The following is a 71262-nucleotide window of genomic DNA, read 5'->3' as shown; positions in this document are numbered from 1 at the left end:
TAGACATCTTTGGGGGCATTATTTTGCCTGTCACAGGGACAAAGAGAAGATCCCTGCCCACAGAACCCATCAGTGGGTTACTTGGCAGAGTAGGTGACTCAGGCTTGGACCAGATGTGCCAGACCTTCAGCACCCTGTGCAGGGATACAGTTCTGTAGGACCTAGGAGAGTTCATGGATGGCTGAACTACTTTGATTTTGTTATCTTTATCTGTGCCCATGTCTTTTCTTACAGTCTAGTCCTTTAAAACCTGGAGCAAGCTCCCTAACACCAAGGTGCCCAGGGAAACTGAGGCTGCCCTGGTCATAGGCATTTAAACTTGCCCAAAATTTCCCACATCTTATTAATCTCTCATCCACCACCATACTCACTGCTTGCCTAATCTCAGGACGTGGCACCATCTCCAACCAAACCCCTACTACCACTCCCTACCTCCCACACACCCAGAGGCCTGGCCTGTTTATAATGAGAATTGGGTCACTTAGAATAAAATCCAAACTTCTTACCAAGGCTTCCAAGAGTCCTGCACACTCTGGCCTCAATATACTATCCCCGTGTTCACTGAACTCCAAGAAGACTGGCCTCCTTTCCATCACCTGAATACACCATGTGCCTTCCTGTCCCAGGGCCTTTGCACAAGCTATTCCCTCTTCCTGTGACTCTCTTTTTCTACCTTTCCCCTGGCTGATTCCTACTCATCCTTAGATCTAAGCCCTTTTCAGAGGAGCCTTCTCGGATACCTCTCACCTCTCCCAATTAGGTCTCCCACATCCTTGTCTCTCTCTCCCAGAACCTAACTCTTTTACTTCATAGCATCTATGTCATTATCTCTGCCATGTGCAGGACAGAATACACTCAGGCTCTGTCACTGCAAGAAGGTCATTCTTTGGACCAAAATCTTTAGGATTAAAATGTGCTAAACTTTTCAACTTTATCCTCTCTTTTCAAGGAAAAGGAATGAGTCCAGCCTTAGAACCTCAGCTTCTACAGACTGATTTTTTTTCATGGGCTTTGAGGTCAGGCCGACCCCTTCCTGCTCCCTACTCCTCCACCAGCTGAGCAAGTAAGTCACTGTTTCTCTCTGGGCCAATGACTCTGCTCTGCCCAGCTGACTCTGGCCCAGGAGGGTGTAGAATGCCCCCCACCTGCAAGCCATGAGAAGGCCAGAGGCCACCCAGTCAGAATCTAACACCCAATAGAGATGAGAAAAGGTGAAGGTTAACCAAGATGCACATTGTCCCCAGGATGCCCTTTCTGACTCCCTCGTCTCCTTTATCTGCCATTAGCACTCTGCATCCTCTGGACAGGATACATGCTGCCAGAATCTGTTCTGCACCTTCATGATCCCTGCTAGGAAGGCCTGACTTTCCCATCAAGGACTTCAAGGGTTTCCTCAGGTTACTCTGGGATTGGCTTCAGACGCCCAGGCTAAACAGGGGCCCGTCCACTGCAGAGTGGGCCATGGGCCCAGGGTCCACTTCTGCATCCTGCATCTCAGATGCTTCTCTGCCAGTTGTCTCCTTAATAATGCAGCCTTAATAAACCCTTGCTGAGGGTGAATCTCAGGGCAGGATCACTCTGCCCTCTGCCCTTGGTTCCCCCAGAGAGACCCACTTGGCCTACAGATGAGATCAGGCTGGTTGTCCAGAGCTCTTGGGGATGACAGGTGCTGGCCTCTCTGAAGATGGCTGAGCCAGGGTTCACAGTGCCCATCCTATTCATCTCATTCAGAGTCACAATGATGATAATAATAACATGAGTCAGAAGGTCATGATTTTTTTTTTTTTTGAGTGCCTGCTACGTGCTAGGCACAGGCTGGGTGCTTTATCTGAATTTTCCTCTGTTCCTCCCAACAAGCACATTTACAGATAAGGAAACTAAGGACAGAGAGCTTAACTGATTTATACAAGGTCACCTGGCCTTTGACTTGAGAAGCTAAAATGAGAACCAAGTTCTGCCTAACCTCTCACTGAGGTAGTCATATTCACAAAAATGCAGTCCATGTATATAGCATTTTATAGTCTATGGAGCCCTTTCCCATCTGCCACTGTCTCTGATCTTTGCAGTAACCCCTTGGGCTGTGTATCATCAGCCCATTTATTCAGATGGGGACACTGAGACTTAGAGTAAGGAATCAACTGGCTTAAATCAGGGGGTGTATGATTTATCTGTTGCCAGGTGTGTAAGAAATAACCCCCAAACTTGGCAGCTTAAAACAGTACACATTTATTATCTCACAGTTTATGTGGTCAGGGATCCAGGCATGACTTAGCTGAATCTTCTGCTTCATGGTCTCCCATGAGGCTGTAATCAAAGCATCAGCCCAGGGTCTGTGGTCTCATCTGAAGGCTCAACTTGACAAGAATCTGCTTCTAATCTCATTCACGTGATTGTTGGCAGGATTTAATTCTTTGTGTGTTGTTAGACTGAGGGCCTAACTTCCTTGCTGGCTGTGGACCAAGTACCACCCTCAGTTCCTTGTTGTGGGGGCCTTTCCAGTATGGTAGCTCATTTTATCAAAGTGTACAAGCCAAGAAGGTGATCGAGTCTGCAAGCAAGGAGGTCATGATCTCGTAACCGAATCATGGAAGTGACATCCCACACATTTGCTGCATTCTATCCATCAGAAACAAGTCACTACTTCCACTCCAGACTCCTACCCCAGGGGAGGGAATTACACAAGGCCATGATTATTAGCAGGTGGGATTATTGGAGGCTGTCTTAGAAGTCTGCTTATCCCAGCAGGGGGCTGGGCTGGAGCCCGGGGTGTGCAGCTCTGAGTCTGGCCCTTCTTCCTGGACATGGAGATGTGCTGGCACGGTGGCAGGTGGCAGTCTTCCCTTGCCTGTGCTCTCGGGAGGCTCTTAGGGCCATGCAGAGCCTGGGCCAGACGTCTCCATCCCAGGAAGAGAGCCGGCCCCATTTTAATTACATTGTCGCCCCCAGGGAAGCCTGTGCTCTTCTCCAGATAGTTTTGCTCCCCCTTTACTGCCATTCCTGTCTTTAAATCAAAGCCGCTCTCTGTTCAAGGGCTTCTGGCCCCGGGCAGGATGAGGATTTATGAGTGGGTGATCCAGAAATGTAATATAAAGGAGTCAGGACCCAGACAATAATGTAAACTGAGAGGTCCTGGAGAGGCAGGCGGCCAGGGCCCAGTGACCTTTCAGGCTCAGCAACCATCACAGCCTCCCCTTTTATGAAACTCTTCCATCATCCATCCTTCCCTTCTGCCTACCCCCACTGTCCCTTCTTACTGCCCGCGCTGCAGCCTCCCACCCACAGCCAGAGCCCAGGTCACCTGCATCTGCCTCAGCCTGCCTTTCCAGAGCTGCTTCTGCTGTCCTCCCCTGTCCTGTCTCCCTTCTCAAATCCTTCTGGGCTCCGGTCTACGTGAATAGGCTCCTGTCTCCATGCCTTTGCTCAGACTGTTTCCTCTCCCGGGATTATCCTTATCTCCAAGTCCTGGAGGTGAAACCTCGTTTAAGACTCCTTCACTGACCTGTCCCTGTCTCAAGGCACTGAGCACTGTGAGCCTTAATATTGGAGGCTGTTATGTCCATGTCACCCTCCCCACATTAGACTGAGACTTCCTTAAGGGTAAGGGCTGGGTCAGAACCCACCATGGTTCTACCACTACCTGGCTCACGGGAGGTGATCAGTCAATGTTGGAATAATGGGAAAAGTCAAGGTCAGAAAACACTAATTCAAAAAGATACATGTACCCCATGTATTTTCACTGCAGCATTATTTACAATTGCCAAGATATGGAAGCAACATAGGTGCCCACTGACAGAGGAAAGGGTAAAGATGATGTGGTATATATACACAATGGAATATTACTCAGCCATAAAAAAGAATGAAATCTTGCCATTTGCAACAACATGGATAGACCTGGAGGGTATTATGCTAAGTGAAATAAGTCAGACAGAGAAAGACAAATACTGTATGTTTTCACTTATATGTGGAATCCAAAAAACAAAACAAACAACGAAGATAACAAAAGAGAAACAGACTCACAGCTACAGAGGAAAAACTAGTGGTTACTGGAGGGAGCAGGGGGAAGGGCGAAATAGGTGAAGGGGATTAAGAAGTACAGACTATCAGTTACAAAATAAACAGGTCACAGAGATGTAATGTACAGCACAGGGAATATAGTCAGTATTTTATAATAATGTTGTATGCTGTGTAATCTATAAAAAGAGTCACTATGTTGTACACCTGAAACTAATATAATATTGTAAGTCAACTACACTTCAATTTAAAAAAAAGAAATTGGGCTTCCCTGGTGGCGCAGTGGTTGAGAGTCCGCCTGCCGATGCAGGGGACACGGGTTCGTGCCCTGGTCCGGGAAGATCCCACATGCTGCCGAGCGGCTGGGCCCGTGAGCCATGGCCGCTGAGCCTGCGCGTCTGGAGCCTGTGCTCCGCCATGGGAGAGGCCACAGCAGTGAGAGGCCTGCGTACCGAATAAGAAAATAATAAATAAAAAATTAAAAAAAGAAATTATCTTTGAGCAAATAGTGCTCTCCCTTTACCCCTTCCATGTGTGGTCAGTGACTTCCCACCCTGCTCCTTCTCTCTTCCCTGGGGTACTCTCCTGTGCCAGGCCTGCTGGTTACAGCACCCAGACCCTGCCACATACCACATGCTCCAAGCACCTATTCTATGCCTCCCACACAAGTTTGGGAGACTATGGGTGGGAACAGATGAAGGCAAAATCTTCTTTGCCCAGAGCAAAACCACCTTCCCAGACATGTGTGGGGTCACAGATATCCAGAGGGACATAGACAGTTGTGCTCAGAAGATGCCACCCAACCCTCTCCTGCTTTCTACCTGACTTGGTTTCCCGGCCAAGGGCCGCTTGGGTCACCCAGGAGTCACCCCTGACTGCTGCTTCTTCCTCGACTTTTCTCCATTCTCCAATCAGTCCCGTGTTTTGTAAGTTCTGCCTTCTATTGAAAGCGCTCTTCCGTGTGCACCCTTTTCTCCACCCCAACTGCCACTGCCCCGTCCAGGCCACCAAGGATCCCCTCCCTGCCCCCTCCCCCGCCATTGCTCTCCCTGCCTCCACCTCACCCTACGCATTTATCCTCCACTCAAGTGGCCGGAGCCAACATTTGTATCAAGTCCCTCACTTGCTAAAAAACTCTGTGGCTCCCCACTGCCTGGGAACAGCACTCATGCTGCTGGCAATCAAGCGCTCTGGAGTCTGGCTGCCCTGGGGCTTCTCTGGCCTCATCTCCCATCTCCCCATCATCTCTCCCCACACTCTCGAAGGCCCCGCAGACTGGACCACGCCCCGTTCCCCAGTGCTCCTGGTGCTTCCGCATTTCCACTTCCTCCTCATCTCTGCCCAGGTAGCCCTACCGTCCTTCCAGGACAGCACAAAGGCTGCCTCCTCCTTGAAGCCTTCTGTGACCACCTTCCAGAAGGCAGTGAACTCTCAGCCCTCTGAGGTCCCAAAGGTTTCGCATTAAGAGTATAAAAGGCATTCTTTTTTGCCATCTTTCACCCCCATTTGCGAGCTCCTGGGGTCAAAGACTAACCTCAGCTCCCTCTCTTCCAAACCCCGCCCTGCTGCTGCCTCCTGCGTGGAGACAAAGACAAAGGCCTCCCTTGGGGGAGGGGAGCTGCCTTGAAATCTCCTGGAGGCTCCTGTCAGCTCAGTCCGGGAGAAGAAAGTGGCCCAGAAGGCTGCGCTCCACGGGAGGGGTTCTCACCAGAAGGCCCAGTGCTGGGCCTGAGCCAAGGAGTGTTTGCGGGAGCGCAGGGGTGTGCGGATGGGGGAGGGCGGCTTGGCAGCCACAGGGGCTGGTTGTGATCTGCTCTTGTTCTAGTTCCCTGATGTCTTTGTTCAGAATCCCCAGTGTGCTCCTCACTGGGCTAGGCGGTAGGGGTAGGCATGGCTCAGAGAGGGGGCAGGGCCAGCCCCCCTCCTTCAAGGGGAGAACTGAGAAAGGGGAAGAGTCTGGAAGGAGCCTTTTTGTTAAAGGGTATAGCTGGGCATGGGTCCCTTCCGTTGCTTAGGGTCTGATTACTTCTCCTTCAAGCTATTCTTTCTGTCTGCTCTGAGCCTCCAGCCTCTCCCTCTGGGCTGGCTCCTTCTCTTCAAACAGCCCACCCTCACCCCACACTGGGCTCCCCTCCCCAAGCCTTGCCCACCCCCCTGTCCTAGGGGTGTCCTCACCAAGGGCTGTGGGTCAGGGTTCAAAGCCTACTCCCTCCTCTTCCTGGGCACCCCAGCCCACCCGCTTGTCTGAGCCAATCCATTTTGTTTCATATTTATCTGCCCTGACTCTGAGGTAAAGTTTATCACACAATCCACACAGCTGGAGGGGCAGCCCAGGTTTCCATCTCATCTCCACTCCTTATCCCCAGGTGCCCTGGGCCTGTCCCTGCACCACTCGGAGCCTCAGAGTCCTCACCTAAAATGGAGGGAACAGTACCTGCCTCACAGGTGCCGTGGTGCTGACCAGGCACACGGAACTGCCACATACCATCAGGAGTGCCCTGTCCTCCTTACTCAGTGTCACAGCCCTGTGGTGTCTACTCCACGGGTCTTTCCTTGTGAAGCCCACCTTTCCAAGCAATCTTTCCTTCTCTATCCACCCCTCTCTTCTGCCCTCTTCCTCTCTTCCTGGGCAAGCCCAGCCACCCCTCGGCTTCTGCAGCCGTGAGGACACCACCGGCTCCCAAGCCTGCATCTCCAGCCTAATCTCTCTCTCCTGAGCTCTGGAGGCCCTTCTTGGCCCTCCCTCAGGCACCTCAAACTCAACAGTCCCAAACAACGTGTCTTCCCCATCATACCTTCTCTTCCTCCTGAGTTCCCCATCTCAGGGAGTGGTCCCACCATCCACTCAGTCCACAAATCCTGAAGTGATCCTTCCCTCCAGACAGCCCAAGTTCAGTGACAGCTCTGTCACTTTCAAGCTGTGTGACCTGGGACCTCAGTTTCCTCATCTATGAAATGGGATAACAGCCCAGAGGTTGTGAGAGGATTAAATGGCATCATTCACTCAGGGTGGCAGCACAGAACATGGTATGGCCTAAAATCTATTGTAAACTATTGTTATTATTATGATTACTAGAGGGACCCTCTTCTTAATCTAACAGCCACTGTCCCTCTGGATTGGCTTGGGAGGAAGGCAGGATGATGCCCATGGAGCCATGGAAGGAGACAGGGGAGGATGGAGCCAGATGAGGAGGAGGAGGGTTCATGGAGCAGGGGATTTCCAGTAGAGGGCCACGAGGGGTAAGGCTCCTGGGGAAGAAGAGCTGGCATGGGACAGGGAGATGTCCAGGACATGCTAATGGGGCCCAGGTTAGTGCCCAGATGACTCCCTCTCAGGTCCTTTCCAGCTGTACATGCTCCCATTCTGGGGAGTTCTCTGCGTCTGACACCATCCCCTTCCTAGAACATTAAAGCCAGAGAGGCATCTCACTGAGCTCAAGACCAGAACTTCCAGCAGAGCTGTACCACTATGCACTAGGCTACCTCAGGAGGTAGCAAGCAGCTGGTCAAAGAAGGTATGCAAGCGGAGGCTGGTGGGCACTTGGCAGGCAGGCTCCGGAGGGGACTCTGGTGTCTGATAACATCAGAATGAAATGATCTTTACGTTTCCTTCCTGCATGCTGCCCCAAGAGCCTGTTGTCAGAATATTCCTAATTAAACCTTATAATAAAGATAAAATATACAGGCACTAAAAAGTGCTAGACTTAAATCCATACCATGGAATACTACTCAGTAATAAAAGGGAATGGACTTTTTAAATCGATATATGCAAGAACTTGGATGCATCTCCCAGGAATTATGCTGAGTGGAAGAGTGGTGGTGGGGGAACCAATCCCAAAAGGTTACATACTGTATGATTCCATGTATGTGACATTTTTGAAATGACAAAATTTTAGAAATGGAGGACACATTTTTGGTTGCTGCTGGCGGGAAGGGTGGTAGATACTGGAACAGAGGCGGGTATAGTTATATACGCGTGTATTCATTTCCTGTGACACTAAATTACCAAATTTAGTGGCTTAAAACAACACAAATTTATTCACTCACAGTTCTGGAAACCAGAAGTCCAAAATCAGCGTCACTAGGCTAAAGTCAAGATGTTGACAGGGCTGTATTCCTACTGGAGTCTCTGGGGGACAGTCTGTTTCCTGGCCTTTTCTAAAGCTTCAGGAGGCTTTGCTGCAATGCTTTGCTGCATGACCCCTTCCTTGCATCACACCAACCTCTCATATCCATCATTTTCTTCTTCTTTCTTTGACCTTCTTGCCTCTCCCTTACAAGAACTCTTGTGATTCTTGGGCCCACCTGGATAATCCAGGATAATCTCCCCCATCTCAGAATCCTTAACCATTATCTGCAAAGTCCCTTTTACCATATAACATAGCATTCACAGGTTCCAGGCTACCTTCGGGGAGAGGGGTGGTGGCATTCTTTAGCCTACCACAAAGGGCAACCCAGGGATCCTGTGATGTTGGATACACAGATGTACACATGGGACAAAATTGTATAGAACTTGACACTCAAGGAAACACCACTGAGTACAAGTAAAAACTAGTGAAGTCTGAATAAGATCGGTGGGTTGTACCAATGCCAGAATCCTGGACGTGATAATATACTATAGTTTGGCATGCTGGGCAAAGTGCACAAGAGCACTCTCTGCATTATTTTTCACAATTGCATGTGAATCTACAATTATTTCAATAAAAATTTCAATTAATAAAAAAGTGCTAGACGGAAGTGTGGCAGAAGCCAGTTTGGTTATCTTTTGAGTGCCTCTTCCCTGGAAATGTCAGTCCCACCCACACGGTGGGCTCTTAGCAGCCATGTGTTGTGAGGTGAACTTTCCCTCTAGGCTACAGGTGATTGGGCCAGGAATGGGCACTTGACCCAATTAGAGCCGCTTCTCAGCTCTTTGGGACAATTTAGAATTGGGACACCAGAGAGTTACCCTTTGGAAGGCTGGACTAAAAACGCATAAACATGTGCTTTGGATATCGTGTTCCATCACACAGAGGGAGGAGCAGGGGATGCACATTCACAGGCAGAGATGATCAGAGCCTCTGCAGAGAGAAGCAGACCAGAGCTGGAGAAGAGGGCACCCTGGGTTCTGCTTAGCTTTCTACTTCCTGTTTCTAATCCCTCTGGGGTGTGGCCTGACCTAGCCCTTGGATTTCATAATATTCTCTCTGCCTTGGTACAAAATCCCCTCCCTCCCCATCCTCTAACCTCCAGCCAGCCGAAGAGGATTTCTCTTATTTACAATCAGGAAGCCCTAACTACTAAAAATGGAGTGTGTCAGGACTCTGAGCTCCACAGCCTGCTTGTCCCCACCCAGGTGCCATGGAGAGGTGCATGTGTCACCCCTCCTTGGTCCTTTTTGTATCTTGGGCTTTAATTCCTGTTTCTTACCCTCTGGGCAGAACTTGTCTGTCTGCACAGTGAAGGAGAGGGCCTCGCCCAGGAGCCCTGTTAGCTCCCCACACCATCACACCGCAGGCACTTGACAAATGTGCATAAGACTGAGTAGAAGCCATCCTGAGAATCCTTAGTCTCAAGGCAGAGGACAGTCTGAGGTGTGGGCGAGCCGAAGCACTGTCACATCTTAGAGAAAAGGAGAATGAGAAGAGTCCAAGCCAGCTCCCCCAGGCAACCAGGAAACAATTTGCAAGATGGAATTCAACAAGCAATGCCAACAAGATCATAATGACCATATTTATGGGAGAATGTGGAGGCCCGAGCGTGGGTTTTCATTATCATGTGTACAAATGTGATCATCTCCGTGCAGCCAGCCTCCCGCTCCAGGCGGCAGCTGTTGGCTGGTGCATGGTAATTTGATGTAAATTGCCCCCAAATATGGTAATTTTCTCTCCTACCAGGGGAGTTTGAAGTCGCAAACCTGGAGATGTTGGCAGCAGATGTTTTCTTACTTCTTTGCAGGCTGCTGGTATTGTAGAAAAGGGCAAGCAGATCTGGAGACAATGTTTACCTTTGCTACCTTCAGCATGCATGTTGTGTGGACTGGAATGAGCCACTTTACCTCTCCGAGCCTCCAGTTTCCTCATCTGTAAAATAGGCACGATGTCTGCCCGGGCTGCTTTGAGGAGCAAAGATATAGTCAGAGCACCTAGTACAATGCTTTTATTAATATTATTGTTTCAGTTCTCAAAGTTGCCAGTTGTGGGGGGGTTGAGCAGTCAGTGCCCAGGGATTTCCCCTGGTCCCCAGTAGTGAGTTCCCCCAGGCAGAAAACAAGAACAAGGTGATTAAAATAAACATGAAAAGTGCTGTGGGAAAAGGTCAGACTGAGGACAGACTGAGGGTTCAATATCTGTACAACGTAAGAGCTCATTGGAATTTGTAGGGAAAACATCAATACCCCAATGACGTAAATGAGCAGAGGGTACAGATAGACCGTTCCCACCAGAGAAGGGCAAATAGCAATCCAACACAAGGAGCAATGTAGCCTCCTTCTTTTTCTTTTCTTCTTTAAAAGGTAATGAAAGACATCAAGTTGAAACAGCCTCAAGATGGCTTTATTCCCATAAAACAGGAAAATTATTCAAAAGAGGAACATGATCCAGGTGAAGTTGCTAGTAAGGGTGGAACACCCAGCTCTTGGGGTGGCAACCTCCGCGGGCACGGATGCTTTACTAGGTGACCTAACTGTGTGTACCAAAAGTCACAACAGAACGAATGATCTGGGGGCCTCGCTAATGTGTGTTTCTCCCGAGGAAATAATCTAATAGAAGTAAAAAGCTGAGTAAACAAAGATGCTGCGGAAAAATGTGGAAAAGCAGGGTGTGCATGCATTCATGGTAGATGGTGAATCGAGCCACGATGCTTCCACATGAAATACTCTGACATGCTTAAAAGGGGAATGTTTTGAAGAGTGGGCATACAATGCGGAATCATGTTTATGGTATATTTTAAATTTAAAAACAGAACAAAAGGCTATTAGCAGCATGATTGACAATATAAGCACATGTGCCCATGTGAGGGGAGGACGGCTGTTATGGAAAGAAGAAGCCCCCTTGAGAGAATTTTGGAGATGGCACAAAGGGAGACTACCTTCAGCATGAGAGTTCTGTCTCTAGGCCACAAAAGGTCGTCTCAGAGTAGCTGCAGCAGCAGCAGACGGGCTTTGACAGCCCTGAAAAGCTGACCTGGGGTGTGAGAGGAGACTCCTTCTGGGGGCTGCTGGCAGCTCAGCTCCAGGAAGAATCTTCTTGTAGTCAGAGCCTTCTCATGGTGATGTGGGCTGGGTCCTGAGGTAGTGAGCTCCCAGGGGCTGGAGGTACGCAAGCAAAAGCTGGGGCAGAGTCAAGTACAGGTAGGCAGCTGGATGAGACGTCACCCATTTAGATGGTTAAGTGATGCTAATCTCCTGCCTACTCATAACAGCACATCTGGCCAGATATCCCCCAGACGGAAACAGGGTAAACTCATTTGTTCACGGAACACAGGGAAGGAAAGAAGGAGAGAAAGAAGAAGGAGGAGGGTGGGAAGGAATGAGGGAGAGAGCAAGGGAGAAAAGGAGGGAAGAAGTGAGGGAGGGAGGGAGGAAGGGGAAAGGGGGAAAGGAGAAGGAAGGAAGGGAGGAGAGGTGAGCCCCATCACAAGCTAAACAGGGATCTAATCCCTTTGTAAACACTGTCAGAAACTTCTCCTCCTAATTGAAAAGCCCATGCAGCTGCTTAATCCAGTCCATGTTAATGAGACCAAAACACATTACAGCAGATATTGACTGCAGGCATCACAGCGCCAGGGCTGAGGATACCAGAGTGAATACACTGACAGAAGCGAGGCTGGGTCAGTCTTGGCCTTTATGGGCATCATCGTGTTGTTCCCTCACTTCAACCACCCTGCGGCGAGACTCTGTCAGACGCAAAGGGTCTGCAGGATTTTCATGGGGGAAAGTACCACTCCCACTACCTAGATTGTTGTCCCTCTGAAATGGAAAATAGTGGCCTCTAAAGGCCTAGATAACAACATCTGCTCAAACAAGTATAGCAAAGTACAAATCTGTTCATAGGACTTTTTTTTTTTTTTTTTTTTTTGCCTGTTTAATGACTTCAGAGAAATCGTTACCAAGATAAAATGGGCCATTTGGGAGGCTGTGGTTGAAGCTATGTTCAACCAATTCTCCCCTCCTGCTTGTGACATTTAACCCCTCCTACAAAAGGTTAATGCTGTTATCTTCAGCCTTGCTCTTAGCAAAAGGTCTCTCGTCGTATTTTCAATTAATTAGTGAGGCACCAAAGTGCTGTGGCCGTGGACCTAGACCTTGGAGTCGCACCAGCCTTGTTCCAGCCTTGCCATCCCTCACATGGGTCTCAGGACAACTGTGCATCAATTCCCTGCTCCAACCTCACCCTCCCCAGGCCATCCTCCACACAGGCTACCAGAGTGTTCTTTCTACTTTACCATTCTGATTCTGCTTAAAGACCTTCCACGCTCCATATTGCCTACTGGATAAAGCCTAAAATCATTCATCTCCATTCATTATTGTTCTAGCATTAGCTCCTCTCACCACACCCCTAATCATCACCACCCCAACTCCCACTACAATCACACATCCTACTGCACCCCAGCCATTGACCTGCTAGGAGAAAGCTACCTCACTCACGGGGCTGGGCTGAAACCACAGTGTCTAGGCCAGCGCACTTCACATTTCACAGAATATGTAGTCATCTGGTTTGAAGGGTTCTTAAAAATAGAATCCTAGCTTCGCACAACACTTCTCAGTTTACCAGCCTTGTCATGTAAATTATCTCATTTAACCCTGACCCCAGCCAACCTCATGAGTGGATATTATTATGCCTGTTGTAAAGGTGAGGAGCAGAGGCTGAGGGAGATGGCTCAGAGCCTGGAGGCAGAGCTGGAACCCAAGGGTAGGAACCAACTCCCCTGAGCACATCGTGCAGTCTGGCCCAACAGTTTGTTTCCAAGATCCGAGGTATTATTTCTCCTGTCTTACCAAAGAGGAAGCTGGAGGGGCCAAGGAACATGCTGGTATCACAGCGCTACTGAATAGCAGGGCTAGAGAGACCCCAGTCCATCCAGCTCAATGCCCACATCCCAGCTGCCTTTCCGAGACAGCCACAAAGAGGCCAAGTTGAAGTTACCCTTTGACCTTGGCAGTCATTCATCGTTGGGTTCCGGGGACAGGGTCTTCTAGATCATTATTTAGAATGTGATGGTAAGTGGGCATTTAACCAGACAACAGCTGTCGTGTGAATTGAGTGACCCAATTGTCCTTGAGAAATGTGTGTCTTCTGGGAATGACTCCCAGCCCTTTCTGTGCCCTGATCTGAGATGACTAATGGGAAATCTACGTCCGACCCTGAACCCAGTGGCAAAGAGAAGAGGCTTAAACCCTGGTCTGGTGCATGGGGTGCTGCACACCCTTAAGTTGTGTTTCACAGATTGCTTTGAAATCCTAGTTATCTGCTCATTCATTCATTCATTCCACAAACATTTCTTGAGACCTATGCTGTGGCAGAAACCAGGCATTCCCACATATGTGAAATGTGGCTTCAGCCTAGTGGGGAGCTAGACAGGTAAACGTATAAGTAGGAGGCTTTCTTAGCCAGCTCCTGCCTTTACCACAGGAAGGAGCGGAGGCCTAGAGCAGGTAGAGTCTCTTCTCTGCATTCAGAGGACATATTTGCACAAATGTGCGTTTGAGCCAGAGACTTCACAGTGGCATTTTTTCAGGAGGCTGAAGGGGTTGAAATTTCTGTTTTCCCCCAGGCAACCTGTAGGAGAGTTCCTTTGACAAGAGAGTAAAACATCTGTGTTTACAAGAGAGGCAGCTAAGGGCCTCTGAGGCTGCCTCATGAAGGTGTTGCCTCAAAAGACACAGTCTGAGGTGGAGGCATCCAGAGGCGGCGGCCAGAGCCTGGCTTAGAGCCTCGGGTGCCGGTTTCTTCCTTCTGGTCTCCCGTCTTGGTGGGAGCCGGCAGACCTGGCCCGGGACCAGGTCTAGACTTGCTTCCCACTGAGTGGTTGTTTGATGGATGGACTTCGTCTCATCTCTACCCTTTTCCATCCAACACTCAGCTCACAAAGACCTCAGAACACTTCTTCATCCTGCTGTTTCCCATCTCCTAGATCATATTGAGCTCCTTATCTTCACAGTCAAGGCCTTTACTACAGCTCGTCTCTCCTCCTCAAACACGCCTGCATCCCATGCTGAACCCGGATCAAAGTCCTTATTCCCAAACATGTGTCTTCTTTCCTGCGGGCCTGTGCCCTTGCTGTCTGTCCCGTCTGGTGGGCACACCTCTTCCCCAGGCCTTTGCTCTTGTCCATTAAGACCCTTCCTCCTCCTGGCCAAGAAGACTGGCCTCCTCTTTGAGCATGCTCCACTTCCCTGGGTGTTGAGGCAGCCCCAGAGGCAGAATGTTCTGAATTCTTCCTCTGCACATTCCCCTGGTCAGAGTAAAATGCACAAGGAGCTATTTGAGAACAGTATCAGGCAACACACTATCAGTTAAGGAACTAGTGAGAATGTGGGTAGGTGCTTTGCTTTTCCCAGGGAACAACAGCTGGATCAACCCCATGACGAGGGTGACTGCAAAAGTAAGTACAAACTCTCTGTTGTTGACACAACGCTCCTTCGTCCCATGGAAGGCTTACTTCGACTCAAATTTTAAGTCTCTGGTTCAGTCACTAGGTCATGATGCTTGTACTCTCAGAGCCTTAGTTTCCCCATATATAAAATGGGATGGATGAACCCACCCATTTGCGGAGGTGGAAGTGCTTTGTAAACCGTGAAATGAAGTAAACCCAGCAGAAGATCCCAGGTACCCGGTGGTATCTGAGTTCTATCCCCGGGATCAAAGATATCACCTAAACAGCCTTCAAGCAACGAGAGGTCTCATCACACAAAGTCTCACTCAGAGTAGCCAGGAGTAATCCCACTGAAGAGATGCCAGCTGAACTCTTCCCGAGGCCTGGAGGTGCAGAGGGCTGGTGGAGCCAGGACTGACTGCACACAGGAGCCTTGGACGCCCCACAACGAAGAACAGGGAGGGTCTGCAGGCTCCTGGCGGGGCAGAGTCCGTGGGTCCAGGGCCAGGGCTGTAGTATCAGGGAAGAGAAGCTGGAGAGAGGGACCCATTCCCAGTCCTCTGCGTGGTGATCTGTGACCGAGTGAGATACAAGGAGGGACAGAGGCCAGGGACAAGTCTCTTCCCCTCAGTTTCCTTACTTGTAAAATAAGAACAAGGTGCCCTCCAAGTCCCCCTTTAGCCCTGAAATTCTGTGGGTCAGTGAGAGGTCTCCCCCGGTGAGCAATCTGCTTCTGCACAAACACACAATATGAAGAAACCAAAGCAGATTGTTCTATATTCATTTGGAAACTAACTACCTGAAACAGCCTCCTCTCCCCCAATGCTTGTTGTTGCTTTTCCAAATCTCGGCATCAGAGCCACAAGTTCCAGGTATCTCTGCATTTGATGCAATCAGGCTAGAGAAATCTCTCCTTCCAGACCATAGCCAGGTGGAGCCATCTGCAACATGGAGCTGAGAATAAAGCAGCAGAAAGACTGCTGTGTTGTTGTGAGTGGAGAAGAGGTCAAAAATGACCCCTCGGCCTCGGGAGGCAGAGGTAACGATGGAATGCCAGGCCTTGACCACGGGTGGGTCAGACGGAGGGACAGTCTGTGTCCCATGAAACTGACCCTCCTAACCATAGCCTCAGGAGTTAGATGTCATTTCCCCCATTTTAGAGGTAAGGAAAACAAGGCTCAGAGAGGGGAAGTCACCTGCCTAAGGTCACACAGCCAGTGGCCAGATCAAGCTTCAAAAGGTAGTCTCACTGGGCTACAGGACCTCCCTGCTGCTGACACTCATCTGTTATAAGCATGTCCCCATTAGCGGAGTGTCCCTCCAACAATAAGTGCTGGGTAGACTCAGCTCTTATCCCAGGGCTCTCAGACACAGAAAAGATGCTCAGTAAATGTGGGCGGAATTGAATTTAATTGAACTGAATTTCCATGGGAGCCCACCTGACATTGGAAATAAATGGACAGGTGATCCTCTGTCAGGGCCGTGGTGTGTATCATCTCTGCAGTGGCTCCCAGGAGTCAGGCGGACAGATAAAGTGTTTCCGTCCCAGCGGGGGGCACAAGATCAGACTCTTAGAAGGAATTAATAATATCCAAGGAATTCCTCTGGAACAGTAGGGGGGAATAAAGATTCTTCAAAGAAAGCCTAATAGCGAATTCTCTGGATTTTCCAGCTAATTTGAAGGTACCTACTTGGAACATTTTCTTGTCAGAAAAGATTTTAAAATACATTCATTCAGTGTGACATGATAATTGAGCCTGGCTGCCTGATGAATGCCTTTTATCTATTCCTGAGCTATTGTTCCCTGGGATCGAGCTGATGGGCTGGAACGGGCACTTTGTTAAGTGCACAAACAGAGCTACTTTCAATGATATCTGGCCATGGGATGCAAGGGGGTCTCAGAAAGATGCTGTTGGGTGTTTGTAATGGTAAGGTATCAGAGAAAGAAGGAACTTTAGAGATCAGAAAAGGCAACTTCCTCATTGTTCACCTGGGGACACCAAGGCCCAGGGAAGGACAAGGACCTGCCAGTACTACACGCCAGGAAGATGGCAGAGGTGGGACTTAGACCTGGATGTTCTGACCCAGAAGCCAAGCCTCGCCTTCCTGCCTACAGGACTCCTATGGAGAAAACACAGCAATGGACAGTGTGTGTCCGTGTCACTCACACCCCCACTTGATCCTCTGCCTGTTGCCAGGGGAACACTCACCTGTTTCATGCCAGGGCTTGGCTGTCAGAGCGCAGTGCATTTCTGACAGCTACCTCTTCTCGGCTATACAATGCTGTTATCGAATCAGCTATTTTCACAGGCCCTTTTCCCTTTCTCCATCTTTTATCTTTTCCTTTATTTTAATGCCTTTGTCTCATGGAAGGCAAATTTCCAGGCCTGGCCATCTGATAATCATTTGCAAAGGCTCCATGCTTCTTTATCATCCTTTCTAAGATGAAAGGACTTGTTTGGACTTATTGTTTATCTTTACATAATGTTATGGCTTATATTGATTTTTCTATTGAAGTTTCTTCAGTATTTTTAAAAACCAGTTTCTGTGTTAGGGTGTCTGAGAGAACTCCATATGTTAATAAATTGTTTGCAAAATTGTGACTTAGGTTTTCTGCCTTGTCAGAGCAGGGTGGCTATTTCTGTCTTTAAAAACTCAGTGAACTACCTTTCGTTAACATTTAACGAATAAAACAGTTCCATCGGGAGTACAAAGTTGACATTTTCATTGTTTTCCTTAGAAAACACCACAGTGTTAATCATCCCTCAAGGGACTTCGTTTTCCACAAAAGTAAGATAACAAAGGCCCAGGGTAGGTGTGCATGTGTGTGCACACTTGTTGGTATTTGGACATGTATGCATGTCTGTTTTTCCATGCTAATGTCTGTGTGTCTGAATGTGTATTTATGACACTATACACGTGACTATATTTGTCTGCCAATGTATAATTAGCCATGTGTATGTCTAGGTTTTTGTTGTTGCTGGTGGTGTTGTGTGTGTGTGTCTGTCTGTATAGATGAATCTGTGTGGATCTGAATGTATGTGAATATGTGCATTGTGTGTGTCTGTGTGTCTTACGGCCATGTGACTATATTCATGAGTAGATGTTTTCATGTACGTGTGCTGCTTTGTATGTATATACACATCTATCCTGGTGTGTGAGTGGGTGTTGTGTGTGTGATTTGTGGGTTTGTGTGCCCATGTGTCTGATTGTAGGCACTTGCGTGGGGATGTCTTTGTCTGTGTTTCACTACTCGAGTGTTTGCAGGAGGGGATGCCCAGATTAGTGTTCAGAGCCTCCTGTATACATGCACACAGTACCCTCTAGTGGACATCAAAAGAAAGCATCCCCCCAAACCCCCACAGAAAAGAAGGATCTGAATCACCTCTAGTTCTACACTAGTCCATGGCTACATACAGGGCAAAGTTTCCAGGATGGTCCTTGAGAGGCAGGGGAGGGTAAGGCTTCCACTTAACAGGGAACTCCCTGCAGGGTCCAGCCCCCTGGCAGCTGCTTCAGAGTGTGGGATGAAAGGATTCATCCTCAGGTATGGAGGCTAGATCACTGAGCTTCTACTTAGTGGGGTCAGTGGGCCAGGAGGAAGGGAACCTGCATGCCATCAGATCAGGGTGCAGAGGAGCCTTACTCAGAGCTTCCACACTTGCTGGGGCCCTGCCTTCTCCATTGTCCCAGTCAGGCCCAATTATAAGAACATGTTCAGCTCCACGCCCTTCATGTACCAATGTACCAAGTTCCACGTCCCAGGAAATAGGATCTCTTCACCTGAGATGTTGTATGAGCTTCCTCTTGCTGCTGTAACAAATTACTACAAACTTAGTGACTTAAAACAACCCAAATGTATTATTTTAGAGTTCTGGAGATTAGAAGACTAAAACAGATGAGCAGGACTACGTTCCTTCTGGGGGCTCTAGGGGAGAATCTGTTTCCTTTCCTTTTTCAGCTTCTGGAGGCTGCCTGCAATCCTTGGCTCATGGCCCCACATCATTCTGACATCTGCTTCTGTTGTCACATCTCTGTCTCTGACTCTCCTGCCTCCCTCTTTCCTTGACCCTTGTGATTACATTGGGCCCACCTGGATAATCCAGGAGACTTCCCATCTCGAGATTCTTAATCACATCTCCAAAGTCTCTTACTACATGGGATAACATTATCAGGTTCTGGATATCAGGATGTGGACATCTTTGGGGGACCCATTGCTCAGCCTACTGCTGATACCCATTCCAGAGTCCCTCATCGCCCTGTACAGTTCTGTGTAGGTCAGGACAGACAGACTTGAGCACCTAGGTTCATTTGTGGAATGTTCACCCTGTGTCTGACATTGCACTGAACTCTTTATGGACCATCTCACTGGATCCTTTCAACATGTCTGTGAGGTAAGCACTGTTGTTATAGTATAACTGAGACCTAGCAAGGCTAAATAATTGGCCGAAAGTCACACAGCTGGAAGTCATGGGGACAGATTTTGAAAACAGAATTTTTCAGCTTCAAAACCATGTTCCTCACCATTAAAAGACATCACAAGGGTCAAACTTCCATTTTATAGAAGAGAAAGCTGAAACCCAGAGGCAGAGCATTTGACATCAATCAATGCCTTAAGAGAAATGTAAACATCTGTCCTTTTAGAGACTACGGTACCAAGCAGTCATGGGTGATCCAGGGCATAAAGATTGTTTAAAAGACAGGTGTAGGGACTTCCCTGGTGGCTCAGTGGTTGACTCCATGCTCCCAGGGCAGGGAGCCCGGGTTCGATCCCTGGTCAGGGAACTAGATCCCACAAGCATACTGCAACTAAGAGTTTGCATGCCACACCTAAAGAGCACAGGAGCCGCAACTAAGGAGCTCGCCAGCCGCAACTAAGGAACCAGTGAGCTGCAACTAAGGAATCTGCAAGCCGCAACTAAGAACTGGTGCAACCAAATAAATAATAAAATAAATAAGATTTAAACATTTTTTTAAAAAGACAGGTGTATTAAGGTATAATTTACATACAGTAAAATTTACCCGTTTTTGGTGTACAGTTCTATGAATTTTGACAAACATATAGCGTTTTATAACCACCACCACAATCCAGAAATAGCATATTTCTGTGACCTGCCCAAAATTTACCTCATGCCTCTTTATAGTCAAACCCCTCATTCCATCCCAGCCCCTCCAACCACTGACCTATTTTTATGTCCCTTCAGTTTTTGCCCTTTCCAGAATGTCATAAATGGAAAACATAGATGACCTTTTAATTCTGTTTTTTATTGGGGTCTTATATACATGTTGTAAAATGTATGCTTTTCTGTATAGAGTTCTACAAGTTTCAACAAAAATGCCCACAGTCATGTAACCAATGCCACAGTCAAGACACAGAACTATTCTATCACCCCCCAAAATTCCCCTGTGCTGTGCTTCTGTAGTCATCTTTCCTCCCCACCCTGACAGTCAGTGATCTGTTTTCCGTTCCCATAAGTTTGTCTTTTCCAGAAGGTCATATAAATAGAATCATACAGTATGTAGCCTTTGAGTATTTCTTCTTTCACTAGCCATAGTGCATCTGAGGTTTATCCACGTTATATGTATCAGTAGTTCATTCCTTTTAATTGCTGAGCAGTATTCTATTTTAAGAATGAACCAGTTTGTTTATCCTTTGACCAGCTGAAAGACATTTAGGTTATTTCCCAATGTGGCGATTATGAATTATCCTTTGTAAGTTCTGCTGGATTTGCTTTGATAATATTTTACTGAAGCCGTTTGTATTTATATTCATGAAGAATATTGGACTATAGGTTTTTCTTTTTTCAGAATATCTTTGCTTTTGGTATCGGGGAAGTGATGGCCTTATAAAATGATTGGGAAGTGTTTCCTCCTCTTCTACTTTCTGTAAGAGTTTGTGTAGAATTGGTATTATTTATTCCTTAAATAACTTGGTATTAGAATTCACCAGTGAAGCCCTCTGAGTCTGGAGTTTCCTTTGTTGAAGGTTTTCAGTTATAAATTCAATTTGTTTAACAGATACAGGGGTATTCTTGTTATCTATTTCTTCCTGAGTGAAGCTTTGGTAGTTTGTGTCTTCCAAGGAATTTGTCCATTTCATCTGAGTTATTAAATTTATTATTGTAAAGCTGAGGAGAAAGTATTGAAATAACCAAACACAGGAGTGAATGAGTTACTTAAGGAGACCATAGCAAACAAAGAACAGAAATTCTGGGTTAGGAAATAATTTGAAATTCATGAAAAACTTTATGCTTTTTAGAAACGAGTCAGTGTATTAAAAAGTACAATTATGCAGAAAGATGTAGCGCAAAGTCTTATCAAAAAATTGGAAACCACATAAATGTCAAAGTTAATAGAGTATATTCACTTGATAAAATATATGTCATTTAAACCATGTAAAAATATGCATAGCAAAGTCTAGAAAGAAAAACACCAAAATGTTAATAATTATTTGTTAAGGTTTTGAGTCTATGGGGTCCTTTTCTTCTTTTCTATCTCCTCCAAATTTGCTATATAACATTTTTTAATGGGATAAAAAATCACATTTCCTCCCACCTCTAGTGGGGTATAACTAGAGTTCCTATCAAAAACAGGACCTGACACATAGTAGCCCCTCAATAAATGGAGTAAAGGACCAGCACCTGAGATGTGAAGGCCCCTCTCTCCTGGGGCCTTGGCTGCTGCCAAGTCTGCTACTTCTGTTGCCACTGTCACCATCACCGCCACCAATCTGGGCTTAGGTCCAGCCCTGCCTGCCTCCTTGGGTCCTACATTAACTCCACACTGCCCCAGGTATAGTGTGTGTGCACATCAAGTGGCCAGGCCAGCTGCTTGGTCTGCACACTGCCCTCTCCCCATGGGGCTGAGCCCACGCACGCATGCCCTGCCACCAGGCATGTCTCCCCTCTCACATGCGTGCTCCATTGTCTCATTAGACTTCATTTACAAAACACAAGTTCAAAGGTAAACGTATTAAGCATTTCAAGACAATGGCAAATGCCCTGTGCAACTGCACAGGTTGCTTTTCTGGAAAACCAGCCTGGTAAAAGCATGGTGGCTTGGGCAACAGGCTTTATGTGGAATGATATCCCTTAGAAGTCAGAGTGGCTGCCAGGGCAGGCCCAGTAGTTGCTATTTTTGGAATACACATATACTCCATAACTACAATTGTGTAATTGTATATATTGTGGAAAGTAACAGGAAACCAAACATGAGGACAGAGAACATTTATTGGTTTTATTTACAGCTATATCCTCAGAGCCTAGCACTTAGTGGGTAATGAATATTTATTAAATATAATTCTAGAGATTCCTAGCCTTAATCTTTCTCATGAGCTTGATAACTCCTATACATCCTTCAAGATCCTATTGAAAATGCCCCTTCCTCTAGGAATCCTTCTGCAACCCTTCCACAGTTGGTGATTCTTCTTGTGCTTTTACTGCACCTTGTGCAGCCCTCTATATTAGCACAGAGCCAAAGCATGAGATTATACAGCAGCACATTATATAAATCCTCGTAGCTTGGTTTAGTTTCAAAAACTTTCCTTAGGAATTTTGTAACTATCAAAATTCTTAACCCCATCAACTAGGATAAAGCAAATTATTCTACAGCATTTTCTAAGAAGGAAGGTATCTTATCTATTAATCATCCTTCCCTCCTTTTTTGCCAAATGCTTTTATTTTAGTCCTAAAATGTGGCTGTTTACTTTTTTTAAATAAACTTTTTATTTTGGAATAAACTTAGATTCAAAGTTGTGTAGATAGGAGAGAGTTCTCCCTGTAGTTAGCGCCTTACATTACCATGGTACATGTGTCAAAACAAAGAAATTTGACATTGGTACATGACTATTAAGTAAATGCCAGACTTTATTTGGATTTCATCAGTTTTCCATTAATGTTCTCTTTCTGCTCCATGATCGAATGCCAGACACCATGTTGCAGTGAGTTATTGTGTCTCCTCACGGTCTCCTCTGGTCTATGACAGTTTCTCAGTCTTTCCTTGTTTTTCATGATCCTGACAATCTCGAGAGTCCTGGCTGGGTATCCTTTGGAATGTCCCCCAGTCTGGTTTATCTCTTGTTTTTCTCATGCTTAGACTGGGATTGGAGGTTTATGGAAAGAATAGCACAGATGTGAAGTGCCTTTCTCATCACATCACTCCAGGTGACGCTTGACATCACTGGTGAGGTTCTCCTTGTTGCTTGGTTGAGGTAGTGTTTGCTAGGTGTCTCTTCTGGAAAGTTACTATTTTTTTCCTTTCCATGCTTTATTCTTTGGAAGCAAAGATAGGATCTAGAATTCTATCTCATGTGTCCCAGAACCTATCACCATATTATAATTAAGTGGACAGCCAATGATCTGAGAAATACTATAAACATGTGATGCTGTGTTACTCAAATTACAAAATAACCCTGATTTTGAGGAGGTAAGATGAGAGTGTTAGTGGCACTAATTAGTGTTGTTTGTCATAAGCCCTGTTCATATTTCCAATGCTGGCTGCATCTGGCCCCCTATGACAAATGACATAGTTGTTCCCACGCCCCTACTCTGTCCTAGATGTTGTCTTGGGCTCTGTGGCTTGGACCATAGAGTTGAGCTGCTTCAACCCCTCTCTTATACAGTAGGGGAAAGTGAAGACCAGAGAGGGAGAGGGCTTGCCTGAAGTCACACAACCCTTGAGTAGCAGAACCAGAGCTGGAACTCGAGTTTCTCACTTGCCCAGTGTTTACAGTAATACTAGCCATAAACTGGGACCCTCCTTCCCCAAATTCCTATTCAGACAGGAAGGGTTCTCGGCTTTTCTGCATGGCTTCCCATTCCAGTCTCAGTATCTGTGTCCCTATTGTACAATCAAGCCTGGGTCTAGCATGGAAGGTCCAGAGAAAAATAATCATACTTCCACACAGCCCTAAAGGAGCCTCTGGCAGGCAGGGTGACAGTTCCACTGAGGGCTTAGTACATGCTGGGCACAGAGTAGATGTAAATAATTGTTGGATGAATGGATTAGTAGAAACATTTAAATTCACCAGCCCCTTCCACCTGGTTAAGGCCCATGATGGTAGCATATTCCAGCTCTTGAGAACACTTAGCAACCTCAACCTTTACACCAGTGGTTTGACTAGAGACCTACTAAGGGCCCTTCCCCTATAAGAACCTATACTCTGAGGGCAGGGGCCATGTTGGTCATTCTCACCAGCTGGATGTCAGCATTTAGCACAGAGAGTAAGCACCTAGTAGATGTTTGATGGGAATGAATGAGTGAGTGAATGAATGAGTGAATGAATGAGGTCCCAGGCACAGAGAGGACTGGGCTGTCACACACACACAGCAGCCAAGTCTTCTAGTGGCCCAGATGCAGCTTCCATTTCTCACCAGCTGCCAGGCCATCACATCCGATGCAGGTTTTCAAATAGAAGTGAGAAGTTGAATGTTTGAAGCTAAACAAAGCAGTGGGCTGAGCCAACCTTCCTGGAGGCAAGCTGCTTCCCCCTCCACCCCGCCTGGCACCTCAGAGCCCACAGCCAGGCCTGTCCCACAGCCAACCCTCAGCTTCCAAAATCTGCACCCAGTCAGGAAATGTGGGGCTAGGGGCTTCTTCGAGGGAGGTCCCCCACCATCTTCCCATCCTGGACGGCCAGGGCAGACCTGGTTTTCCTTTCCTTATCCACCCCCCTCCCAGCCAACACACCCAGATCCTGGGGGCAGAGGGGGGAGGAGGTCTACATTCAGCAGTGGAAAGAAGGAAAGAAGGAAGGAGATCCCACACCTGGGCACCCGCTGGGAGCTCTGCTAGGAGCTGGCTGCCCCACTTGGACTGGTTGCTCACAGCTCATTACACATCAGAGGCAGGGGCTGTGACCACCTTTTACAGATGTGGAAAAGACTCAGAGAGGTTATGAACTTGCCAAGGCCACACAGCCCCATTGGTGGCAGGGCTGATTGGACCTCAGCTCTGTCTGATCCCAGAAACTGAAGTCTTACTCCAGGCTGTGGAGAAGAGGTTTCTGGTCCCAAACTCTCTTGTCTTCATTGCCAGAGTATTTCCCTTTTCTCTTCAGTCCACATGAACCGCCACTAGAATGATTCACTCCTTTGTTTATTTATTTTGTTTTTGCTCTTAAGGCTAATATAAGTAATGGGGGACAGGGGTGTAGTTATGGAGCTACCAGCCATTCACTCCCTGGTGTGAATTACTGCAATCCATTTGCTTTCCTTTTTTTTTTTTTTTAAAATCTATTTTATTGAAGTATAGTTGATTTACAATGTTGTGTTCATTTGCTTTCCTTTTGACCCTGACCCCCAGCTGAGTCTCCCTTGTATGGAGCAGGTGGAAATGTTGTTAAGAAAAGAGAGTCAGGGTCACTTAACAGCCTTCACTGTAGTCAGTGGGCAAATTGGGAAACTGAGGTCAAGGACAAAGAAAAGAAATGCCCAGAAGTGGGGTTAGGAAAGCAGGCAGAATGAGACCCCAGTTCAGGAATAGAAAAGGAGATTCCCAACACCAGAGAGCTCTTCCCACCAAAGTGCCCTGGTGAAGGTGAAGGAAAAGCAAAGGTGAAGGTGGTGGGGGAGAGGTGTGGAAGGAAAGATGGAGATTTTCAGAGAAAGGGTCTTTCTGAAATGGGCCATATCTCCTGGGATACAATTGCCTGTCCCAGTAAAGGAGGCCCAGCCACCCCGCCCCCCAGCACCCACACACTTATCTGAAGACCCTAGTTTAAAAAGATGCAAGCAGAGACTTACCTGATGGCGCAGTGGTTAAGAATCTGCCTGCCAATGCAGGGGACACGGGTTCTATCCCTGGTCTGGGAAGATCCCACATGCCACGGAGCAACTAAGCCCGTGTGCCACAACTACTGAGCCTGTATTCTAGAGCCCGCAAGCCACAACTACAGAGCCCGCATGCTGCAACTACTGAAGTCCGCACGCCTAGAGCCTGTGTTCTGCAACAAGAGAAGCCACCACAATGAGAAGCCCACGCACCGCAATGAAGAGTAGCCCCCGCTCGCCACAACTAGAGAAAGCCCCCGTGCAGCATCGAAGACCCAATGCAGCCAAAGATAAAATTAATTAATTACTTAAAAAAAAAAAGATGCAAGCAATCTAACCCCATAGCTGGCAACAGCCTAGTATCTTAGAAAGTCTGTATTCTCTACCTGGGTTCCAGCCCCTGCTCCACCACTTAACAAGGCTTGTGGATTTCTCTGAGCCTCAGTGTCCTCTTCTGTAAAATGATTGCTTCCTTTTGAGGGAAGAGTTCATGACTATAAAGCATGTAGTACACCTAGTATATGATTGGCTTTCATGAAAAAGAGAACAACTACCTTTTGTTAGGACTAGAAATGGACTTTTTACTCGCTCCTCACTCTGGTTCCTCCTAGGGCCTGACCCGAAATCTCTCACTGGTCTGCACAACCCAGCAGAAACCCCTCCCAGGCGGTGCACGGAGGCCAGGCCTGGAACCCAGGAAACCTAGATTCAGTTCCCACCTCTTCCACAGACATGCTGTGTGACCATAGACTCGTGCCTTCACCTCTCTGGGCCTTAAATCTCCCATCTGGCATTGAGGTTAACAGTCTGTAAGTGCTTTATTTCATTTATTCCTTATGCCTATCTTAGATGATAAGTATTATTGATACTCCTTTCTCACAGATGTGGAAATCGGGGCACAGAGAGGTAAAGAGACATGCCTAAGGTTATTCATCTAGTGAGGGGCAGGGGCAGGATTCAGTCAAGTGTCTAATTTCAGTCATCCTGGAGAACCTGAGGAGTGGTGAGGCAGATGGTGAGCATGGTGAGCTCCAGACAGGCTTGCAAGTCTGTGACAGATTTGAGGAGAAGGCAAAGGACCAAAAGACTGGGAGGAGGTGGGGGAATGTCTGACTCATCAAGGCAGCTGCAAGGAGAGGAGCCGGTGAAGACTGAAGGCAGTGGGGAATCGGGCCAGAGCCAAGTCTGTGGCCAGGGGCAGAGGGCGCTCCTTGGAGAGTTTGAGGGGCCTCATGGGCACAGTAAGGAGCCCTGGACTGAACTCTTGGATGGCAGAGGATTTGTGTTGGGGCAAAGGCTGATGTAAGGAGTCATGGCCTTGGGTGTAATGCTGATCTATCCCATGATTATTGTACATTTACAGCCCTCTATCTCGTCACTGTGTGATCTGCAGCTGTTTATCAGTATGTCCTCATGGTGATCTGGGGAGGGAAGTGGGGAGGTGAGGCCTGTTTCACAAACTTTAGAGGTGGGTATTGAGTGGGAGCAGAGAATTTAGAGAGATTTGAGCCATTTGTTGGAGCCAGTCCTGGGCTCCCCAGCAAAAGAGATGTAGGAAATCCTTCTGTCTAACCCTCAGCTGCTCTGTTGCTTGAATTCTCTCCACCAGAGAGGTTGAAAACAGGTGGTAACCAGTCAAATCCATATTTTGTTTCGCTTGCAAAGGGTGTTAAAAATTTGTAGTTAATATTTTAAAACAGGGAGATGTGGGGCAACTGGAACTCTCATCCACAGCTACTGGGGTGTAAATGAGAACAACCTCTTTGGAAAGCTGTTTGACATTTATCTGCTAAAAGCTGAATACCAGCATGCATGCATGCCCAGAGGCCCAGCAATTCCTCTTCCAATTGTATCTGGGCACCAAAAGACACGTGCTGTTCAAAGTAGCACAATTTGTAATTGACCCAAATTGGAAACAACCCAAAAGCCCATCAAGAGTAGAGTGAATGAGTAAATTGTGGTATATTCACACAAAGGAATACTATACAGCAGTGAGGATGAAATAACAGCTACATGACTGAATCTCTCATGATGTTGAGGGACAAACACTAGATGCAGTGTCCTATGATTCCCATTAATAGAGTCCCATTTTTGTAAAGTTTAAAAACAGGATAAACTGGTTTATGGTGTCAGAAGTCAGGACAATGGTTACCTTTAGGGAGGGTCACTGGAAGGGGCACTGGCTAGGGTGAGGGTGTCTGGGCACTCATAATATTTTGTTTCTTGATGTTGATGCTGCTCTCACAGGTACATTCATCTTGTGAAAATTCCTCAAGCTGTACACTTGTGATGTATGTATCCACTTTTCTGTCTGTGCATTATCCTTCAATAAAAAGTTGGGTTTTTTGTTTTTTTTTTTTAAAGCAGTACAGCTTAAAAAAAAAAAAAAAAGAGGGAGGTTGTTTATAACTACCCAAGTTTTCTGCTTCTTTGGAAAGTAGGAAACTCTGACCACTCTGGCTTGTGACCCAGCCTGGCTGTCCCAGTGAGAGTGTGTGGGATGCCTGCTGACCACAGTCCTCACCACTTTGTTCCCTGTCCTGAGACAGAGGACTAGTTACTGTATATCAACCCAGTTGCAGCATTATTTTTCGTAGAGTAGAGAGGTATTTGCATCTACCAAAAATAGAACAGAAAGAAAGACAGAAGGAAAGATGGAAAGAAAGAAAGAGAGAAAGAAGGAACGCAAGCATGCAAGCAGGCTAAGAGGGCCACATGATCTCAGAAAAAAATTCGGAGAGACGATTCTTGTTTGGCTCTCTACATGTATATATATATATTTTTTCTGCGGTACGTGGGCCTCTCACTGTTGTGGCCTCTCCCGTGGAGGAGCACAGGCTCTGGACACGCAGGCTCAGCGGCCATGGCTCATGGGCCCAGCCGCTCTGCGGCATGTGGGATCTTCCCGGACCGGGGCACGAACCCATGTCCCCTGCATCGGCAGGCGGCCTCTCAACCACTGTGCCACCAGGGAAGCCCCCTCTACATGTTTAATATACAAACCTACTTCACTCTTGGCAGGTCATTTGCCTGGCCCCTGGATGCATTTCAGTTTGCAGCCCTTGCTCTACAATCACCCCTGCCAATGTCTGGCCTCTGTTTGCATACCCTGATGACATGGAACTCATTCCCTATCAAGGCAGTGCTTTCCATTATGGGGCAGTTCTGGTTGGAAAGTTCTTTCTCAAGCTGACCTGAAATCTGAGAGTCTCAGACTGCGACGCCTGGATGAGACTTGAGAGATTTTCCAGCCAGAAGTCCTCAGCCTTTTTTGTCCCCAGGGGCCCCTGTCATTACCCATTCCCTCAGGCTCTTTGCTGGGATCTATTGTGTCTACCTCTCAAGCTGAGTTTATTAAGTACTCACCTGAGAGGATGTATTTCCAAGCAATAATGTCCTCTGGAATTTTTTAACTCTGAAAAGCCTTTAACTGGGAACCGCTGGTCTAGTCTAGCCCCTGGGTTTTGCAGGTGAACAGCAGATGCCCAGAGAGGAGAAGAAAAGTCCAAGGACACATGGTGAGAATGCCTTAGCAGATATAGCTCTCTGACCACTCCAAACCCTAACTGGTCACTGGGGTTGTTTTCATCCAGCCCGACCCAGGCAGAGAGGAGAGGGAAATGGGAAAGGGACAAAGGAGGGGTAAACTTTGGTGAAGAGAAGAGGAAGGACACAAAGGTGGATCCAGGGCAGTTTGTGCCTCTGTCCAAGGCAGAGAGTGCCAGGAGGGAGGCCCAGTGCACTGGGCAAGGGGCAGTGGATCTGGGGGCATAGGCTGGATGGGAGATGAGCCGGCATATGAATAGAGGGCAGATTCCATCACAAGCTTACTTACCCAAGCTTCATGCTCCCTCACTCACTCTGAGCCACCCGTTCCCAAACCCTCCCTCCCCTCCATGCTCTCCCCACCTCCAGGGCTTTGGTCCCAATGGTCCTTGGGCTGTTCCCTCCTCTCTCCTCTGCTGCTCAAATGGATCACTGACCAACACAATGCTGGACTTGGTTGTGCCCTTTGGTGTGCTGGTCACACTCCACAGTCGTGGTTCTCTTAGTCCTTACCGTGGCCCTGCAGAATGAGTATAGTTATTTCTAACTTACAGACAAGAAAACTGAGGCTCAGAAAAAGTACATTTTTTAATTTTAGGGACCCCTAAAAAATGAAGTGGGGAAATGAGACTGGGACCCCAGGTCTTCAGGCTTCAAGGTCAATGTTCTTTCGACTACACTTCACCACCGTGCCTTTCATGTGAAAAATATTCCAAACCACGGGGTCTCATGTATATTCATAGAAAACAAAACTGGATAGAAACATCCAAAAATGGGAATAGTGGTTATCACTGGATGATTTTTATCCTTTTCACTCCAATATTTTCAGTTCAATCCATTTTTTTTACAATGAACATGAATTGTTTCTATAATCAGAAAAAAAAACCCAAAAAACATTAGAAGTTAAATCATTCTCATCTCCCCAAAGCCCAGCTTGGTTTAGAAGGAGAGCTCCCTGGAGATTCGCAGCTCTGTCCTCTAAACCTTAGTAGTTGTGTCCTGCAGTCCTTGCTATGGACTGAATTGTGTCCACCCAAAATGCATATGTTGAAGCCCTAACTCCCAGTAAGACTGTATTTGGAGATAGGGCCTATAAGGAGGTAATTAAGGTTAAGTAAGATCATATGGGTTGGACCCTGATCCAATAGGATTAGTATCCTTATAAGAGAGCTTTCTTTCTCTGCCCACCATGTGAGGACACAGCCAGGAAGTGGCTGTCTGGAGGCCAGGAAGAATGTTCTCACCAGAAACTAACTCTTGGCCTCTAGCCCCCAGAAACATGAGAAAATAAATTTCTGTTAATTTAGCCATTCAGTTTGTGGTATTTTGTTATGGCAGCCCAAGCAGAGTGAGACACCCCTTCAACAGCAGAGAGGAGTGGGCCTGGAGCAGGGGTTAGGGTACTCACGAGGCTCCCCAGGGGTGCTTGGGTGTTTGTGGAGGACACAGACTACCAGATCAGCCCCACCCCCAGGATTTCAAGTGGGCATGTCGGAGGATGAGCCCAAACAGATTCAGGTCCTAATCCCTGGAATCTGTATTATTTTAGATGGGAAAAGGGACTTTGTAGATGTGATTAAGTTAAAGATCTTAAAATAAGGAGATTATCTTGCATTATCCAGGTAGGCCCTAAATGCAATCAATCACAAGTATCCTTACAAAAGAGAAGCAGATAATATGCTGCTGACTTTGAAGATGGAGGAAGGGGCCGTGAGCCAAGGAATGCAAGAAAAGTCATTCTAGAAACTGAAAAAGGCAAGGAAGTGGATTCTCCCTTAGAGCCTGCCCTGTGCTCAGGAAGGAGTATGGCCCTGACACCTTGATTTTCTTTTTTTTTTTTTTTTTAACACCTTGATTTTCGTCAATGAAACTGATTTCAGACTTCTGACTTCCAGAATCATAAGACAGTAAATGTGCATTGTTTCAAACCACAAGTTTGTGGTAATTTGTTACAGCAGCAATAGCAAACCAATACACAGTGTCATATCCATTTGGTACAACCAGGAATGTTTAGAGCAGGAAATAAATATCACCTCTGGTTCCAGAGCTGTAAGTGCTGGAGGTTTCAGGCTCACATATGCCTTTGTTGTTAAGGGGAGAAGGAACTTCCTCAAAGCCCCAGTTCCTCTGAGAGAGCAATGACTGACACTGATTTCTGGAATGTTCAAGTGAGTCTGGGTGAGTTGGACATCCTGGGTTAGAATCCACCACTCATTAGCTGGGTGACCTTGAGCAAATTATGCAACCCTATCTTTTCTTCTGATTCTGACTACACATTAGAATCACCCTGAGCATTTCAAACCATACCCGTGGCCAGTCCCTATCCTTAGAGACTCTAATTTAAGTGGTCTGGGGTGAGGCTTGGGCATCAGTGTTTTGTTTCGCTTTTAATGGATTGTTTTTGGCCGTGCCACATGGCTCGTGAGATCTTAGTTCCCCAACCAGAGACTGAACCCATGCCCTCAGCAGTGAAAGCACAGAGTCCTAACCACTGGACCGCCAGGGAAGTCCCAGTATCAGTGTTTCTATAAGCCCCCTGGTGATTATAACATAGAGCCAGACTGAGAAACCCCTCTCTCAATCTGTTCCTCCTCCAAGATAGAAATCATAGTTAGGTACATATCACATGGGTGTGAGGAGCCTGAAACGAGGTAATCCATGGTAGGTGTTCAGCACACAGTAAGCCCTCAGTAAATATTAATTATTATTATACTTCAATCTAGACAGGTGGATCATCTTTCATCATCATCATCTTTCATCATCATCATCTTTCAGTGTCCCCTACTCTATCCCTTTTCAAAATTTTCAGGATAAATAGAAAGGCCCAGTAGATCACTAACATGATGACATTTTCAGGTACACTTAAACCAAGCATTTCAAACTCCAGGGAGACACAGACGCGGTCTAATCAGAGGTCTCTCTGGCTTTGTGGGAATCCAGTGCCACACAGGGCAGTGTCACCTAGGTGAGTGTCTCACTCCCAGCATTGCCTTAAGGTTGCAGGAAATGACCCATTTATAAATATTCTGGATGGAAAGGACCTGTCTGGCAAGCAGACCAGTAGTTTTAAAAAATCCTTCAGGTTTTAAGACCAAGAGCTTGATTTACAATGGACTCAAGGGCTGCCTCGAAGGGGTGGCTTCCAGTTTTCAAAAATAATTGCTTTTCTTCTTCTGTGCTCCTCAGAGCTCTTCAGGCAGAGGGAGAAACAGTTTCCTAACTGGAGAGAGCTTTGGGAATGGAACCCAGCGGCTACAAGCCCTGGGAGCAGGAATCAGGGAACAAGCAAGGGCAGACCCAGGTTTTGTGGGGCCTGAGGCCTATACGTTACGGGTGGGGTGAGGCGCTCTCTGCCACACCTGGGGCTCTGGGAAGCAGAACCGATGATGGTGATTATAAAGAGATAATGATTAAACAGGTTGGCAAACGTTGCTTGGTGAATAAACCACCTGCCCCAGTATAGCTGTTCCTTTGTCCCCGCTTGAGGTCTGAGATGGGCTGAGGTGGAAGGCAACCAGAGATTCCAGCTGGAAGATTGTTCTGCCCCCTAGTTACCCCTCTTTGTTTTGATTTTGCTTGAAAACAAGATTGAATTATCCTTTTTTCCCCTCTGGGTGTTACAAGTCAGGAAGCCTGTTAAATAAACATATCTATTAAAGGCACTGATCTGTCCCCAGCATGCAGTTAATTGCAGCTCCAAGGCCACAGATGTAGTGGCTTTCGGATGTGGAGGCTGCCTCTTGGTGCTACTCTACCCTGCCCTGGCCTGCTGCGGTCTCCTTGCCTGGCTCGGGGTAAGTCCCTGTCCCTCTCTGGGATCCAGTCTCCTGTCCCATATAATCAGGGTGACAATACTATGAATTCATAGTCAACCCATCACAGTGATGAACCCCTTTGGCGCAAGCCCTAAATGACAAGACAGGACTCATCTTCAGCTGAAAAGCACTAGTATTGCCGTATGGGTACTTTAATATAAAACGATCACCTACTACTTTGTAAGCAGCCGATGTCTAAGCCCCCAAGAGCCCACCTCCACTCTGACCTCCCAGCCCCTGCCCTGGGACCCCGCCCCACCCCAAACGTCCCCATGATTCAGCATCTAGAGGAATAATGCCTGGCCAAGTGAGGGGGACCCAAGGACTGGCCATAGAAAAATTACAGCCAGGCTCACGTACATTGTCAGTGCTGGATGTTCTGTTAGTTAACATTTGGAAGAGCATGCCTGGGCCCTCCACGGACTCAAGCACTTCCCAGTCTTGATATTGTCTCTCTGAGGAGCCTCTCCCACCCTTTGCATCCCAGAGTGGGGCCCAGCTTGTGGAAGAACCTGAGTGCAGCTGGGAATGAAGCCACTTCCCAGCCAGGGACCTGTGATCTGTCTATCCACCCTCCTTTCTGGCAGGTCATTTGGTCCAAAAAGTTGGCCTTGAGAGGACAGAGCAGGCCAGCTGTCCTCCAACCCCATGGAGGACTCTCACCAGACCAGGTAGAGGCCACGTTCCCTGGTTCCTGCTCCTGAGTCACTTTATACTGCCCCTTCCTCATGAATATTCCCAGACCCCTCTACCCAGGAGCATAGCTGGGAAGGACCACAGAGCTACAGAGACCCTGGAACTGCCTCAGGGGTCACCAGGGTAGGGGTCTAGCAAGCTACTCCTCTTTACCTGGCTTGACATTGGCCTTTTGTATAAAATTTCCCCTCAGTGTGTGGACCGTTAGGCCCAGAGGGCACATAGTGAGGCAGGCCTCTGGCCCCCCCAGCCACATGAGATGCCACTGCATCTCATGTCCTCTTTCCTCTGTGGTTCCATTGTCCTCATTGTGCAGACACATCACTCTGTTCTGGGGAAGGAATATTCCATGACCCATACATAATCCATATGAACAGATGTACAATGGGAAGCAGCTTCCTTATTCCAATTTCACCAACCTGCAGCTAATGCCTTAATCAGCCTATCTGAAAATGTGGTTTAAATACCACACCTGACACCAGGTGAACAGTAAATAAGACTGTGGCACTTGTGAGTTCTTATTATGGTTGCTGGTCCAACCCCCTCCTCCCCATGAATTGATTCCCTGAAGGACCTGGAGAAGCCCTTTTGCCTCTCTGGGCCTCAGTCTCCCCATCTGTACAACAGTGAGGTTGAGGCTCTAACAGCCCCCTTGTTCCCTGATCTGTCCCTGATTTTATAAGGCCAGGGGCAGGATTAGCCATCATGGGAATCCTCTCTGCTAGGGGCTGCTCCTCCTGGATGACACACTGAGGCAGATACATGGCAGGATCTTTAGAATCAGATTTGGAGAGGAGAGACTCAACCTGGGTCAGTCACCTCCAGTAGCTTGTGGGGTGCTTAAGAGAGTGGCATTCAAATTCAAACTTTGCAATTCCAGATGTACTACTTACTAGTGAATCATTTTCTCCTCTCAGCCTCAGTGTCCTTAGCTGTCAAAGAAATTGATAACACTTGTCTTCACAGCAGAAGGGTCTGTAGACTCCTAGTTATCCCATGTCTTGTCTTTCACAGTCACAGAAATGGAAGCCCTCAAAATGACCACCCAAAATAAAAACTACTTTCCCAGCCTCCTTTGCAGCTAGTTGTACCATGTGACTAAGTTCTCGTCAGTGGGATGAAAGTATAAGTGTTTGGGGGCAGCTTTGGGGGCCCGTCCTTTAAGCAGCTGGCATGCGTTCTTTGCCTTTTTGTCTTCGTCCCTCCCTCCATCCTGCTGCCTGAAATCTGGATGTGGTAGCTACCATTTTGAACGATGAAGACAATGCTTACTGCTAAGATTGACCAAATCATGAATTGGAAGGGGCAAATATCCTTGAGGATCATTTATCACCTTCCTAGACTGCTTACCTCTGGGCTTACTTTACTTATTTAGAGAAATCAACTCCCATTTTGCCACTGTTATTAGAGTTTCTGTCACTCAGAGCGAAACCTAATCCTCACTCACTGCCATGGGATCTGATGAAATTAGAAGGTTCTCTCTAACCAAGGCACCCTCCTGCCTTAAAGTCCTTCTGTGCCTTCTCAGGATAACATTGAAACTCCTTAGCATGACTTTTAAGACCCTTCGTGGTTTGTCCCCTCTAACCCCTCCAGCCTTGGCTCTCTCACTGCTCCCCACCCTGCGCATCATACTGCAGGCACCGGCCAGCAGGAGCTACTCACAGCTCCCCGCCACCAAGCCACCACTCACCTCTGGCCTTTAGCACATGCAACTCTGTCTTCCAGAAATGCCATCTCTCCCCTGGCCCTTTTCAGATTTCAAGATTCAGCCCAAGTATCACCTCCTCCAGGAAGCCTCCCCAGACCTTCCCAGGCTTTGTTTTGCTCCGTTTCTTGTTTCTCTTTCCTCCACCGCATGAGAGACGCACACCAGTTTCTGTGTCTGTCTGCCTCCCCAGTCTATGGGTGGCCTGAGGATGGGGATGGTGTCTGGTTCATCTATGCACTGCCAGGGCCTCTGTGACAGGGTTGTCAGTAACAGGAGCTGAGTGAGGGAGGGATAATGGGTGGCAGATGCTTGCCAATGTGGAAACTGCTGGGCCTGGTGAGGGCTGTGCTGAGGGAATAGTCTTTGAAGCAGAGAGAACTGACTCGAGACAGAGGTGAAAGTCAAGGGCATCCTGAGCAGCTGTTCATCCCTGCTGCCCTACTCTGGTCACCTAGGAGCTGGATACTGCTGGATCCAAGATACCCTGGTGCATTCGTTGGCAGATCTGCACTATGTATCGTTAACGGTGGGGCAGCATTTCAGGATCACTCAATCAGAAAGTGTGTGAAGATACACTTGGCCCCTGCCAACTCTTTGCACTTCAACCGTTGCCTCATTATGGCCCAGAACCAGCAAAGATAACAGGAAGGGAAAGTCAGTTGAATGGGTTTCATAAGTAACATGCATTTGGAGTCCAAAGTTTGTGGTCCAAGGACTCTGCTAACAATGAACATTATTTAGCAGCTTTACTAGAACTTTCTGGGGCCCTGATCACCTAATGGCCCTTTCGTTCATCTCATATCCCCTCCTTTTATAGTGGAGAAGACCAAGGCCAAGAGAGAGGAAGTTGTCCAAGGTCACAGGGAGAGGCTGGTGAAGGGACCAGGAGCCAGGCTCTCACTCCAACCCTCATGCCCTTTGCACAACCCTTGCCCATTCTGTGATTGCTGTCCAATAATTAACTGTGGATTTAGAAAGACATGGACTCCTTGGAGCCATTCATGAGGGTCATGAAGGGACAGATCCATTATACAGAGTCTTTGAACCAGGAAGATACATCCTATTGATGTGGTAACATAATCTTTTCTTATTTTTTTAAAACTTTTACTATGAACAAATTTAAATATACACAAAAATAGAGAGAGAGAGAGAGAGAGAGAGAGAGAGAGAGGGAGAGAGAGAGAGAGAAAGAGAGAGTATAATGAATCCTCTGTGCCCATCAGCAGCCAGCTTAATAATTATCAGCGCCTGCTGTTCTTGGTAATATAACTTGGTAACATAACTTTTCCCCAGGAAACTAGAGGAGATACGTGCTCCAACCAGTATGATCTTTTCAAATTGCACACGGGATCGGGATCGTGTTAACTGACCTCCTTCTTCCTCAAAAGTCTAATAGGATTCTCTGCTGTCAAAAAGAAGACAGAGCAGGGCTCCCACCCTGCCCTAGACAGCCTATCTCTTGACTTCTTTTAAGTGAGGGAAAGATACACTTCCCTTTTCTTTAAGCCACTTTTATTTTGGGTTTCCTCTTACGTCAGTAGTTCACAAGTGTAGCTACATATTAGAATCAACAGAGGAACTTCAAAACAAAAAATGAAACAACAATAAAAACCAGACAACGCAGTGCAACACTGAGGGAATTCCAGTTCAGTTGGTCTGGAGTGTTTCTCAGGCATCAGTGTTTTAAAAAGCTTTCCAGGTGATGCTAACACACAGACACAGTTGAGAACCTCTGTTTAATCATATGTGTCTGAACTGATTCTGGTACATGGCTCAGCTGAAAGGTCATCTTCTCCCAAGAAGTCCCAGGAGAAGGAAACCTGGACTCCCTCTTTGTGCTTCTACAGAGCTGGGTGCTAATCTCTATTAGAGGTATATGGCAGTTTATTTTTATTTTATTTTATTTTTATAAATTTGTTTATTTTATTTATTTATTTTTGGCTGTGTTGGGTCTTCGTTGCTGCGCACAGGCTTTCTTTAGTTGCGGTGAGCAGGGGCTCCTCTTTGTTGTGGTGCGCAGGCTTATTGCGGTGGCTTCTCTTGTTGCAGAGCACGGGCTCTAGAGCGCAGGCTCAGTAGTTGTGGTGCACGGGCTAAGTTGCTCCACAGCATGTGGGATCTTCCCAGACCAGGGCTCGAACCCATGTCCCCTGCACTGGCAGGCAGATTCTTAACCACTGCGCCACCAGGGAAGCCCTATATGGCAGTTCAGTGCATTCATTTTGTTTGGGTCAGTCTCTCTGCTGTCTCCAGGTGGTACCATGTGTGCCTGGGCCAGGGATCAGAGTTCTTAACTGGGCGTCCAAAATTCTGCATGGCCCACGCCTCCAGCCTCTTCCAGAACCATTCACCCCTTTGTGCTTCCCACTTCTGCCCACTTGTCTTTTCCCAGTTCTTTGAATGCATCTTGACCCCTCCCACCTCCAGGCCTGGGCACACGCCTGTCCCTATTACCTGCAGTTTAACCTGCCTCTTCATTCAGTTGGGCCCTCCTTGTCTTTCAGATCTCATCCTCTATCCTTACTACTCAGAGCTGGGCTTGGCACTAGCAGCACTGGCATCACTGGGCAACTTAGACACGCAGAACAGAAGGCATTTATAGTTAACAAGGTTTAACAAGGTCTCCCAAATATGTAGGATGTAGCTATGATGGGTAGTTCTGACTCAAAAATATGATTGGGGTGAAGGCAGGAGAAGGGGGTGCTGTTTTTAGAAGAAAGGAATGTTGGGCAGACAAAAGAAATGATGTCCACCATAATGATAGAGTGTCTACACAACAGAACACTATCGACCACCTGGCCTGCTCCAGCTAGGCCAGAGGCCATAATCCCAAATGCCTACAAGGCCTATAGATTGAGTGAACCAATGTATTAGTTTCCATTTGTTAGTTGTACCAAATTATCACAAATTTAGTAGCTTAGAACAACACAAACTTTATCTTGCAGTTCTGGGGGCTCGGAAGTCTGAAATGAGTGTCACTGGGCAAAATTAAGGTGTTGGCAGAGACCCATGTTCCTTCTGGAGACACTAGGGGAGAATTGTTCCCTTGCCTTTCCCAGCCACTTGCATTCTTTGGCTTGTGGCTGCATCACTCCAACCTCTGCTTCCATCATCGTATCTTCTCTGATGTTGACATTCCTGTCTCCCTTTGATGAGGACCCTTGTGATTACATTGGACCCACCCATATGATCCAGGATCATCTCCCTACTTCAGGATCCTTAACTGCAGACATCCATGTGCTGCCACAACGTCTGTTTCCATCCCAGTGTTATTTGTGTGTTTGTGTGAGAGTCTCGATTCTAGTCGGAACTCAGACACTCATTCTCCTGTGTGACATTGGGCAAGTCCCTCTCCCTTTCTGGATTTCAGTTTCCTCAACCATGAACTGAGGTGTAGAGGGAGGGAACGAACAAGGAAGCCAGGCAGGTGGGAGGGAAACAGTTTGTGGTAAAGACTCAGGGCTGCTTTGGTTTGACAACATTCAGACTTAGTTCATGTTCACAGACTGTAAATTTAGCCGAGTGTAGAGGTTCACGTAGGAGAAAAAGAGCGGGGGAGGTATATTTTGGGTTGCTTTTACATGCATCTTTATTTTTATTTATTTATTTTTTTTTGCAACTTTATTTTTAAACTTCCATTTCTTGCACCTCCCTTGGTGTCTTGACCCCGTCTTCCATCTTCTGTTCAAATGCAGAGAATGGAGGCACCTGCTATGTTCATTGTAGAATCAATGCCCAGGGAAGCTGTCATGTCTTTTTGTTTGGAATCTGTCTGATCCATTCATTATCTCAGAGCCTGGAATCTTCTCCAGCAACTTCCTAGACATCCAAGGCTTCAAAACCCTGAAAGAGAGATATAGCTTCTCTTTCCCCACCAGGCCAGTGTAAACACATCCCTGGGTGACATTCTTTGCTGACAATGACCTGACTATGACTTGTGTTATCTCATTATTCCCCTTCAATCCTTTCAGTCCAAACACTCACAGTGGCTCCAGGCCCAACTTGCATTCTAGAGGCCTGGATCATTTTTTGCCAATTAAAAAGATGAATCTAAAACATTCCTTCTGCAGAAATAATCTGTGCCTTTTACCCTGAGCCATTGCACATTCATCCGTCTCTCTAAACCATAAATGTCAAGCACTGTGGAAGGTTTTAAGTTTTAAAATTTTTGGATGCTTTTACAAATGTCTTGCAACAGGACTACCTTCTGGTGCCAGCCACAGCTTATGAAGTGTCAAGGGTGGGTCTTCTGGATGGACTCTAGATACAGACAAAGCATTCACTTGATAAGTCCCTTTCTTAAAACCACCCATGATGGAGTCATAGAATCCCAAAGACCACTTAGGCTGCTGCTTCCCAAATATAGTTGTGCATCAGAAGCATATGGGGAACTTAAAAAATTCCTGGATCACAACCAACATCTAATAATTTAGAATCTCTGAAGGTAAGCCCAGGGAGGTTATAAAGTTTTGCTTTTTTTTTTTTTTTTTTAATGCTCCCCAGGCAATCCTGACGCACAGCTACATTTGGGAACCACTGGTCTAGTTCAGTCCTTATCTGGTATTCTCCTCTATAGGATTTTGCCAAGTGGTTTTATATCCCTCCTTGTACTCCTCCAGTGATGGGGGGCTGACTGCCTTTCAAGGCAGCCCCTCCCACCCATCCTTAGCCAGCTCTGCTTTGTCATGAAGTTCTTCCTCTGACCCCGTTAACTTCCTCTCATGGGTCTGGCTCTGTCTTCTAGGGCCCCACAGACTACGTCTGTTTTTACCCTTTGGAGATTTGGAGGGTGAAATCCTGTCCCTTGAGCTCTGAGGGATGGATACGCCCAGTTCCTTCAGCTGCTTCTCACAGGACGCAGCCTCTCCCAAGGGGGTCACTTCTTGTTTGCTGCTGGCCTCTCACACCTGCCACAGCTTTCCAAGTGGTCTGACCATATGAAGACTGACTGATACTTGCTTTGTCATAGACTCACTGCCTCTATCAATGAGGCCTGTTAATAGTTGACCAAATAATCCTTAAGTTAATCTACCAAGGAGTGCCATGCCAAGTGCCCAAGGGGTGCTAGGCTGGCCATGTGCTGTGTGGGAGGCAGAAGGGGTTTTGCAAGGGGCCACATGGTTGCTGGGAAAACATGAACATAGATGTGGCAAGACACAAGATGTAGTGCTTTTAGTGAAGAACTAAATTTTGCCTCAAGGACTGTGAACATCCTAAGGATGACATGGTAACAAAAGATTGCATAGAGATGTAGCTTAAGGAAAGAATCATGTGAATTAGTCAGGTTCAACAGGAAAATGTGAATACTCTAAATATGTGGAGAGGTAAAGAGTTAATACAGACATTGGGTGCTGACAGAATTGCTGGAAGGGCCAGAGGGAGGGAGAATCAGGGAGGACTCGACCTTCAGGACTGATGCCCAGAACGAGATGGATGTGGCCCACCAGCGTTTGTTACTATCTGAGACCACCTCTGGAGCTATTTAGCTCAAGACACACCCCTGCAGCCATGATTCAAAGAGCAAGGGAACAGGTAGCTGGAGTCAAGGAGCTGCAGTTGCAGTGGCCACCCACACCCAGGAAGCTGGAGAAGGATGCAGAAAATCCTCATGTTTCTGCCATCATGCTAGTGATGACCCAAGGGGGCAGGACAATACCCTCCACCTTCCACATGTGACAGGGGTACTGCTAATCGGCACCACTGAGTTCACATCCAGAACTCTAGCTGCAAACAAGGCTGCGAAACAGCTTGTAGCTTCCCAACGTCTCCAACCAGAAGGAGGGTGCAGTGTAAGCGAAGTGACTGAGAGATGCAGGTTCTGGATTTAGCTTCCTTTATGGCAACAACAAGATGGAGACAATCTAAATGTCCATCAACAATCCACCCTACCATGGAATTTTACACCACCCCGGAGAGGAGGATGTTGTCTTTTAATTAGTGACATGAGAAAATGTTCATAATAGATTGCTGTTAAAAAAAAAAAAAGGTAGCAAAATAGAGGTCACCATATGATTTCATTTTTATTAAAAGAATTTTTGAAAAATGCAGAGGAAAAAATACCAGCAAGATGAATGGCAACTTTGGGGTGAAAGGATTGAAAGTAATATGTTTTCTTCTTTTATCCTTTTCTGTGTTTTCCAAGCTTTGTACATTGTACATATACTCTTTATGTCCTTTAAAAAAATGCAGCTTTTAAAAACACAAATATAAAATCAACTGGGAAAAAGAGCAGAGAGAGTGGAAGACAGTCAAATTAGTGAAACAAGGAAAAAACAGAGAGAAAGGGGAGACCCAGAAGGGGTTAAGGAGAAGTTCAAATGATGGTAACCTAACAAGGCGCCTCGTGTTGCGAGAAAGGAAGAATACAATTGGGGTCCAGTCTCCGATTGCTGTGTGACCTGTGAACTCCTACCCATTCGGGCCTTAGGACTCCAGCTCTGAGCGGCGATGCGAGAGGAGAGCGCTGGCGTGTTGCGGGATACCCCGCGGGGTACGGGGCGCTGGGACGTGGGAAAGGTGGGGCGCTCCCCGCCCCCAGTCCCATCACCCCAGTCCCAGCAGCCCCAACACGCCTGCGCCCGGAGGGAGGAGCTGCCTTAGCAGCGGGGCTGGAAGTCGGCGGCGCGCCAGGCGCAGGCGGAGCCTCATTGGTGGCTGAGCCCCGCCACTGCGCGGAGGCGGGGCCTGCGGCAAGCGCCCAGCTAGAGGCCAGGCTAGACCTGTGAGAATCCGGACCTGCACCGGAGCGCGAGCGCCAACCTGCTGCAGGTAACTGGCGCCCTTCCTACTTGGCCCCCCGGGCAGGCCGCAGCTCCCCTTCCTGCAGTGGAGGCTTCCTCTCTGGGTCTCGGCTTCTCCACGTGGGGGCCGGCCTTTCTGCCCGGGAGGCGTGCACTGTAGGAACCTCTTCACGCTTCCCACCCCTCCTTATGCACCCGGGTATCGGGGTGGCGCCTTATCGCCCCGTGGACTCACACCCTCGAAATCTTCCCGGGTTAGCTCGGCCTCATCGCTCCCGCCCACCGGGCCTACTGGGCCCCTGACTGGTAGCTGAGCGGCCAGGACACGCACTCCCTCCCTGCAGAAAGGGTGAGGTGGGAGCCACCCGGTCCTCGATGACCCAGAAGGTCCGGTCCTTGGCACATTGGGCGCTAATAGTGGGAACTGTAAGAAATTGTCCGTAGTACGGAAGAAACACAAAGCTAGGGCTGTGGGAATCCAGCCTGAGGCTCCTATTAATTGCTGTGTGTCCTGAGTGAGTCCCAGAACCTCTCTGATCCCCAGCTTTCTTCCACAATGAGGGTCATCAGGGCTGCTGGAAGCCTCGGTGAGTTAACTACTGAGAAGGTGGCCTAGAAACTGCAAAGCATGGTGTGCTTTGAGCAGTCCTCTTCCCATATGCAGGTGGAGGCCCAATGCACACCCCACGTAGGCCTCTAGAGTAGAAACAGCCTTAGGCTGGGCGTGAAAGCAGGCTTGCCAGCCTTGGCCTGTGACCACCCCTCCTGCCATTTGAACCCTTGCACCACCACCCCATGGATTAGTGACCCCGCATCCCCCTTATCCTGACCTCCCCTTGGACCCCTCTTTCCTCAGACCCAGGCCTGTTGGACCCAAGGCTGCTTCTGTCCCAGCATGGGGCAGAGTCCTGAGCAGAGTGGACCTGTGTGCACCCCTGACAGTTCTGCTGGCTCAGCTTCTTCCCAAGGGATGGCTTCCTGGGCAGCACTGATTTGCGTGGGGCCAGGGACCTGGCTGGGGTCTTGTTTTCCTGGATGAGTTCTCTGCTCCTTTCCCTCCCCAGTGGCAGAGGGTGTGTGTGCTGGGGTAGGGCAGGTGCAATTCCTTTTGGGGGCTGGTGGGGTAAGGCTCAAGAGAGACAGCAGGAGTGGAGGGATTGATGTCCTAGCTGGAGAGTAACTGCTTTAATGAATCTAGGAAATGTATATACCATTTAAATTACATTGAATAAATTATATAGACTGTTTAAATGTTATAGTTGTTTTAATAAAGTCTACACTGTTTTCAGAGTTGTAGGCAAGAGTAAACAGAGCCTTCTTTCCAGCTGCCGGACTCACTGCACTCCTGGGAAAGCTGAAGCCAAGTCTCCCGGGGGGACTGGGCTGGGCTGGTTTCTGAGGGTGCCACCAGCTCCGATGACCTGGGTGGGCGTGCCAGGCTTTTCATACGCACGACCCCATTCAGCATTCAGCAACTCTGGCTCTGAGTCCCTTGGGGTTTTACTCTACCGTAGGTCAGTTAAACAGCCTTAGTAAACAGCCTTTGTGGATACTTTGATGTTTCCTCTGTCTGTCATTTAATAACTACCCACTGAGCAGCTACTCTGTAGCCAACGTAATTCTAGGTATCAGGGACATAGCAATGAATTAAACAGGAAAAAAAGTCCCTGCCCTCATGGAGCCCATTTTGTTGGGGAGAGGCAGACAATAAACACAGAAGCATGTACATATACTATTTGGTATGTCAGATGGGGGAAGATAGAGCACAGTATCGGGGAGAGAGAGTCCTGGGGCTGAGGAAAGTTGCAGTTTTATAAAGGGTGCTCAGGGAAGGCCTTACTAAGAAGGTGACATTTGAGCGAAGACCCAGAAGAGGTGAAGGAGTGAGCAAGAGGCTAGATCGGACATGACAGAATTGAACCAGAGAGTTCTTCAGGGCTTCTGTAGCCCTTATGATCCATGTTTTCAGAGGTGACACCCCTTTATGCTAGAATCTTGGAACATCTGAGCTGATGGGCCTTTGGGGGACCCCTGCTTCCCTCTCCGTGTTCACCCTGGCTCCTGTCCCTCTCCAGAGTACTCAGCATGCTGCGCTTCCTGGTGCCCCGGCTCTTTTGCCTGCGCCGTCTGGCCACCCCGTACTCCTCAGCAGCAGCCCTCCCCAGCCCCATCCTGAACCCTGACATCCGCTACAACCAGCTGTTCATCAACAATGAGTGGCAAGATGCGGTCAGCAAGAAGACCTTCCCAACAGTCAACCCTGCCACGGGGGAGGTCATCGGCCACGTGGCTGAAGGGGACCGGGCTGACGTGGATCGGGCGGTGAAAGCAGCCCGGGAGGCCTTCCAGCTGGGGTCTCCATGGCGCCGGATGGATGCCTCAGAGCGGGGCCGGCTGCTGAACCGCCTGGCTGACCTAGTGGAGCAGGATCGTGTCTACTTGGCCTCACTGGAGACCCTGGACAATGGGAAGCCTTTCCAGGAGTCTTATTTCTTGGACCTGGATGAGGTCATCAAGGTATACCGGTACTTTGCTGGCTGGGCTGACAAGTGGCATGGCAAGACCATCCCCATGGATGGCGAGCATTTCTGCTTCACCCGGCACGAGCCTATTGGCGTCTGTGGCCAGATAATCCCGTGGAACTTCCCCTTGGTCTTGCAGGGCTGGAAGCTGGCCCCGGCACTTGCCACGGGCAACACTGTGGTCATGAAGGTGGCAGAGCAGACCCCCCTTTCTGCCCTGTACTTGGCCTCCCTCGTCAAAGAGGCGGGCTTTCCCCCTGGGGTGGTAAACATTGTCACAGGCTATGGCCCAACAGCAGGAGCGGCCATTGCCCATCACATGGATATCGACAAAGTTGCCTTCACTGGCTCCACCGAGGTGGGCCACCTGATCCAGAAGGCGGCCGGCGAGTCCAACCTCAAGAGAGTCACCCTGGAGCTGGGTGGGAAGAGCCCGATCATTGTGTTGGCCGATGCCGACATGGACCACGCCGTGGAGCAGTGCCACGAAGCCCTGTTCTTCAACATGGGTCAGTGCTGCTGTGCCGGTTCCCGGACCTTCGTTGAAGAATCCATCTATGATGAGTTTCTCGAGAGAACTGTGGAAAAAGCTAAGCAGAGGAAAGTTGGGAACCCCTTTGAGCTGGACACCCAGCAGGGGCCCCAGGTGGACAAGGAACAGTTTGAACGAATCCTGGGCTACATCCAGCTTGGCCAGAAGGAGGGGGCAAAACTTCTGTGCGGTGGGGAGCGTTTTGGAGAGCGAGGCTTCTTCATCAAGCCCACGGTCTTTGGTGGTGTGCAGGATGACATGAGGATTGCCAAGGAAGAGATCTTCGGGCCTGTGCAGCCTCTGTTCAAGTTCAGGAAGGTGGAGGAGGTGGTGGAGAGGGCCAACAGCACCAGGTATGGCTTGGCTGCTGCTGTGTTCACCCGGGACCTGGACAAAGCCATGTACTTCACACAGGCGCTCCAAGCTGGGACGGTGTGGGTAAACACCTACAACGTTGTCACCTGCCACACGCCATTTGGAGGCTTTAAGGAATCTGGCAATGGGAGGGAGCTGGGGGAGGATGGGCTTAAGGCCTACACAGAGGTGAAGACAGTCACCATCAAGGTTCCTCAGAAGAACTCGTAAGAACGGCTGCCAGGGAGCGCCAACTCTAGTCCCAGGATGCCAAAACCACCTGCCAGTGGTTGCCAAACAGTTTTTTAGCCACGGACCCCCTTTATTTGTTCCAGATGAACACTTAGAGGAACCTCAACAAATAAAGCAATTAAAATGAGAGCTGCTCTAGTTAAAGCAGGGATGAAGGCTGGGCTCAGAGCCCTGTCCACCTGCACTCCAGCCCCCTTGGTGGCCCTGTGTTACTTCCATGAAACCTTAGGAGTCTCTGAAAGACAGATTAAGAAACACTGATCCAGACCATGGCTCTCAGTTCTTCTTACTGATCCAAGGACTTCCCGGTGGATTAACTGATGTCTTAGTGGGTAGACTCATCTCAGACATGGAATTGGAAGGCATTAGGAGTTTTAAGCTAGACCCCATAATCTTGGCCCCCTTCTTCAGTGACGTACCCTAAAAATCAAGGCTGCTTTTCTTTTTCTAAGTACCGGTTGCTGACTCGTTTGCTTGCTTGCATTGCTTCATTTTGCTACTGATTGTCCTTAATTTGAGGGAAGGGGTAGACAGAAAATGCATTTATATAACCATTCACTTGAAATAAGCTCAAACAGGGGCTTCCCTGGTGCTGCTGTGGTTGAGAGTCTGCCTGCCGATGCAGGGGACACGGGTTCGAGCCCTGGTCTGGGAAGATCCCACATGCCGTGGAGCAACTAAGCCCGTGCGCCACAACTACTGAGCCTGCGCGTCTGGAGCCTGTGCTCCGCAACAAGAGAGGCCGCAATAGTGAGAGGCCTGTGCACTGCGATGAAGAGTGGCCCCAGCTTGCCGCAACTAGAGAAAGCCCTCGCACAGAAACGAAGACCCAACACAGCCATAAATAAATAAATTAATAAAAAATAAATAAAAAAAAATAAAATAAGCTCAAACAGCTCTAATGTCCATCAACTAATGAGTGGATAAACAAAATGTTTCTATGGAATATTTCTTATACTGTTCAGCCTTAAAAAGGAAAGAAGTACTGACACATGCTACAACGTGGGTGAACCTTGAAAGCATTATGCTAAGTGAAAGAAACCAGACGTACAAGGCCACATATTGTATGATTCCATTTATATGAAATATCCAGAATAAGCAAGTCCATAGAGACAGAAAGTATACTAGTGGTTGCCAGGGGCTGGGGGAGGAGGGAATGGGGAATAGCTGCTAATGGCTATAGGATTTCTTTTGGGGAGGTTTTGAAATGTTCTGGAGTTAGTGTTGATGGTTGTACAACTTTGTGAATATACCAAAACGCGCTGAATTACATACTTTAAAAGGGTGAATTTTATATGTGAATTAATTTCAGTTAAAAATTAAACTCACACATTCTGTTTGCAAATCAATTTTGTATCAATATTCTTTTGCTGCTGAACATTTTACAGAGTCTTGGGGATGGAAGGGACCCCGATAGTCAGAAGTCCCCTCCATAATATTTCTAGTTTTGATTTTTGATTTGATTTGTCACCTGAGTGACAATGTGCAACTTCAAGACCCACAGAGAAAAGTGCTGGGTCCTGCCTAAAACCAGTTTATTTCAGCTCTCATTTCAAGGCTTCTGCTGGCATTGTCCCTCCAACCCTCACCAATACACACCGGCCCTCAAGCCAAGCTCAGCGTCAGGGCCATCCTGACACGCTAGGGTTTGGGGACTTTCAAACCTGAGAGTTCAGTTTGTTTGTTGTTAGTCTCACAACTCCATTCCGCAGCTGATGGGAGTGAGACCAGGTCAGCCAGACCCCGATTCAGAAACAGAATGCTGATCCTCTCTCTCCTTGTCGTCCATCTTTCTAGACCATGCTGCTCATGACTCACCATACTTTTAGGTCCACTCAGCCTTGTGAATGCACCCGCCCACCCCGTCATCTCTTTAACACCCCATTATCTCACCTAGGCATTGAAACGATTTTGTTCAGTATCTTACCTTGGAGTTGGCCTGAAACTGCTTCCTGAGGACTCAGGGTCTGTTTGGTCCCTTCATCTCGCCTTCCTAGGATCTCCTTTCTACACCATTTGTCTAAGGCTGGGGTGACCCTGACTGCCCCGCAAAGTGCACATTTTACCTAGTTTTCTTGGAGGCTATTGGCACTTTCCAGCATCTCAATGTTTTAACAAATTCATTCCTCACTTGCTTCTCAATACTTCTAAACCGGACTTCCCTGGTGGCGCGGCGGTTAAGAGTCCGCCTGCCCGTGCAAGGGACATGGGTTCAAGCCCTGGTCCGGGAAGATCCCACATGCCGCGGAGCAACAAAGCCCGTGCGCCACAGCTACTGAGCCTACGCTCTAGAGCCCACGAGCCACAACTGCTGAGCCCGTGTGCCACAACTACTGAGCCTGTGCTCTAGGGCCTGCGTGCTGCAACTACTGAGCCCACGAGCCACAACTACTGAGCCCGTGTGCCACAACTACTGAAGTCCGCATGCCTAGAGCCTGTGCTCCACAACAAGAGAAGCCACCGCAATGAGAAGCCTGTGCGCCGCAATGAAGAGTAGCCCCTGCTCGCCACAACTAGAGAAAGCCCGCGCACAGCAACCAAGACCCAACACAGCCAAAAGTAAATAAGTAAAAAATAAGTAAATTTTAAAAAAAATTTCTAAACCAAAGAGGAGTTTTGTAGAGGGTGTCCCAGTATGGGGTGGGACTGGAAAAGGATAATCTTCTCGGTCCCTCATTTCAGTCCCTAAGATTCTGAGATTGAGGAGTCAAATAGGTCAGATTCCCAATCAGCTCAGCCCCCAAAATCCCTCTGTTCTCATCACCATTGCTCTGAATGCGTGGAAGTGTGAGCAGGGAGGCTGAACGGGGCATCATTACTGAGTGTGGACACTGCCTGCATGATGACTTCACGTGGTCATAGACGTTGCAATTCCGGGGCATCCACCCATTCGACAAACTTATACCAAGCACTTAGTTTGTCAGTCTCTATGCCTTACATGCCTTTGAAGTCTCACAATAATCCTATCAAGTAGGCAGTGGGGTTACCCTTTTTTTCAGAGGAGGAAAGAGAAGCTGAGAGGTTTTGTATGCAGCTCATTTGGAGTAATTTTCCCATGTGCCTACACTATGGGCCAGGAGGAAGGTGTGATACTGTGATTTATAATGAGACATATATATTTGGTCTTCATGCATTTCTGGCACAGCTCCTAAAACCCTTGGAATTTCCTAAGTGATGAGAGTGATAAAGGTGTTTTTCGTTATGTTAATGAAGTGACTTTTGGGCCTTGTCCATCAGAAGCACAGGTGGACTTGTGACTGGCATCTGAAGGGGGGGGTGGAGAGACGACGACGACGGACGGACGGACGACAACAGTCTAGTAAGACTGACCCCTAAATGGGATTTGACGCTATCTCTGGGTAGTGTCAGAATTGAGTTGAATTCTACTACCTGCTTGTGTCTGAGAATTGCTTGTTGGTATGGGGGACCCCCCTTCTGAGCAACACGCACTTTGGAATTGGGTCCAGGAGACAGGGGAGGGGGAGGCAAACTAAGAGCACATATAATCAAACCCCGAAGGAGAGCCCACAGCAATGCCAAACAATCCCAAACACCCAACCCCTTTGCTGGAGCGGTCAGCCTGCTGCTCCATCACCCAGATGCCAGGCCACTTAAGAACTTCAGTTTGGGTTGGCTGTATTCTGGGTGTGAGGCTGCCCTCTGGTGGCCACTTTGTTAATTAATTTGAAGGCTAAGGTGCTGGCTCTAGGCAAGTTGTAGGGAAACAGAATTGAATGAGGCCGTCCCTGCCCTGCAGGGGCTCATGGTCTGGCAGGGGGATAATTACAGACCAAGGTGAAAAGTGCTGTGATAAGTAGAAGTACAGAGACTGTAAGCTCACAGAAAGAAATAATATTAAGCACCCACAATGTTTGTAAAGCACCTACAATAATGTTTGTTGTATCATTTAATGCTTCTGATTACCCTCAAGGCACTTATTATTATCATTCCATGCTTGATAAATAAACATGGAAGCCCAGCCATGTTCAGCTAGTAAGTGGAGCCAGGACTCAAATTCAGGTCTTCTGACTGCCTTCTGCACCCAGCTCAGCCCAAGGGAAAGGCCCAATGGCAGGAGCATGGGACTCTGCAGCATGAAAAGGAGGTAATCTGGCACAGGGATGCAGGAAGGGTATTCCTGGGAGAGGAAAGGGCATGGAGTCTGTGAGAGAGCACGGAGGGTGCAAGGAATGGTGTGAGGAAGGGAGAGACCTGGGAGGAGGCGGGGACTGGATGGGGAAGGGCCCTTACCCCTGCGAGGAAGGCCGCGTGTTGTCCAGCCACGAGGGTTTCAAGGGAAAGTGATTGGGTCATATTTTGGTTCTTAAAGCTGGCTCTGCTTCAATGTGCAGGATAGGTTGAGGGGTCAGCTTGGTGTGGGAGCCCACTCGGGACACTGCTGCCTATGCCAGGGATGCTGACCTGAACCAGGTGTGAGGGTGGGTGGGAGATCCTGAGAGCCAAGAGGTGGGCTTTGGGGTGTGGTGACAGACTGCTTGCAAGAGGAGAGTGAAAGTTAGGGTGACCCTGAATTCCTTGCTGGGATAACAAAGTGGGTGATTGTGCCCCCACTGGGAAAGGGAGCCTAGCTGGAGGAGCAGGTTTGGGGACAAGGTAGTGAGTTTATTTATCTATTTGTCTGTTTATTCAGCACACTTCATTGAGTGCTGGCTATGTGCTGGGCAGTATTGTTGGTGCTGACGATACAGCAGGGAACTAAAGTCCTGCAAATCCTCCCCATCAGGGGGAGGCTGACCATAAGCAAAATAAATGAAATATTTAGTCTGTCAGATGGTTAAGGTTATTAGGGAGAAAGGTCCTGCTGGGAAGGGGAATAGGGAATATGGGTGGGGTGGGGTAGGAATTGTTATCTTCAATAAGTGATAGACCATCTGAAGAGGTCCATCACTTAACAAAGGTCTCACTGAAGAGATGACAAAGGACTGAAAGAGGTGTGGAAATGGCAGGTGCAAAGGTCTGGAGGCTGAAGCACACCTGAGGTGTCCAGGGAGCTGGATGGAGCAAGCAGTGGGGAGAGACAAGGACAGAGAAAAGGCCGGGCTGGGGGAGGGGCAGATGGTGAGCGCTTTGAAGGCCACTGTGCCGACTGGGGCCTTTACTCTGAACCGTGAAGGAACCAGAAGGGGAACAGGGCTGTAATGTGATCTGACATGTTTTAAAAGGATCACTGGGTCTGCTGTGTTTTCAGCAGATTGCAGGGAGGGCAAGGATAGCTTGATCTTGATGATGCTCACATCAAGGGGCGGGTGGAGGATGAGAATTCTGTGAAAGGCACTAAGGAAAAGCAGGAGAACCTGGGAGAGAGGAGTCAAGAAGCCAAGGAAGGTGGGAATGGGAGGGAGCCATGGGTGGAATCAAGTGTTTCCAAGAGATCAAGTAAGAGGAGGCTGAAGCCATGGGGCTCCCTGGAGACCTCGGTAAGGGCAGGTTGTGTGAATGGGTGGGGGCAGAAGCCAGACTGCTGTGTGTTGAGAGCACCACTTAATCCCCCCAAGCCCCAGTGATCTGTACATTAACCCTAGATTGGAAGACCTTGGAAGGAAAGCAGGAAGGCACATTGTGAGGGCCTTTGAGAGCCCCTAGCCTCCCCATTCACTTAACTAGAGTGGACCGAGTGACCGTCCAAGGCCAAGGAACTCAGTGGGGTCAGAGCGTGGCCTGGATTACAGGTCTCTTGCCCCCAACCAAATGCTTTTCCCACATGTATCAGGGTAACATTAGGTGCCACAACAAATAAACCCCCAAGTTTTCAGGGTTCAACACAACAGTGCCTTATTTCTTGCTTATTAGGTAATAATCTAATGCAGGTGTGGTTAATCAGCACTTGTCCTCCATGTGGAGGTTCAGAAACACAGGTTCCTTCCATCTTGGCTCCACTGTCTACAGTACTTCTTGACCATTTTTATGTTACGTATTCCTTTGAGACGCTAGTGAAAGCTAATTTTTTTCACCAGAAATAAATACACACATGCACATCCCCACAAAATCCGGCACACTTTCAAGGGGCTCATAGACCCCGTGCAGTCATCTCTAGAATTCCTATGAGTCCACAGGCCCAGGTGGAAACCTGCTGCACGGGGCCTTAGAGACCTCACGTCCCCTGTTAGATGGGGAAGAAAGCACAGAAAAGGCACAGCTACTTCTTAAGGCCCTGGCATTGTCGTGGAATGCACTGCTTCCATGCCCAGCCGTTGGCGAAAACCATCTGACCCAACTGAGGTGCAGAAGGAAGCGGAAACGTAGTTATGGGGACATTTCCATGTTGTCCTCGAGTTTTGCGGGACAGCTCGCTCTGGCACATAGAAGCACCTCTTTGCAGTTGTGCACAATGGTTAGAGTGTGTCTTACAAAGATGCTTTTAAAGCTTAATCCTCTTGTGGGCTGTTCACGCCTACCTTCCAGCCTTACTCAATGCTGTTTCTTTCTCCTTCCTTCTTTCCTCTCCAAATTCATCCCATTGTCTTGGAGCCTTGTTGGGGACCTACCTCCTCCAGGACGCTTTCTCTGACCATCGCAATCAAGTCATCTCTGGCCCCTTTGAGCTCATAGCACCCACCCTTCCTTTAGTCTTGCCTTGTGGAAGCTCTTGTTCGTTATCACAGGTCTGATTTTCTGTCCCACTAGGCTGTGTTTCGCGCAGACCACCAGCATGTCTGATCTGACTCCCTGTGTCCTTGCCACTCAGCTCACAGCCCTCAGTATCCCCTAGAGAGTGGATGGTGCATGTCCGTTCATGCATAGGATCCTCAGGGCAGCAGGACAGGGCAGTGATGCTGACCTGCCTGGACTGATGAGGAAATGAAGGCTCCTAGAGTAGAGGCAAGTGCCTCAGACCCACAGACCATGGCAGGGTTTGACCTTGGTTCTGGGTCTTTCAACTCCAAATGTAATGCCTACTCTATCCCAGGGATGACTGCAGCACCTTCAGTAGCAGAGACAGGTCCAGCTCTCTGCACCAGGGCTGCTACTCCGGGGGCTGTGAGCAACAGTAGATCCCTCAGCACCAAGCAGTGCCTGGCGCCCAGTAGGTGCTCTGTAGATGCGTGTGGTGGGTGGATTTACCAATGGAGGTGAGAAAAGCTTCTGCTCCCTGCCTCCCATCCCCTAGCATTAATGATTTTTACTCTTCCCCTGACATCCAACCACTCCCTAATATCATGGGGGAGATTTAGGATAACAAAGAGACAGCCATAGTGAAAGGAGACACAGGTGCAGTCAATGCTGAACTCAGAGGCAGTCATGACTGTAAAAAAGTTCAGGCTCCAGGAGAGAGGTGTCAGCTTGAGCTGAGAGTGGGCAAGTGTAGCCACTTCTGCCCTGGATGATGGGCTCCCTACACTCTGAATTCATTATTCAGCTGCAGACACCAGGGCACTTTAGTTTCCCTTAATTAATTAAAATATCACATAATAATCATTCTCTGATTTAATGTTCAAGAGGCTCTGGCGAAGGCTGGGGATGAGGAAATTTATTATGGGAGACTGTTCACTGTCAGCTGGTTTGCTCGTTCTTATTAATCTTTCCTGCATCATCCACCTCTGGAGGAACGGAGAGGGCAGTGTTTTTTAAAGACATGGGATTAATTTCACCCTAAAACTTGAAGAAAAAAATCCATTTTGACTAAAAACTACCCTTTCTTGTTTAAGGTGGAAAGTGGATACCTTTGGGATTGAACACTAGCTTTTGGATTATCTTCCTCAAGCCTAGTTATAACCCAGTTGACAACAGAAGACTGAGATTCAGGCCCACCTCTTATAGCATCAAGTCCAACCTCTCCTGGTGGCAGTTAGGGGTGTGGCCAAAAACTACCCCATTACCTGCCACTAGAGCTCTCAGCCACAACCGGTCACTACTCCCCATGCACAAACTACACGGCACTTCTCCACCCCTGCTCCTTTTACGTGCTACTTCCCTAGCCTGGAATCTCCCACATCACTTCAATCCCCAGCTCAGATGGCTCTCCTCTTCCAGGAAGTCTTCCTTGATCTCCCCCTACTCTGATCACAAAGCAGACACCTTGTGCTGTGTGGCAGGATGGCAACCTTGTCCCACTCATCCCCACTCAAGTCTCACCTGAGTGCAGGGCCCAGGTCCCACATACCTTCATATTGCCAGTGTCTGCACCCTCTGGCCTCTGGGGAATGCTATTCCGTGTGCATGTGGGGTAACAGAGGGCAGATCTAAGTGAATGAATTAAATAGTAGAATGCTTATACAGTGGGAGACACCAGTTCAGAGGGAGTTAGAAGGATCAGGCTGGCAGTAGATGATTAGTTAGGGCTGGTTAAAAATTGCAAGCAGGGTGACCAGGTACGACAGTAACCACAGCTCAGGTGTGAGAGGTAAGGACAATTCGGATGACAGTAGTTGATGTGGGCAAGCGAAAGAAGGGAAAGATGCATAAGGGATGATGGAGAAGTATCAGTGGTGCCTGGGCCCACCTACAGCAGCGTTCCAAGGACAGAGACCACAAAGACTGTCCCTAAAAACATTTATTTTCAGAGTGCAGGGGTCCTGTGACATCATCACATCTATGAACATAGGGTAGAAAACATAGGCTCTGAGGGCATCATGTTTCCAAATGATAAAAGCCACAGCACACATTCGCTTCGCCTCTGAGACGTCTTGGGGCTCTCGCAGTTGAAAAGTCATTAGGTTGGAACAATCATGCTAACCTGCCTTTTTGGTTTTGGTGAAAACTTCAGACAGTGTAACATTTATTATGATTATTTTTTGTACATCATTACGAGGCTACACCCAGCCTCCTGCGGGCTTGATGCTCAGCCCTGTCACCCCGGGGCTCCATCTACCTGCTCTTTGGGTCCACATCCAGCTCTCCAGATTTGACTGGGCAAATGTGAGGTGATTCAACTGATTTTGCTGAATGTGCTTATTAGCAGATGCATGATGTTGTTCTACTACCTTCTCTACAGTTCCCTATTCCTCTGACATGGTTTCACTAAGTCTCTTCCCAAGCCATCTCCCAACCACTCAAATCACAGAGGAATTAACTGCAGACTTGGATACGGAAATCACTGCCGTGGGGTTTGGGGGAGCCTAGTAGGGAGGGGACGTGAGCAGATCCCCTGGAAGGCCCAACCTCCAACAGACAAGGACAGCTTCCCTTTTGATCAGGTTCAATTTTGACTTTATTTGAAGAAGGGGTTCCAATGTTTTTAAAGTTTGAAAACCACCCATCTAGTTTCGTTCCCTTATTCAAATGAGGAACTGAGGTCCAGAAAGTGAAGGGGACTTTCTCAGGGTCACCCAGAAAGACAGGGGTGAATTCCCAAATGGACCTCATGTTTCTGGATTCCTGGGCCACCCTCCTGCTATGTACGTCAGGGTGATGCCACCCCAGCATTTCAGATGTGGAACAGCCAGGCTTAAAGGCAGAAAATGCAATTCCAGAAAGGACTCCAAAATGCAACGCCCAGCGTGAGTGGCTTGAGAGTGTTGCTTTAAACGTTGAGATGGACCTTAAGGAGAATCCCTGAAACCTGTGGAAATGGCAACATCTTCCTTTCCATAGTTATGAGATTTTTCTGAGAAGCAGCACCATGGAGTGGAAAGGGTGCCAAAGAGGACCAGATGCCCTCAGCTCCTGTCCTTCTCAGAGGCTTTCAGGCCTCAGGCAAGCGCTTTACTCTCGGAGCCTGGTTTTCTTCATCTGTAAAGGGGGAGGGACATTAATGCTTATCCTGCCTGCCGTCCCAGAGATGGGAAGTGACCACAGACAGGACAGTGTTTCTTGAAATTTAACAACTGTCCATATGTGAGATCCCAATTCTGATTTTAAAAAATTTTAGTCACCTAGGGGGTCTATTTTTTTAGGCCAGATATTAAATATTCTCCTTTTTTCTTTCTTGATTAAAAGAAAAGAAAGAAAGCTTTATTTCTGGTTAAGGTCAAAACATCTCTAAGTAAAATGTATTCTACTACACTCTAATTCCACAGCCCAGAGAGAGCAGTTAACCCCATTTTTACAATTTGATGTCCAAAAGCCAGGTCTCCACTGCCAGCTTGGTTAGAGAATGCTGGGCGTGTTAATAAGTGGACATCTTGGTCCCCAGATGCCCAGCCAAGGGGCCCCCGAGTCTGGTTAAGTTTCCATCTAGGACTGAGTCTCTTTATAATGGGAAAGCAGCAGGAATAACAGCTATCCACACCTTCATGTGAAGCAATGGCATTTGTTTTTGAGGGAATATTATTTTTAAAAGAATGCTAAGACTACACTTCCCATATTTTTTCTGTAGGACCGTCTTACTCCAGGATGACAGTGTTTGAAGGGACATGGGTAACATCCAGTCCAAATACCACATTCACAGCTGAAGAGAACAAGGCTCAGAGAGGGAGGGACCTACCCAGTTCACACAGCAAAGTTAGAGAGGTCAGGCAGAGGACAGCAGGACCCCCCCCCTCTTCCTACAACACATACTAAGTCACTAATCAGCCCTACACAAATGAGGTAAAGAGTCACAGCTGACACACACCTCGGTCCAGCCCTTTAGAATTACAAATATACCTAAGGTGACCTTCCCTTGGAGGGAGAAGTTAAAAAAAGAATTCTCACAGAGCTATTCATTTCAGAAGTATAAAAAGGCTACATGCAGTCTGTTTTCCCAATGTTTGCCCTGCTAAAAACTACATCTGCATACGAATCTAGTTTGCATCTAATTTTTAAAAACATACGAAAGCGGTTATCTACAAACACAGTTCTTCCAATTCTTCACAAAGCAAACAAGATCCATGACTTGACTTTTCCATCATCCTGTAATCAATGTTTCTAAGACCCTAGAAGAAAAGAGGGAAAAGAATTAGAGAAAAAAAGCCTGCTCTGTCATAGTCAACTATGTGTTAGACGGAAGGTGGGGGAAATGCGCCTAACTTTAAATATCTCCCCAACCAGGAGTGGTGCCGGTGGGAGCAGAGATTTCTGTGGGGGTCTAGGAAATACATGTAAGGCCAATGGATGGGCATTTCAGGGAGGCAGATTCCAGCTTAATGTGCGGAAAAACTTTCAACTATTGGAAAAATCCACAGATGGTTGTTTGGTGGTAGTGAGCTCTGTGTCCCTGGAGGTATGCAAGCAATAGCCGGCCAATTCTGCATGTTGTAGAGGGAACTCACGGACTGGGCTGTGGCAATGGTATTAAAATTCCATGGCTCTTTGTGACCCCTTTGAAAACTCATTTATAGTAGACTATATTCATACCCTGGTATCATTTCTGTTTTTAAAATATAAATATATGTACTTATAAATTATACATATATTTAAAACATGAAACATACATACACACACATGTACATACAGAAGTATACATACAAGTGTACAGGACAAAAAGTCTCGATACTTGGCTTTTTGATACATATATATAACTATACACATATATAAAAAACTATAAGTTAAGTATCAGGAGGGCAACTTTAAGAGCCATCTCCTCACTGAATTCCTATTTGACGATTTTACACCTTACATTTTCCTCCCTGTTTCTAGAAGCTCTAACTACTTGCAGAGCTACAGACAAGGAAGAACCTGGGAATAGACCCATGAAGCTCAGACTGTCTTCTGTGCGGGCGTGTTTTCACCTGGGTGCTGTCATAGTGACCACATCTGCTCTCTTAGCACCCTCACTGGGCGGACTTGGAGAAATAGAAAAAAATAGGTGGTCTTTTTCACCTGACGGACACCCATAACAGTCACAGCTCTTGACTTTGCATCCTAGCGGGAAGCCCAGTGTGATACGTGTGTAGAACATACCACAGAGTCTACCTGCCAATTTTGTAATATGTTCCTACTCTTGGTTTGCATTTCTCTGGTTTCCTTGATTCATGTATTTTTCTTCTTATTTATTATGCATCTTATGACTCATCTCAATCTCCCGTGACACAGGTGTACAAATACTGCAGATGACTTGGAACATGCACATTACCCCCTCACATGTGGTCATCTGGACCTGGGAAGCGGGCGGCTCTGTACTGGCTCCGATCCACCACGGTGACTGTGCCGTGCGACTGGGCCTCCCCAACCGCGTTGGCTGAATGGCACTGGTACACCCCCTCGTCTTCCTTCCTCAGAGGGTTGATCTAGAAGTTAAACAGGCAAGTTTGTACAGTCATATATGGCATAGCAAAATTACTTATTTAGTTCTTAATGATTCTGAACACTTACTCCTTTTCAAAATAAGACAGAGCTCACCCTCTATTTCTCTTCTTGCCTCGGCTGCCGAGAAAGAGTTAAACTTCCTTCTCAGTACCCTCTCTATCCTGGCTCTCATTTTAATGTTTCCTCTGCATTTCTGCCTTTTACTGTGAGCTACCTGGTCCTTTTATTGAAGGTGATAGGTATAGATTCCAAGGAAAATACTGCAAACTAAAAGAACAAAACTCTACTGACCACAGAATAGCCCTCAAATGCTCCCAACGGATGCAGCCTTTACAAAGTAACACCAGAGACAACCTTCCCCCACCTCTCCTTGTAATAAAAGGAGGGGAATATGCTTGATGTGAAAAAGCCATGGACCCAACTGCATTCTGAGTCTCTGAGCTGGGTGGAGAAGTTGCCCACGCTGGCCGAGATGGGGGTGGAATGAGGAGGACACCCTCAAGGGCCCATCTCACGCCCTTGCAGAGGAGATCCACGGTAGCTCCCTCCTCTCTTGCTTTCTCTCGTCATAACAGCTTCTCTCCACTGTGAGTCACTACAGACTGGAGAGGGTATGTGCACCCTATCTCATTTTGATCCCATGGTGGCTGAAGGCGGAGCATCGTTATCCTCACGTTACAGGAGACTCACAGGTAAGTCACAGACTGTTAGGGTCACTGGACATGGTCCAGTCCAAGGCCCTCTTTTTATGGTTGTGGACGCTGAAGCTCTGAGAGGTAGGGTAACTAGCCCCACTCGGGCCCCCATCTCGTCACTCCATCGCCCTTTTAAACACAGGGCGTTCCCTCTTCTCAGCCAAACTGCCGCACGTGGCATAGAAGAGCCCTGGAGGAGGGTGTGAATCTGCCATCTTCCGTCTTTATCAGCCATGTGGTCTCAGGCAAGTGTATTAGCTTCCTATGGCTGCTGTTGCAAATGACCACACGTTTAATGGCTTAAGACAACACAAATTTATTATCTACAGTTCTTGAGGTCAGAAGTCCGAATGGGTCTCAGTGGGCTAAACCCAAGGTATCAGCAGGGTTGCCTTCTTTCTAGAAGCCCTAAGAGAAGCATTCTAGAGGCTGCCTGCAGTCCTTGGCCTGTGGCTCCCTCTTGCATCTTCAAAGCCAGCAACAGTAGTTCATGTCTTCTGACACTGCCATCTCTCTGGCTCTCTCTCCTGCCTCCCTCTTCCACATTTAAAGGACTCCTGTGATTATATCGGGTCCACCCAGATAACCCAGGATAACTTTATTAAAGTCAGCTGATTAACAACTTTAATTCCATCCTTATTCCCCTCTTGCCACACAACATACCATATCCACCAGTTCCAAGGATTAGCATAGACATCTTTCCGGGGCCATAATTCTGCCTACCTCTGAAGATCACTTCTGCTCTCAGGGGTTATACTACCTGCCTACTTTCCTCTCAGTTACTGTAGCGTCCAAGGAGAAATGGATCAGAGTATTTGAAAGGTGTAACATGTTATAGAAATACAAAAGGTGCTTTATAAGGGCCAGTCAATAATAGCCAATAATCCTAAACAAATGAGATACTCACCAAAACCCAGGCCGTGGCTGCGTGGTCAGAAGGGCCCCCTTGCACCTGGACAGCTATATTGATGTGGTCCCCAGGCAGGTCCTTCAGCATCTGGGTGCCCTCAGGAGACCGTGTGACCTACAGAGGACAGAAAAACCAGGAGTGATTTAGAAAAAGCATTTCTGGATAAGGACCACCCCACAGACACCCTCGTTGTCTTCACCCTCCTGCTGACTTGAAGGCTGACCCTAGTATCTCTTATTCCTATTAAATGCCAGTTTCTTCCTAAGCCTGAACGTATGTACAGACAGTGCCCCCTGCTGGACAGCGAAGATGTAGACACCACCACTATCAGAATCTCATTGTCTTTCACAGGGCTGTTGAGATAAGGAGACAACATATGCCAGTCTCTCAAAAACTGAACTGCAGAAAGATCTAGTTTTGGAATAGGATTGGGTCATTTGCCACCAGCCAAGTCTTTCTAAAACCCAGATCCAGTGAAGGAAGCTCTAACTTCATCCCAGCTGACCTAGGCTAGATAAACAGCAGAACTTCCTGGACAGCTAAGTGGCAGAGGGAGCAAATGGCAACACCCCTTCTCTGGGGAGACGTTTGGGGTAAAAGTTTTGAGGCATAAATCTGGAGGCAGAGGAGTGGAACATAAGTTTTTTTTAATCCTCCAATTCACATATAAACACACACACACCCTTAAAAAACATTTATACACCCCACCACCCCCCCAAACACACACACACAGAGAAGTTCTTGGATATAAATACCTTCCTCCATGTGACAACTGGGGCAGGCACAGCTCTCACCTCACAGGACAGGGATGCCTGTGCCCCGGTGACATTGTGAACACTCCGGGGTGGAGTGATGACCACAGGAGCTGGGAGAAGAAGACAAGGGAAGACAGCCTTGACCCTGATCAAGCCCCCCACATCTAAGATACCCTGCCTGCAGAGAGCATGTTGGGGCAGATGAGAGCTCCCCACAGAAAGGACACACTTATAGGCAAGGAATCATAGAAGAGAGTTTTCTTAGACCTGGAAGGATGCCTACTTGTTTCCTCCTACATTGCCTTTGTTCTACCAACAGGAAAACAGGGATCCAGAGAGGAAAGGCGACTTCTCAAAGTCGCCCAGCATGTCTGTCTGTGGTCTCATCACACTCCCTCCCAGGATCCCTTCCAGGACCCCAGCTGCCATCTGCTTACAGCTCAACTACACTGACAGTGCGCCAGGCTCCGGGAGGGGCTAGTGTCACTTCACCCAAGGCAGAGTCTTCTACCAGATGGGCTTTTCTCCTTCCGCATGGAGGGAATTTCAAAGAATAACGCCATGCAGAACAGCTGCCCTCACCCCCTGCTGAGACCCCCTGCGGTTCAAGATGCTCATTTGCATATCACAGGCTCCACACACCTCCCCATCCCCGAGGATAAAACTGCAGGCATGGACACCGCCTCGCTGCGTGGAGAAAGGTAAATCAGGGAATCCGGCAGTGTGGTGCTAGGCTGCCAGCACACTGCAGAAAGGACAGGGCGGGTGTGGGCTCGCTGGGCGGGACAGGAGAGCATGTGGCATTTGAGTTAGACATTCTTAGCTGATACTCCACACTCTGCCCTTCTCCCTGTGCCTGGCATCTGCTCTACTCACACTGGAACTAAAAGAATCAAGTCCAACTGCCTCAGCTTTCAGGCCCTCCGCCCGGCCCTCAGCGTACCTGCCTGCCCTGCCCTGCCTTTCTTCTACGTGGAGTGCGCCCCCAGCTCCCCATCCTGAGGGCCTGGGGGTGTGTCCTAGTCCAGGACCAGGGCGTCTGCCCGCTTTGACTTACTGAAACCCAGCCTGCCTTGCAGTGCAGGTGCTTCATCTCCACGGACCCACGCTCGCAGCTGTCCCCGTGGGGTCTTGGGCGAGGCGCAATGTGGAGGCTTGGTGAGGAGTATGCTCTCTGCTCAGGTCTGCTGTCTGTAAGATGGGGATAATACCCCCTGCTTCACAGGGCTGTTGAGCTGATCTTACCACGTGATGAGTGTGAAACTGAGGGTTTGAGTTAACACAATATGCAAGTGGGGGGCAGGGGAGGCCTGTTAAACAGATGACTCCGCGAAGAAAGGCATGACAAAAGAGCAAACACATTCACCCTTGGGCCATCAAAATGCAGAGTTCACGACTCTTGGGGCTTCATCTGGGGACTCAGACATCCCTGCAGCCCTCCACAGGCCAGCCTTGGAGAGAGAAAGGGCCCTCGCCCACCTAGGTGGGGCTGCAATGAAAAAGGAGAACAAAGGGAGAGAGACAGAAGGCTGGAGCAAGAGCATGGAGAGAAGGAGTGAAGGGGCGCAGAAATGAGACTGGCCTGACCCCTCCAGACAGACTGGGAGGCAGACCCTGTCAAACTGGTGCCAAAAAATCTCTGGGAAAGTGTCTTAGAGCTATGGAGTCTCAAACTGGAGGGGCCCAACTCCCCAAGAGCATGTGCCTATCTGTGACGGGCTCATCTAGTCTTCACTTGCATGCCCCCAGTGATGGAGAGCTCACTACCTATGAAGCCAGGTCCTTCCGTCCTTGGCTCTGCTGGTTAGAAACCTTGTTCTCACCTGGAGCTAAAACTCACCTCCTGTAACTCCCACCTATTAATCTCAGGGCTGCCCTCAGGAGCCCCACAGCACCTTGGGTGCCTCAAATGGCTTCCAGTGAGTTGAATACAGACCCTGCCCTCCTCACCCCCAGGCTGCTTTCTTCCCCCTCAGCCTGATCAGCTCACTCCTTCAGCTGTGACCAACTGAACGCCCTCCAAGCACCACACCGCTACCCACAGCCCCGATTGTAGCCAGTCCCCTGAATGGACTAAGGTTCTAGGCTTCTAACATTGCCCAATGTGACCCAGCCACCTGCTGACCGCTACAAAGAACCACAGCACTGCTGTTCTCTGGCGGAGCCCCATCTGCAATGGATGACAAAGAAAGTCTAATTTATTCCAACCCCCTGCCAGCATTACTTCCTTTGGAGCCCAAACCAGTCGTCAAATGGCTCACTGTGGGAACAATCAGACCTGCATCTTATTCCAAAGCCCTCAGTAGATTCCAAAGGGACACTCAATCAACATGCTTTACTTTCTTTCATGTAGAGTCATAAATTTTAAATGAGATTTCATCAGTCCCTTTCAGGCCTAAATGAATAAGCCAGTAAATCACATTTCATCTTTCTCTCTCTTTGCATTTCCCCCTTTTTCCATAACTACAATTAAGAAAGACCATCTTGGAAATACTGCCTTTGCCACTAATTTCAAGGCAGAAAATAGCACTTCTTTTCCAAAAGAGCCCCCTGCTCTTGGTGATAAAGTGATGTTCAAATTTTGATTTCTTTTTAAATGTACATACAGTACATTCATTCCTTCTAGTATACAGTTCTAAGTTTTGGCAAATGCATACGCCGTGTAACCACCACCATACCCAAGATACAGCATTGTTCAGTTATCTTGAAAATTGTCCTCATGTTGCTTAATCTGTTTTTAATTTTAACATCTGATTTTAAATTTAAAATATTTTTATCCATAATAGCTCTTTACAATCAGTCATCATTATCATGATAGTATTAATGGTAATAATACCACCCTTCTGCTTACAGGCTTAAGCCATTCGATCCTTCCAGCAATCTCCCCAGCTGCCAGATGGGGGAGCTAGCCAGGGTTACCCAGCCTTAAACAGCTGGGTGAGGCTATGAGCCCAGCGGTCTAGCTCTGAGCTCTGTCCCACACCATCCTGCCTTCTCCTGAAATGACAGGGAGTTCCATGTCTGCTACTCCTTTCATCCTCACACCAGCCCTGTGAAGTAGGTGCTTTTAGCCCCACTTTACAGATGAGAAATCCAAGGCTCAGAAAGGTGAAGCACCTGGAGGAGTGAAGATGCAAACCCAGGCACGCTGATTCCATTAATCCCACATGGATTTTTAAAGTGAAACATTTGTTAGCCATATGGACTCCATTCCAGAATAAGAAAGAGTTCCTTAGGGATTGTGTTGGGGGCCCCCAAGATAAGTCCCAGGATCAATGATTTGCTACAAGGACTCACAGGACTCGGCACAGTTTACTCACAGCTGGGATTTATTACAACAAACAGAGACAAAGCAACTCAGCAGAGGGAAAAGAGGCTCATGGGGCAAAGACCCGGGAAGCCAGGAGCACACTTTGAGGAGCCTCTCCCACTGGAGTCACACAGGACGTGCCTAATTCCCCAGCAACGACTTGTGACAACACGTGTGGCGTGAGAGCCTATGCCCTCTACTAGAGAAGCTCACTAGACATTCAGTGCCCAGGGTTTTTATTGGGGTCCAGTCCCCCAGCCTCTGCCTCCTACGTACCAAAATTCCAGCCTCCCAGAAGTAAAGCAGGTGTGCAGCATAAACCATGCTGTTTGTACAGTGAGCTACTCTTATCAGTTCTGGAAACGGTGGGAAGCCTCCCCACATCCAAATTCTCAGACACCAGCCAAGGGTCAGCCTAGCCAGCAGGGCTTTCTAAGGATAACAGCCTCAGGCCTGCTATGTTTACTCTTTTCTGCACAGAAATGAAACTCTCCATAATCACCCCAGGGAACAGCTCTTGTGAAGATACCATTAAATGGGCAATGTATCCTTAACCCTGGCAGGACATTCCCAGTCTTACTGTCCCCAAGGGCTCATTCGAGTGTGGCGCTGGGGTCCTCCACATATGACTACCACAGGCAGGTTCAATCCTGTCTCTGCCACACTCCAGTTTCTTCTTTAAAATGGGCACAGGAGTCCATTCTCTCCGCTGTGCCCTCTACACAGGCTGTTGTGAGGACAGTAAAAAGACCTCTTGCCAACTGTAAAAGGCTTCCACGGAGGGACCTGAGGACTCGGCAGGTTGTGCCACCCCAAAGGGTGGTCTCCTCGAAGATGCCCTGCCTGCTCAGGACCCTCTACTGACCTCTGGTGAGTGGGCCTACCGGTCGGGCCCCGCCTGAAGGCTCCAGAGGCTGTGGCCCAGAGCCCTCACTCTGGCGAGCCCGGGGCGCAGCCTCTCACCTTGCTGCTGCCCGAGCTGCCACACTCCTGGAAGAGCCAGGGCTCTCCTTTCTACCTGCCTTTGGCAAGAGTCATGTGGCTTTCAGGAGGGAGGATGGTGTCTGGTCAGCCCGGTCTGTGAATGTGCCGGCTGTGTCTCCCTAGTTCTTCCTTGCTAAACGCTTGTTTCCTTCTGCTTGTGTCAGCAACAGCCCTGGAAATGCTAGGCTGGCACAAACCCACCCATCAGGTAACAGAATAGTCACCCAGGTGGGCACTGGGGGTGGGCCAAATAGCACCAAGGGAAATTCAAATGCCCGGGGGCCTGGTCGCTAACCATTGGGCAAGCTGCTAACAATTTCCTCCTTATCTGCACATGAGGATAATGACTGTGGCCCTACATCCTCCGGGGTGAAGGGAGAGAATGAATGTGACTGTGTTATTAACCGTGTGGATCTATACAAATGAAAGGGATCGATATTGCTAAGTGCGTGGGGATCTGTCCCCCCACCCTGTCAACTGAGTGTCTTTGATGGCTGGAATGAAAGATCTTCCTTAATGCCTCTGAGATTTCTTTAAAGTTAATGGCGCTTGGGAAGGAAAGAATATCAGAAGTCATCCGCCAGGAACCCATCTGCTCGTATGAAAAAAGCACACAACCAAAGACTTTAATAATCAACACACTGAACAGCCCTGATAATTTATGCTAATAGTCAACGTGAGGATGTGGAACCAGAAACAGCTTAATCCGGCTCCCTGCAGCCTATGCCTCAAGCCCCCTCCCTCGGCATGAAAGGCTTTTGAGCACGAGGCCCCCCCTTCTTTGTCCCTCTCACAAAGTGGTATTCGCTGCCTCTCCTGGTTACCTGGTAACACACGCCTTGCACAGACTGAGGTTTCTAAGTGCAGCTGGAATTTCAACCGAGGCGAATTTTCTAAGATTTTGGATCTCAAGAGCTCACTGAAGCTTCAGGGGCTCAGTGCCCCCACGGGCACTGGCACGGGACCCCGTTCCTATTTAATGCAGCATTCAAAACACGACCTCAACCTGCTTTCTGCAGGATCCCAACCTCCTCCCAATGCTAGCAAACAGGGTGCGTACATGGAACAAAGCAGCCTTTTATTTTATTTCATTTATTTTTGGCTGCGTGGCATGCAGGATCTTAGTTCCCCGAACAGGGATTGAACCCATGCCCCCTGCAGTGGAAGCTTGGAGTCCTAACCACTGGACCACCAGGGAATTCCCCCAAAGCAGCCTTTTAAAGTAATGATAACAATAACAATTACAGTATTGTCACTGATAATAACAGTAACAACAACGCCATGCCACCTTACTGTTGAGAAATGGAACTAATAACTCAGTACAGAATGAAGTGTCACCCTGCAGCATGGCACTCAAGGCCTGCAATAAGCCTGCCCCAGACTACTCTGGGTATCATCTCCTCTGCCAACCATCCCACTGGGTACTGCCCATGGGTCCACTGTTCACACTCGGCCCAGGATCTCCTTCCTCCTTGTATTCGTTCATGCTGTGCCTCCCCATCCCCCCTTCTCAACCCAGGAATTTTCTACCCATCCTTCAAGGCTCCTCTCAGGTGCCTCCCCTTCTGTGAAGCTATACCTGTTCCTCTCAGGAGCCATCACCTGGTGCTAAACAGAGGAACCAGCAACAAGCCTTGGGGGAAAAAAGGAAGGTGGATTCAGACTGAGAAACCCTGAAGATTCAAGGGTAGCCAATTTGCAGCACCTTCCAGAGTGCTAGAGGTGCATGGCCCCATCTGAAAACAGCCAGGAAAACTCAGGCTGGAGCCCCACCTCAGCTGGGAACTAGTTATGTGGCTCCAGGGAATTCTCTTCTGCCTGCCTCAGTTTGCCCTTCTATTAAATGGGAGTGAGACCTGGCCAGGGTAGTTGTAAAAATCAAGGAAGAAGATGGAATGCAAAAGCGATTTCCAACAGCAAAGAATTATTCTTATGTGGGAACATAGTGGGTCTTCAATACATGTGTGTTGATCAAAGGATTACTCTCATTAATAGCATTTTGGGGCATTTCAGAGAGTAGGGGGAAAGGTCAGAATTTAAGCCTGAAAACTGTTTCCAAATGCCCCTCAGAGGCATGGGTAAGAACACTTCCCACACTGCGGGAGCCTAATATTTACAGAGGCCTCATTCCCTTAAAGTCAGGTGCTTGCTTATTTGAAGGCACAGGTGAGGACTGAGGAGGGGTGATTTTATTACCAATATTGAAGCAGAACAGCTGCTGCTCTGACAGTCTGTTTCCCTTCAAGCAAGGTCCCCAGGGGCATTGTTAAAAAGTGCTCCTGCCAAGTCATCTGGATAAAGGATGGCTTGAGGGCAGCACAGAATGAGGTGCTGCCTTCCCTGGCTGGAAAAGATCCCCCGTCCACACCTTCATGCTTCACCAGGACACAAGGGCAGGGGGGCCACACAAACATTTCAGGACAAAACGAGATGGGGAAACAGTGCCGGGGTCTGGATAGTGGCTGATGACACAATCGCTGGTAGGGAAGGAGAGCAAAATTCTGGGGAGGCCCGATGCCTGTCACTAATGGGATCATTAAGAGCAGCTTCTGAATTGCCTCTGTTCGGCCCCATGAACATCTTTACTCCCAGGGCCTGTGCCTGAGGTGGGCTCAGAGCCCACAGATCAGAGTGGAGGGGCTGTCACATTTACTTGTCATTTGGTAATTTTCAATGAATTAGGGGTATGGGGCTTCCATCTGCCATCTGGCCACACTCTGGTAACCATGGCAACCGCCACCTGCCTGACTTAACACTATCAAGTCCTGTCCTGAAACAGTACTGAATAGGGTGCCGGGGACCCAGAAGCTAGCCAGGCTTTACAGATCACCCTGGATGAGTCCCTTGCCCCATGGGTCTCAGTTTCCTCTGCATAACAGCAGATTTGGTCTAAATGCCTTCAAGGCAGCTGTCTCTTAGGAACAGAATACCAGCCCCCCGGGAGGAATCATCTGAGACCATCAGCACGGGTTAGAGTCTGGGAATCTGGTCAGCATTTCTCATGTCTCCTGCATGTGAAGTGAAAGTGTTACCTGTCTGGAAACAAAGAGACCTGCCTGTGAATTAACTGCTGAGGAAAGCAGATTGTAAAAGCAGGTGACAGGAACGAGAAGAAAGGAGACAGGACTGTTTAAATGCCACAGGGCAGAAACAAAGGTTTGAAGTGGAGGAACCTCTACAGTGGCTCCACAGGGGCTGACACAGCCCCTGGAAGGAACCAGCCCAAGGCTGCAGCCAGGGAAACACCAGCCAGCTCTCTCCTCCACTGGGAGCCCCAACCAGGAACAGCCAGCGGTGACTTTCCTGTGCTTCGGGGGCTGCCTCAGACCCCCCCAGTGGGCAGCACATTATTTCCAAGTTTCCAGGGACAGGGGCCTTCTTGCCTCATCTCCAGTAGGAACACCCTGCCCCCCAAACTCCCAGTCTCCTGGAGGCAAACATGCCAGGCCTGGAAATAACTGTACCAGCAATTACTTAAGTACCAAAAGGGACAGCAGGCTCATCAAAATTACGACCAGCTCGGTGGCTGGTGTCTCCATGGGTTTGGTAAGGAAGGGTACAGGTTGTGGATTTCTGCCCCGGCCTCCTTAAGTAACTGGCCAGGTAAGGAAAAACTGACCCGAGGGAAAACTGAGGCCCGTGCAGTGCTGTCCATCGCGGCGCACGGGGTGATCCTTCACCCCATAGCCCAGGGGGTCGGGGTCCCTCTTTCTTTACCCGCCCCAGCAGTGCAGGGCAGAAGCCAGACTCACCAAATTCGCAGGGTCCGTCCCGCGCCTTGTGCAGGTGGCCGGGGTGCGCGCGCGGCACCTGCCGGGCGCGCAGGCGCAGCGCGCAAACGCTGGGGTACGAGCGGCCGTCGGAGCCGCAGACGGCGCCGCGCTGCGCGCACACGCAGAGCCCAGTGCCCTCGGGCCCGGCCCCCGCGGCGCGGCTCGCGCACACCAGCCCGGGGCCGCAACGCACGCCGGCCCACCCCCCGCAGCTCGCGCCCTCGGCGCCCAGGCAGCGCGCGCAGCAGCCGCACTCGTCGCGCGCAGCGATGCTGGGCGCGGGGCAGCGCGCGGGCTCGGGACAGCGCTCCGGCCGGCACGGATCGCACTCGGGGTTATGGCCGCCCGCGCCGCGGAGCCCGAGGCCGGGTGCCGGCTGCGGCTGCAGCAGAAGGAGCAGCAGGAAGAGCACGGGTGAGCGTGGCATGGTCCGCTCTGGCACGGCAGTGGCGCCTCTGCCTGGAACTCCGCTCAGCTAGCGCGGCGCCTCCACCCCGCCCGCCTCGCAGTCGCTGATTGGCCGGGCCTGCACCGCGGGGCTCCCGCACTCGGCTGCTCGGCCCCGGACTAGCGCGGCCCGGTAGGCTCCTGGCCCGGCCCGGGTTCCGAGCTGGAGGGGTGTTCTGAGACCTGCTCTCCGACAGCCAATGGGCTCTTGGAGACCCAGTCGGGGCGGGAACTTGCCCGAGGTCGCTCTGGTAGAGCAATGATTGGATGTACGGTCTCCGGATCCGAGGTTAGCTCCAGGTACTATTCCACTTAATCCAGAAGGATGCGCTCTTTTATTTTATTTTGCATTTAGTAGTTTTCTAAGTTTTATTTTTAAAAGGGAATATATAGTTTAAAATTTCAAAGTTTACAAATGGATGTAACTATGAAATGAGGGCTTCCCTTCCACCCTATGACCCAGTATCCCACCCCCCAGCTTCAGGAGGCTACACCTTTTATCAGGTTCTTGGGTATCTTTCCAGGAATTTTGTATGTTTATAAAACCACGTATGATTGCATGGCCCCTCCCTTTAAACACACACACACACACACACACACACACACACACAAGCATGCTCTACACATTACTCTGCACTTGGTTTTTCTACCCACGGTATTTCCCATAGTTTCCCTACCTCTTACCATCTGTGAAACTGACCGTCTGTAAATACAATCAATGGAGTGGAGTTTAACTGGCTTTTTTCCGCCATAATGCTACATAAAGTCATGGTGCATCTCAAAGTCAGCCGTGACTTTGGCTGTGATGAGATGGTGATACATTTTGGATTGTCCTTGGACATTTTAACTTTGCAAAGTGTTTAACTGCACAAAAACGTAGTTATTTAACCAGTTGTTTTCAGTACTTTCGCTACTGCAAATAATGCTCTGATATCCTGGAGCACAAGTGGCAGCGTATCTCTGGCATAGTGGGGCGTGCGTGTTGGGAAGACACAGTGGAACAGGTTCTTTCAGTCAGATTTTTATTCCTGTGGCCCCTGTGCTTGCGCAGAGTCAGACTCTGCACCCCGTCCATGGCCCAGTCCTGGCAGGGGTCCCAGACGAGAAACTCAAGGGAGTCTTGATTGCTGGAGTTTAATGTGTGGCCAAATGAAGACATTGGATGGAAAGAAGGACTTGTTGACCAGACTTTACGAGTGGCTTTTCATGCCTTCACCCCCAGCCCTCATTTACCCTGTGCTGTTTTCTTTATTTTCTGAATTTCTAGAGAAGAGATGGAGGAAGCCTCTTGGAGTCTGGGAAGACCAGCTACAGTACTCTTGTGTGGTGTCCATTTTGCTTTTCAAGGTCCTTTCCAGTTTGCAGCTTTCAGGAGATGTCCTTATTCCCAAAAGGAGCCCCTGCAGAGGCCACTTTATGTAGTGGTCAGAGCAGGGCCAGCTGCCTGGCCTGCTGCAGCTCTTCCCTTGCAATTAGATGCATAGAACAGGTACAGGCAAAGTACCATGGGAGTGGTGGTAGATGGTGATAAGGACTAAATATAATAATGTCGGTATAGCACTCGACATGGCTCTCAGTACTTATTAGCAATTGATTTCAACCAGGAGGCTGCTGTCTTTACCTGGAATGGTCTTTAAAAGTGCTCACACCCCTTGACCTTCTACACCCTTCTATAAGCCTCTCCTAAGGAAATATCACTATGTGTGAAGATTTCATTCTGGAGTTGGTCACTACAGCAAAAATTTGGAAAAAACCTAAATGCCCACTGATAGGCAATGATTAAATAAATTATGGTATATCCAACAATAAAGGATTATCTGGGCATTGAAAATGAGGAAGGAGAGGTAGCTTAATTGCAATGAAAAGATGTTTGTAATATATTGTTTAGTGAAATAGCAATGATAAATTGCATGTCTAGTATGAAGGCATATTTGTAAATATGTGGTTTTGTATACGTGCAGAAATTCAAGATAGTTTAATGATGTAAAGGAAACACTTATAATGTTAAACGGAACAAAGCAGGGCCTGAAAACAAAAGAGATAAGCTCCATGCTGGTTTTCAGAAACATCCTTCCTAATGGGTTCAAACTTTCAAATGGTCATGGCTGTCCAAAGTGAGAATGGACTGCTCCAGAGGTAGTGAGCTCCCTGTCAGTGGAGGAGTTCAAGGATGGCAAGGAGTGTGGAGGGGATCAAAGCATCAGGGATTGGGTGAGAGGATCTCTAAGTCCTTCAAACTGAGCCACGATTCCCATGGTACAGTGCCCTGAGACCTGGACTGGACAAAAGCTGGTCGTGATTGGCAAATAAATGTACACAGGAATGATTTGCCAGCTTTTAATGCAAACATTGAGAGTGCAGTAATTGAATGGTGTTATAATGATGAAGTTGATGTGTGCTTACTGCAGGTTGGGATACACAGTCACAGAGGCACATTTACAATGATCTACATGCCTTTTAAGTAGTAGGAAGAGCATTCTGTAAGCATGACTCAGAATTAAAGCAGAAGACTCATTTTCCAACACTGAGCCTGTGGTATCTGGTTGGAGAAAACATTCCAGAGCTTTGAAGGTGATAGGCATCCATTTCCTTTTAAAAGTTGCCGGCAAGCCCATAGCCCAGCGAACTCTGGTTCCCAGAGCACCAGTTAGCACTGTGGGCAACACCTGTGGGCCCATAGGATTATGGGAAAAATGGAGATGAATTCTCCCGGCGGGAAAGGAGGTTGAGGCACCTCTG

General features: G+C 48.3%; 2 protein-coding genes across 2 annotated transcripts; one reads left to right on the top strand and one right to left on the bottom strand.

Moving 5' to 3' along the window:
- The first annotated feature begins 43948 nt into the window (after positions 1 to 43948).
- ALDH1B1 (aldehyde dehydrogenase 1 family member B1) lies at positions 43949 to 45917 on the top strand. The gene has a single exon (XM_060153387.1). The coding sequence runs from the start codon at positions 43949 to 43951 to the stop codon at positions 45500 to 45502; it is 1554 nt and encodes a 517-aa protein (XP_060009370.1). The 3' UTR covers positions 45503 to 45917.
- A 9740-nt stretch (positions 45918 to 55657) lies between these two features.
- IGFBPL1 (insulin like growth factor binding protein like 1) lies at positions 55658 to 68503 on the bottom strand. The gene is made up of 5 exons (XM_060153386.1): positions 68056 to 68503; positions 60010 to 60119; positions 59252 to 59368; positions 57477 to 57630; positions 55658 to 56337 (listed from the first exon to the last, which is right to left on the bottom strand). Exons 1-4 carry the CDS (start codon positions 68501 to 68503, stop codon positions 57481 to 57483), a joined length of 825 nt encoding a protein of 274 aa, XP_060009369.1. The 3' UTR covers positions 55658 to 56337; positions 57477 to 57480.
- Between the last annotated feature and the right edge of the window lie 2759 nt (positions 68504 to 71262).

The sequence above is a fragment of the Lagenorhynchus albirostris genome, chromosome 7 (genome assembly GCF_949774975.1).
Source record: "Lagenorhynchus albirostris chromosome 7, mLagAlb1.1, whole genome shotgun sequence".
In the NCBI taxonomy this organism is placed as follows: Eukaryota; Metazoa; Chordata; class Mammalia; order Artiodactyla; family Delphinidae; genus Lagenorhynchus; species Lagenorhynchus albirostris.
The sequence above is the reverse complement of the archived record's forward strand: the minus strand, read 5'-3'. Positions and strand labels throughout refer to the sequence as shown.

Bases quoted from the DNA above. Each gene is read 5' to 3' on its own strand.
- ALDH1B1 (XM_060153387.1), top strand. From the start codon at position 43,949: ATGCTGCGCTTCCTGGTGCCCCGGCTCTTTTGCCTGCGCCGTCTGGCC.
- IGFBPL1 (XM_060153386.1), bottom strand. From the start codon at position 68,503: ATGCCACGCTCACCCGTGCTCTTCCTGCTGCTCCTTCTGCTGCAGCCG. The intron at 60,120-68,055 runs GTGAGTCTGGCT...TTCTTCTCCCAG, and splicing joins GGACGGACCCTGCGAATTTG to CTCCTGTGGTCATCACTCCA. The intron at 59,369-60,009 runs GTATTTATATCC...TGTCCTCTGTAG, and splicing joins CAGTTGTCACATGGAGGAAG to GTCACACGGTCTCCTGAGGG.